The sequence below is a fragment of the Piliocolobus tephrosceles genome, chromosome 5, assembly GCF_002776525.5.
Source record: "Piliocolobus tephrosceles isolate RC106 chromosome 5, ASM277652v3, whole genome shotgun sequence".
Lineage (NCBI taxonomy): Eukaryota > Metazoa > Chordata > Mammalia > Primates > Cercopithecidae > Piliocolobus > Piliocolobus tephrosceles.
This window is the reverse complement of record NC_045438.1, coordinates 92,277,500-92,349,588: the sequence shown is the minus strand read 5'-3', so window position 1 is coordinate 92,349,588 and position 72,089 is coordinate 92,277,500. Positions and strand designations below refer to the sequence as shown.

At 36.1% G+C, this 72,089-nt stretch overlaps 1 protein-coding gene across 4 annotated transcripts; it reads left to right on the top strand.

Annotated features, from left to right (window-relative positions):
* The first annotated feature begins 25,207 nt into the window (after positions 1 to 25,207).
* On the top strand, positions 25,208 to 65,220 carry TTK (TTK protein kinase). Of its 4 annotated transcripts, none has more exons than XM_023223102.1 (22): positions 25,208 to 25,773; positions 26,889 to 27,041; positions 28,875 to 29,097; positions 29,451 to 29,557; positions 31,862 to 32,005; positions 32,485 to 32,599; positions 32,778 to 32,850; positions 32,940 to 33,034; positions 34,332 to 34,419; positions 35,519 to 35,642; positions 43,346 to 43,494; positions 47,392 to 47,525; positions 48,907 to 49,033; positions 52,492 to 52,584; positions 57,470 to 57,627; positions 57,751 to 57,902; positions 58,962 to 59,086; positions 60,385 to 60,465; positions 62,097 to 62,273; positions 62,583 to 62,667; positions 62,992 to 63,089; positions 64,809 to 65,220. In XM_023223102.1, exons 2-22 carry the CDS (start codon positions 26,903 to 26,905, stop codon positions 64,890 to 64,892), a joined length of 2,571 nt encoding a protein of 856 aa, XP_023078870.1. In that variant the 5' UTR covers positions 25,208 to 25,773; positions 26,889 to 26,902; the 3' UTR covers positions 64,893 to 65,220. The 4 variants fall into 4 exon arrangements, with proteins under 4 accessions (XP_023078870.1, XP_023078871.1, XP_023078868.1 ...); XM_023223103.1 differs by having other exon boundaries at positions 25,671 to 25,773; positions 26,901 to 27,041; positions 35,543 to 35,642; positions 47,389 to 47,525; XM_023223100.1 differs by having other exon boundaries at positions 25,671 to 25,773; positions 26,901 to 27,041.
* Positions 65,221 to 72,089: the final 6,869 nt, after the last annotated feature.

Sequence of the window (72,089 nt, the reverse complement as noted above, 5' to 3'; positions counted from 1 at the left end):
GGCATTTTTTAAAATGACTGATATAGTTCACTACCAAATTTACCTAAAAGAGAGTAAGTTCTCCACCGGAAATTGAAAAACATATTTAAAAGATATATTTCTTTCTTCATTAATAATTTAACTTAGTAACCATATGTAATGTTCTGAAATTTACTTGGTGTGTATGAAAGAGAAGTAATCCGGCCGGGCGCGGTGGCTCAAGCCTGTAATCCCAGCACTTTGGGAGGCCGAGACGGGCGGATAACGAGGTCAGGAGATCGAGACCATCCTGGCTAACACGGTGAAACCCCGTCTCTACTAAAAAATACAAAAAACTAGCCAGGCGAGGTGGCGGGCGCCTGTGGTCCCAGCTACGTGGGAGGCTGAGGCAGGAGAATGGCGGGAACCCGGGGGCGGAACTTGCAGTGAGCTGAGATCCGGCCACTGCACTCCAGCCTGGGTGACAGAGCGAGACTCTGTCTCAAAAAAAAAAAAAAAGAAAAAAGAAAGAGAAGTAATCATTGATAAGTATTTCTTTCCATGGAGGAAAATTAAAGTCATCTTAAATATTGTATAGTATATTCTCATGTTGAAAGAATTTCTCCCAATACCAAAATAATATGAAAGGATCACACAGATTTGACCACCACAAATATATTTTATCTCTGTCCCCTGAGAGCAAATACTTCTCCCTCTTCTTCCTATATCATGTTTCTTCCCCCTTTTATAGAGGCAGTGTCTCACTTTGTCACCCAGGCTAAAGTACAGTGGCACAATCATAGCTTATTACAGCCTTGAACTCCTGGGCTCAAGTGATCCTCTCACCTCAGCCTCCTGAGTAGATAGGACTACAAGTGCACATCACCACGTCCAGCTATTTAAAAATTTTTTTTGTAGAAATAAGGTCTAACTATGTTGCCCACGCTGGTCTTGAACTACTGGCTTCAAGCTATCCTCCTGTCTCAGTCTCCCAAAGTGCTTGGATTACAGGCATGATCTACCACAGGCAGTGTATATTATGTTTTCTATTCAGATATTTTATAGAAGGTGAGGGAAATATACACTTCCTCTATCAAGTGGTCTTAGAAGGAAAGCCCAAGAGGTTCTGCACAGCAATTTTCAGCCTCCCAGAAAAAGCTGACATGGACAACAGTACCCAAAGGACCCTTAATCTGCACCAGCATTGAGGAGGACAACACAAGCAGGTGTTCACATTTTTGAGGAAATAACTAGGAGATAAAAGAAAGAAGGCCTTAGCAGAGGACAAATTCCTATAGAGCAGTAAGAGTTATTAAAGGGTAGGGATTGTATCCTATTCATCCTTGTATCTGTGGTACTAAGAACGGTGTCTGGCATTGAGTAGCTATAGATGACAAATGTTAAATGGATGAATGAATCAATGGATAGATGGATGGATAAGTAGATACCATAGATGTATGCAGAATAATAATGATCACTAGAAACATTTGCATCTTGTATCTAGATATTTGGCCACTTTGGAAAAACTAGAAGATTGGCAATAATTGATGGAGTATGTGCGTTCCAGGTCATTGAAAGTTTGCCAACCTTACCCCGTGTACTCCTGCTCTCTCAGACCTGACCTTGCCACTCATCTCATTCTTGGAACACTGCTATTACTACATGAAGATTCACAGTCCAGCCCATCTTCCCTCATCTAGCACATTCCTGAGAGACCTGGCCCATCTTGATGCCTTCCTTTTCTAATGTGCTCCTGGGAAACCAACTTAGTTCTGGGACTGCCCTGATCCAGTATCTTCCTCATACCTGAGCAAGTGCAGCCCCTTGCTTCAGCCCCAATTTTCATAAATGCACCAACAAATGAATTAATGAACAAATGGCATATCTGTTACCTGTTGTCTGATGCTCCACAGTGTACAGTGTAGCATGTAATCCCTAAAGATCCACTCTTATGCCTAACCCTCCTTTGGGCCCCAAGGAAATGCTTCTTCCAACCTCTTGTCCTGTGTCCTTTGGAACAAAAGGCAGTTGCATCCATGATGGTCTGTGGATTGCACCACCACCGGAGACGGACACTGCTTCTAAGGATTAGAGTGGTAGAAGTGCTTAAACAAGAGAAAAGACAAGTTATTTGGACATGTTAACATGTCAAGTTCTTCCTCTTACTATAATTCCCAGTTGTGTGGAAAATCCATTTTGTTGCTTCTCTTTGTGTGTCAATCTGTGGGTCTGAAAGCCTTCAATTAATGTGGTATTTGCAATAGTTGCACATGATAATGGAGTAATACTTGACATTAAAGAATTCACGTTGCTGTCCAATATGGTAGCCTTAGCCACATGTGACTTCTGGGCACCTGAAATGTGTCCAGCTGAGAAGTGTTATAATTGTAAAATATACTTTTGTATATTTTTTAATTTTGAAGACAGTATGAAAAAAGAATGCAAAAGCCTTTATTAATTATTTTTGATTACATGTTGAAAAATTTTAATATATAGATTAAATACAATATATTATTAAAATAATATTAACATGTGTTAATGTTTTATTTTACATTTTTCTAATGTGGAAGAACTTTTAATATAAAAAAACTAAAAGTTGTATATGTGGCTTGCACTGTGTCTATTGGACAATGCTGATCTAGCTATGACATATATTAAATGTGATCTTGATTCTTATATTGAAAACTAAATGAACATTTAATGCTAGAATTGTGAATAGTTTTATTTTTATGAAAATATCTAATAAGTTTTAATTAAAGTTTCAAAAATGAATTTTAAAATTTAACTTTAGATAATGTTGATTAAATTTTTGTCTATGCATTAGAGTTTGCATTTTGGCTTTTAGTTTAATAAATAATTTTGAATATAAAAAATCACTTTTTGAAAAATAATTCTAATTTTATATTTATTATAATTTTTGCTGAAATTTTATAATTATAATTCATTTTGCTTTATTTGGTTTAAAGATGGATCTCACTAGATTGCCCAGGCTGGATTACAGTGGCTATTCATAGGCACAATCACAGCAAACTTCAGCCTTGAACTCTTGCACTCAAGGGATCCTCCTGCCTCAGCCTCCACAGTAGTTGGAACTACAGGCTGGTGGCACCTTGCCTGGTTACAATTAATTTTTAGCCCTTGCCAGGCATCGTGGCTCATGCCTGTAATCCCAGCACTTTGGGAGGCCAAGGCAGGTGGATCACCTGAAGTCAGGAATTCGAGAGCAGCTTGACCAACATGGTGAAACCCCATGTCTACTGAGAAAATACAAAATTAGCCGGGCATGGTGGCACATGCCTGTAATCCCAGCTACTTGGGAGGCTGAAGCAGGAGAATCGCTTGACCCCTGAAGGTGGAGGTTGCAGTGAGCAGAGGTTGTGCCATTGCACTCCAGCCTGAACAACAAAGGCAAAACTCCATCTCAAAAAAATAAATAAATAAAAATTTTTAGTCCTTTAGGTCAGTACTCTCAATAGAACATAAATTATCTGAAAGTCTTAATTAGTGCAATGTAATAAGTGATATTTTTCTAATGAAAGTAAGAAAAATAAATGTATGAAATACGTCAATTTATAAATAACTTATAAATTATATTGTTTCATGTTATAATTCAAAAATGACTGACTTATCAACAGAAATCCCAGCTGAACATGGGGGCTCATGAGTTTAAGACCAACCTAAGTGACACAGTGAGACCCCTGTCTCTAGAAAAAATGAAAAAGCTTGGTGTGGTGGCATGTGCCTATAGTCCTAGCTACTCGGGAGGCTGGGGTGGGAAGATCACTTGAGTCCAGGAGTTCGAGGTTATAGTGAGTCACTGCACTCCAGCCTAGGTGAAAGAACAAGACCTTGTCTAAAAAAAAAAAAAATACCCAAAATACAGTAATAATTAAATTCAAATAACTTTTCTTTTTTGCCAGCTATCAATAACATGAAACTGTAGCATCAAACATAATTTCGTTATTACAGATGTACCATTATTGCACAGGAGGAGGAGAGAACATATTTAATATTACAGCTTGTTTGCATGACAGTTAAATATTTAGACAAATGGTATGTGGACCCCTATTTGCCCTATTGCCCTGGATCTCACAGATTTTAGGATGGATCTTTTCTGATCATAAGTGGGGTCCAGGATAACCAGAAAGTTTTCAGTGAAACAAGATGTCCTCCATGGAATTGCATCACAGCTGAAGCTTCCATGGCTTCTGAGAACTGACAGTGTTGGTATGGCCTCTCAAGGTCTGTGTGAAACAAAATACAGTCTCTCTCCTAACCCGTCTGTATATTTACTCCTAAGCCTGGGTGGAAAGGGATGGATCTAGGAAATAGGTGAGAAAGAGAATGAACCTGACAACATCCTTGCATACATGTCTCCTTACTTCTGCCCTTTCCTGGCTCAATGAAATAGCCTGGTTGAAAATTGCTGAGACAGATTTAAAGAAGCTCAAAGCTTCTGCAATATATACAATATAATAGCTGTGGTGCCAGCTTTTGGTAGAAACTGGGTCAAAGGGTGGAGTAGGGAGAAGCAATGCTCTTCAAAAGCTACAACTGCCAACTGAACTATGATTGAAGAGACTTTTGGAGAGTACAAAGGAAAGTTGTAAGCTGAGTTGTTTATTAGGTTGATTCTCATTATTTTAACGACACATGAAAAGAGTCAACCCTAAAATGTATCAATCCAATATGGATAAATACTGTGAATTATACCTATCTATGGACAAGCTTTACTCACCTCTGGAAATTGACATCTATTTTCAATGACAAAAACTGTAGAGCTATGAATAACAATTTGATAAGAAATAAAAATGCAGTGGGAAGCAAAAGTCCAGAATTCTATTTCTAGTGTTGATATATCCAAGCCATGTGCCCCAGGGGAAATCACTAAACTGGTCTACATTTCAATCTCCTACCTGCATACTGATGAAAGAAAAAATTGTGCTGCCCGTTTCATAGACTGATAGGAGGATCAAATGGGGTCATTTAAGTGAAAGCACTTTGAAAATTGTAAAGTGGTTTACAAATATAAAACATTGACATTTTTTATTTCACTCTGTGATATTTCCTTCAGGAAGTTAGGACTGATTACTATCATTACTATTACCACTATATATTGATATGAGTTTATTTGTTGTGATTATATAATAAGATATACATTTTTAAATGACTGTAATTTTGAATTCTAAATCACTATCAAATATCAAAACTTTATTAATGTATATCCCAGAGATACTCGTTTTTTTAAAACCTCATCTATTTTTCTCACTAATATAGGAATGCTGTTTTCCCTTGAATTCCTATTACTCTTTCCCTCACCTTCGATTTTTAAAATTCAAGTGGTTTATTTTCCATAAGATACTTATGTTGTCAAAATAAATATTACAATTTTATCAGTGTTTGCTTTTCTTCTGTCTCTCCATCCTGCACTCACCTACAGTGATGATGGAGAAGGAGCTTCTTAGTTTTTCTCAGCCTGCTTGATTTTAGAGGAAAGGCACCCTTGTTGCCCCCTTCTTTGCCCCAGAGGCACCTGTGGGTTCTGACAGGACTACTCCAGTTGTTGGATGCTCCCTGTGCAGCCTTGCCCTATCAGATAAAGCAGGGAGTGAGCCTCTGACAGCTACATCTGTCACTTTCCTGTGTGTCCATGGCGCAAGTGGAACTCTAATCAGACCAGTGTTGTGCAAAGACTTTGTGTGGGTGACGTCTATCCTCCACCCCAGATGAATGACTTACTATATCTGTGTACTCAGAGCAAATGAAATCCTTACATACCTTTGAAATAAAAGAGAACGATATGAAAGTATTGGGACATTGGTCCCATCACAAAAGATGCACATTTCATTATGTGAGAAGGAAACTTCAGGCCTCAACATATCAGATAAAATAAGACATTTTTTATAGCTAACTTAAGAAGGGTTTTGAACCTTTTTGTATTAAGGTGGCAAGTAATTCAGGCCCCTCATAGAAGACACCATTAAAATGTAATTTAAAATAGGAAAGATAAACACATACATATTAGAAAAGGCTTTGACCATTCCTCACCTTCTATTTAATCTGCAGAAATTATTTTAGAATCTCAGAATGCTATTTAGCTTTATTATCACAGCTCTATGTTAGTAAAGTTAATTGTGTGTGTGTTTTAATTGTCATAAATGTTCTTGAGAGATTCATGTTAATTACATTTTGAGAAAGATGATTTGCAAACCGGTAGCCGGTTCCTTTATATTTCCTTTCTGTAGAGTCAAGAGATGGCATGACGACTAAAGGAGTTGGCTTACTTCTGGGGGCACTCAGACGCCACACCTTCAGCACAGGTACTATGAGCCTTCTGATGATTCCCGTCACTGAATGTGGACCAAAGCAGCAGAACCCCTGAAAATGTCCTGGCATTTCTGCTGAAATGTGTGAGCAGCAGAAAATGGTGTGAGCAAATGATGAATGACTGGGGTCCTCCTGAGTCTTAATGATACATGAGGTGCAAGGTACAGCCTTGGGCTGGTGGAGCCTCAATTACTACTAAATTTCCCACTAGTCTATAGGAACAGGGCATGGAGTTGGATTTCAAGTGATTTACAGATTATAAACAAATATGATGGTTCTTGAACTTTTGAATTTGTGAAATGAGATTCTGCTATTTTTATGTTATGGCATTCAACACACAAATGTACAAACTGAACAAGGTTTAGCGATAATTAATTATTAACTCTTAGCTTGAACAAGAGGTTACTTTTCTGCCGATCTTAGAACAGTTAGGTTCAAAGATAAATAATAACAATCTTCATTTTTTCCCTTGCCCTTTAATTGTAAAAACAGAGTAGCAAAATATACAAATTAAACTTTATTTAGAAAAGGCATCACAATTTCCTCATCCAAACACACCTATTTTAATGATTTATATATCCTATCATTCTATGTACTTGTGTAATAACAAGTAACCTATGTCCTCAGTTTGAGGAGTATCATGGAGGAATTTCAGCAGAATTGTCAGAAGCCCAAATTCCTTCTTGTTCTTGTCAGAGTATCCTGTGAGGTGGTTGGCTTCTATATTCCCTTTATGGCCTTTAAGTTGCTCTTGCTGCCACCTCATGGTCTCTGTTGCTGTTGGCTGTGTTTATTGCCAAGGGTGTGGGATGGCTTTATGTGTTTTGAAGGTTTGTTACAGCTGAGTTCATTTGAAGATTTTCTTGTGTATCAAGATAGCAAAGTTTCAGCTTGAATCTGGGCCCGTCCAAGCATGTGTAGGGAATTTGTGAAGCCAGCCTATTTTCCTGGAACCTGAAGAGCCTATAGGAAAGAGCTTGAGCTTTGTCTCCTGCTTGGGCCGCTAGGCATTTTGAATAAATTATGAGATACCCTGACAGCAGTCTAATTGAAGGAGGGCTGTAGAGTCCTCTGGGAGAGACCTCATCCTAAGGGTGGAAGGTGGGAGCCATAACGAGCCCCCCAGTTTCTTCCCAGAGGAGAATATGGATTCTGAGTATAACTTTGTGACTGTGACTCATATCTGTTCCCAAATTCCATAGATTCGCATGTGAGTCCTAGGCAAAGTGAGAGCCATAGGTAAAAACTGAAAAATCATTCAATTAACACTATAAAATATTAAGGCGCACACACACATACACATAGTGCACTGTTTTTAACACCTCAGATTAAAAGTTACAAGGGAGAGAGAGGTAACCACAGCAGAGAGTTTGCCATAGATCACTGAGCTTTATTGCTGTGAAATTTTCAGAAATGCGTGGAGTGTGGTAAAGTCCTTTGTGGTCAGTGGAGCAGCAGTGGGGGTTTGCTGAAGAATGGTATGATTGGAGGAACAGGACCTAGGAGAGTAACAGTGATCCTTGGAGGATAAATGTGGTGTCTACAAGGCAGTGAGAACATTAATAAAGCTAGATTTTTTTCTTAATCACAAGTGAGACACTCCCTGGGGACTCTCAGAAATGCTGAAGGGGACCATCTTAAGAATTGAGGACAAGCGTTATGCAAATAAAGGAAATAAGTCCTGAAATCAGGCAGTCTTCATGTGACCCTGAACGTACCTACAGGCTGGTGAGACCTTTTGGCAAACTTGCATTTCACTTGCATTTGCCTGGTCTCCGAACCCACATATGGAGGATACTGCTACAGTTAACGACTATCGGGTCAAAAGTGTCTGGCCTGGATTTTTTACAGTGTTTCTGGCTTTATAACTCTTGACTTATTATTCTTCTTTCACTTTTATTCAGCACGTATTTATTATGTCCTCTGTGTGTGGAAATACAGTAATGAGCAAAACAGACCTTGATCCAGTCCTTTCAGAACTCATAGCCTGGTGCACAAGACAGACCAATTCATTGGTTCAACAATTTTTATTAACTACCTACAATACGGTAGTTAATAAACCATTCAATGTTTTTGGCATAGCAATGTACACATAGCAAGGATCTCATTCTCAAAGAGCTTATGTGGTAGGGAAAGACAGATAATAACACATAAATAAATACATGAACAGGATAATTACAGATAGTGATAAGTACTATGAAGGGAATAAGCATGGTGATGTGATGAAGAACAACTGGAATTGGGGATTATTTTAGGTCAGGTAGTTGGGCAAGGAAGGCATTGTGGAAAAGGCCGCATTTGAACAGGTACCTAGAAGGTTAAAAAAAAAAAAAAAGGGCCAACCACTGAGGATCTGTGGGTGGATATTCTAGCAACAGTAATATGAAGGGCCCTTAGGCAGGAAAAATTTCACTGCGTTTAAGGAACTGAGATGAGGCCAGTGAGCAGAGCTTTGTGAGAAAGGGGGAAAAGTGGAATGAGATAAGCTTGGAGAATTAGAAACGGCCAAATCAGGCAGGGCCTTTGGTAAGCACAACTTCCTATCTAAGTTACTAGGAAAGCTATGAATGGTAAGCAGGGGCCTATCATGGTCTGCGAAACTGAGATGACATGTGATGAGAGCTTTCCTTCGCTTTTTTAAATAGCACCCCTACCCTGTGGGCTATTCTCGAGGAACTTAAAGTAAGTTCCTTAAATCTGGACCTGAGAAAAGGTAGAGTGGCACTTCTCAGAAGCTGCCACAAAGCTCACCCCTTACACGAATGTGTGATGTTTCTACCTTGACTCAAATGTCTCAACTCCTGCCTAGTCTACGGGATTTTAGATGGGACACTTCCTGAATCACTGGAGTGACTTCAGTCTCCTCCTGTCTGCTGAAAAATTTCTTAAATGAGACTAAATCTCCAGTTACTGCTTCTCCTAGGACGGTTAGGAAGGTCAAACTTCTGTTGTCCTGCCTTTCTGCTTAGAAACAATCTAATATTGTGAAATTTGGCAAAGATGTGATTTATTAGAGTCTCAATAACAGTAATGCAACAGGGAACATGATAGCGATGTCCTGCAGACCTCATAGAACTCAAAGAACAGTGGTTTCAGCAGACAAAATGACAATTACAGTACTATGTTGTAGCTGCATATTCTCTGACATGAACATGTGAACCACTCCAGAGACTCTCAGAAATAGTAGGGAAATGTGATGTTTTCAAAGAAATGAAAAGCTGCATTTGCAGGTAGAGAAGAATGAGTCACAGACAGGCTAAAATATGAAACCCCAGTTCATCTTCAACATATCTTCTAAATATTTTGGCAATATTTGGGGCTGCCCAATGGGATTATTCATTTGTGCTTATTTCACTTTCATCCATTCACCCATCATTAAACAAATACATGCATGTATGTGCATGTGTGTGTATATATATGTGTGTGTATATGTGTGTGTGTGTGTATATATAGGCCATATAGTTTTTTATATGTATGTGCACACATATATACATATATAGATAGATATATAGCTATAACTCTATTAGTACCCATATATGGTGACTGATATATCTATTATAGTGTATATATGCTATGGAGGGAATGTTTATGTGTTCCCCAAAACCTGATAACCAGTGTGATGGTGTAGGGAGGTGAGGCCTTTAGGAGATAATTGAGTCATGAGGACTTCATTTTCATGAATGATATTACTGCCTTTATAAAAGAGGTTCCAGAGAGCTGCTCTGCCATTCCACCATATGAGGACTCAGGGAAAAAGGCATCATCTATGAACCAGGAAACAGGCCCTCACAAGATGCCTAACCTGTTGGTGCCTTGATTTTGGACTTCTCAGCCTCCAAAACTGTGATACACATATACACTTATATGTGTATATATGTATATGTATTATACACATATACATATATACACATATGTTTATATGTATATACATAATTATACACAATAATTATATGCATATATACACATATGTATATAATACATATATTATACTTTTCTAACTATGGTAATTTTCTTTGGTCTGAAGCTGACTTTGATATCAATACAGCCACTTTGTTTTGAATGGAACAAAGTTGGAGAGCTAACAATAACTGATTTTTTTTAAAGTCACAGTAAACAAAAACAAAAACAGCTAAATTTGCTGTAAAGATAGACAAATATATCAGAAGAACAACATAGAAAGTACAGAAATAAATCTATATATATTTGAAAAAATTATTTTTAACAAAGGTATAAAAGCAATGTAACAGATAAAAGAATTTTCAGCAAATAAGATTATAACAATTTTATATCTATATGCAAAAATAAATTTGGATCATTACTTTATATCTTATGTAAAAATTAACTCAGAATGGACCATTAACCTAATTGTAAAATGTGAAAGTATAACATTTATAGAAGAAAATCTTTGTAAGCTTGAACTAAGCAAATATTTCTAAGATTTATAAAAGAAAAATTTGGACTATAGAAAAAAAATTGCTCTTCAAATGACCCTATCATTTGAGAATGAAAAGACAAAAAGACAAGTCACAGAATGAAAAAAAAATTTTCAAATCACATAACTGATAATGACTTGTATCCAGATTTTGTATCCACAAAGAACACTCAAAACTCTACAGTAAGGATTCTCAATTATTTTTTAATGTGCAAAAGTTTTGAACAGACACTTTGTCCTCCTCAAAAAATGCCATGGCAAATAAACAGTTGAAAAGATACTCAACATCATTAATAATCAGGATTAATTAACTAAAAATAAATAAATCAGAATAAATTAAAACCAAAATGAGCTACTACACACATATTAGAGTAGCTAAAATAAAAAAATGATTAACCACACTAAGTGTAAGAGAGGATGTGGAAGAACTGTAACTTATACACTACTAGTTGATGGAATGTAGACCAATTACAACTGTGATCATTAATACTGAGTATCAACTTGATTGGATTGAAGGATACAAAGTATTGATTTTAGGTGTGTCTGTGAGGGTGTTGCCAAAGGAGATTAACATTTGAGTCAGTGGTCTGGAAAAGGCAGGCCCATCCTTAATCTGGATGGGCACAATCTAATCAGATGCCAGCATAGCTAGAATATAAGTGGGCAGAAAAATGTGATCTTGGTGCTCAGCCTGCAGACGACCAATTGTGGCTTGTGCTCATGTGAGTTAATACTTAATAAACTCCCCTTTATATCTATATATATAATATAATATATAGTCTAAGTGGGCAGAAAAATGTGATCTTGCTCCTCAGCCTGCAAACCGTCAATTGTGGGACCTTGTGATCATGTGAGTTAATGATAAACTCCCCTGCATACATATATATATTAGTTCTGTCCCTCTAGAGAACCCTGACTAATACAACCACCACTTTGGAAGACAATTTGTCAGTTTCTTCAAAAATTGCATATACACCCAGCAGAAGATACAGCCATTCCACTCCTAGGTATTTACTCAAGAGGAAAGGAAACATAGTCCTTAAAATAATTTATATGAATGTTCTTAGCAGCTTTACTTGTAATCACGCCAAACTGAAAATAATCTAAGTGTGCATCAACAGGTAAAGAGAACATAGATGAACAGATCATGATATAACCATAAAGTGGAATACTACTTAGCAATACAATGGAATGGACTAATCATACATGCAACACCATCAGTGAATCTCAAAATAATTATGCTGAGTGAAAGAGCCATACAAAAAAGGATACATATTATATGATTCTGTTTATATGAAATTATAGGAAATATAAGCTAAGGTATACTAACAGCAGCCTAGTGGCTCCCTGGAGGCACAAGGGAGAAGATTGTTTGGGAGGGAGAGATAACAAAAGGACACAAAGAAACATTTTTAAGGGGATGGATATGTTCACTATCTTGATTGTGGTTTTAGTTTTATGGCTGTATACATATGTCAAAACTTATCAAATTGTGCAATTTAAATATGTATAGTTTGTTATATACAATGCCTGAATAAAACGATTTTTTAAATTGTGCATAGCTTATATATTTTTTTCCTCCAAAAAGGTATTATTAAATTGACATACATTATTAAGGAACAAACAGCATATAACCTAAAATATATGGCTTATTACTTCAACCACTATAACCAGCTCAGTCAGTCCTTTACACGCTGCCCTTTTTTCTCCCTACCCTACCACATGTGCACCTAACGCAAAATTCTGTACTTCTTTGTTTCAACCCCAACATGCCAGAAAAAAGACTGTTAAACTCTGAGTGATGGTTTCCATTGGTGACTCTTCCCCAGCTATGGGTTTTGGTGTGTCAGCCCTGACAGTCTGAGGGAGTTTACAAAATATCTTTGTGACAGTATTCAGTCCTTCATACAGTTCATGGCACAAGGAAGCCCAGAAAAGTAATGACTTGGCTAAGAACTACGGTGAGAAACTAAGTATCTGATCTCTAGGCCTTGGATCTTTTTCTAAGATCTAGAGTCAAGTGTGCAAAGACGGTGTAATGAGGGAACCTAACCTAGTGCATCTTCTCTGAGGAAAAGATCTGAAACAAAGACTTGTTGAAGAACGAAGGAACTAGAGGGCACTGGAGAATGAGGAAGATTATTTCAGGTAGAAGGAACTGCATATAGAAAAGATAACCTGTTGGAAGAACCAGAAGTCCAGTGTAGCTACAGCATATGTGCTAAAACATAGTGAATAATAGTGGAAGACTGTAGTAAAATGTGGCTCAAGAGGGAGGCAAGGACCAGATCATGTATAACTTCATAGCCTGAATTCAGAATATCAGGCTTAAAGAATAGGAAACTATCAAAGATTTTGTCTGATTTATCCCTTTTAAAAGATAATGTGAAAGCAAATAAGAGTAAATGTGAAAAGACAAATTGGAGAAGCACTGCTATCATTCTTGTAAGGAAGAGATTATGATGGCTTCATTGGAGTAATTATAGAGAAAAGGAAAAATGTATGTGGAGTCAAGGAACATAGGAGAATAAATTAAAAGAACTCAGTATTAATTTAGATCCTCTCAAAAAGGGAGACGTTTTGAGGATAGCATTAAATCAGGACCAGATGAGTACGTTTGAATTGTTTCCTTTTCAGGTTTGTTAGATTTCTTGTACATTCTTGGACCATGCACAACATCTGCATAGCACTTATCATTAGCTAATAAATATTATTTAGGAACAGTCAGCTCTCAGACACTAGACTTATTCTATTACTCTCCTTAGACATACCTTGTTATAGACTGAACGTGTCGCCCCAAAATTCGTATCTTGAAGGCCTAACCCCAGTGTTCCTGTATTTGGAGTTAATCTTTAATTAAGATTAAATGAGGCCAAAAGGGTGGGGTGCTGGACAAAAGGCTAGTGACCTTACAAGAAGAGGAAGAGGCACCAGAGACATCTCTCACTTTCCACTCTGACACAGAAAGAGAAGGACTCGTGAGGACATGGAAAGACTGGGAAGCTGAGGCGGGCGGATCACTTGAGGTCAGGAGTTCGAGACCAGAATGACCAACATGGTGAAACCCCGTCTCTACAAAAAATACAAAAAATAGCATGGTGTGGTGGCACATGTCTTTAATCCCAGCTACTTGGGAGGCTGAGGCAGGAGATGGCTTGAACCCGGGAAGTGGAGGTTCCAGTGATCCAAGATTGTGCTACTGCACTCCAGCCTGGTGATAAGAGCGCAACTCTGCCTCAAAAAAAGAAAAGAAGGAAGGAAGGGAGGGAGGGAGAGAGGGAGGAAGGAAGGAAGGAAGGAAGGAAGGAAGGAAGGAAGGAAGGAAAGAAGGAAGGAAGGAAGGAGGGAGGGAAGGAATTGCCATCTGCAGGCCAAGGAGAAAGACCTTACCAAAAACTAGGCCTGCTGGCACCTTGACCTTGAGTTTCCAGCCTCTGGAACTGTGAGAAAATAAATTTCTGTTTGTTAAGCCACCCAGTCCGTAATATTTTGTTATGCTAGCTTGAACTGACTAATATATATATTTACCCTGAAGACACATTTATTTCCATGTCTATTTGGTTCATCTGACATTTTTATTACTCTAGGTAAACCAAGAAGGGTGATATGGGTTGAATGTCTGTTCTCTCCAAATCTCATGCTAAAATGTAAGTCCCAATGTTGGAGGTGAGGCATAGTGGGAAGTATTGGATCATGGGGGCAGATCCTACATAAATGGCTTAGTGCCATACCCCTGGTGATGAGTGAGTTTTCGCTCAGTTCATGTGAGATCAACTGTTTAAAAAGAGTCTGGAACCTCGCCCTTCTCTCTCTTGCTCATGCTCTTGTCATGTGACATGTGGGCTCCCCATCACCTCCCACCATGATTGGAAGTTTCCTGAGGCCCTCACCAGAAACCAAGCAGATGTTGGCACCATGCTTTTCACACAGCCTGCAGAACCATGAGCCAATTAAACCTCTTTCTTCTTTCATTTATTTTTTGTTGTTATTGAGTCAGAGTCTTTCTCCGTCGCTCAGAATGGAGTGCAGTGGCGTGATCTTGGCTAACTGCAACCTCCACCTCCCAGATTCAAGCAATTCTCTTGCCTCAGCCTCCTGAGTTGCCAGGACTACAGGCAAGTGCCACCACACCCAGCTATTTTTTTTAATTTTTATTAAGAGACCAGGTTTCACCATGTTAGCCAGGCTGGTCTCAAACTCCTGATCTCAAGCAATCTATTTGCCTTGGCCTCCCAAAGTGCTAGGATTACAAGTGTGAACCACCATGCCCAGCCCTCTTTTCTTTACAAATTACACAACTCAAAATATTCCTTTATAGCAATGCAAAAATAGCCTAACACAGAAAATTGGTACCAGGAGTGGGGTGTTGCTATAAAGATACCTGAAAATGTGGAAGTGATGGACTGGACAAGAAGCAGAGAGGTTGGAAAAGTTTGTAGGGCTCAGAAGAAGACACAAAGATGAGGGAAAATTTTGAATTCTTAGAGACTGGTTAAATGATCATGACCAAAATGTTGATAGAGATAGGGATAGTGAAAGCCAGCCTGAGAAGGTCTCAGATGGAAATGAGGAAGTTTTTGGAAACTGGAGTAAAGGTCATAAATGGCTTAGTGCCATACCCTTGGTGATAAGTGAGTTCCTACTCAGTTCACATGAGATCTAGTCGTGGAAAAGAGTCTGGGACCTGTCTGTTCTCTGTCTTGCTTCTGCTCCTTCTATGTGCCATTCTGGCTTCTCATTGTTTTCCACCATGATTGTAAGCTTCCTGAGGCCTTCACTAGAAGCTGAACAGATGTCGACACCATGCTTTTCATACAGCCTGTAGAACCGTGAATCAATTAAACTTCTTTTCTTTATAAATTACCCAGCCTCAGTATAGCAATGCAAAACTGGGCTAACAATAAGGGATATCAACTTACCTCTTAAGAGAGTACATCATGGGAGAGCATTTTATTTTACATTTTTATTTTCTCTTTATCTTTCTTGTTTTAGTTTTGGTCCTCTTATCCAGATCTGTGACCTGGGGGCATGAAGAATGTAGAACATGGTGATAGTGCTGTGCAGTTAGAGGACTTATTCTAATGATTAGGCAATTTATTTCAGTGAGATCTCATTTCTTCACTCCGTAGTTTCTGGCAGAGATGTTTTGTTTATTAGCTACTCTGAACTATCTGGGGACCTGTCTTGATAGCTCGTTCCATGAAATGTGTCAAAATCTATTTCTCTCTGATGGTTAATCATAGAGAAATAATGTCTATTTTCACAGCTCTCTAAAGAATTGTGATATAAAATCTAGGATTAAACTTTAAAGCATTTTATCTAGACTTCCAGCAGACATACTCATTTCTGATGAATTTCTGCTCTAGATCCATGTCTGAGGATACTTTCAAAGTATACCTAAGATCAGAGATCAAAGGCCATTCACCTAGATAACCAAACACTCTTAAGTCTGTTTTCAGAGACCTGTGCCATGATAGGTGTTTCTGATTTTAGTGTTTTAGTGTTTAGTAATGACAGCATGGTGTATCTTTTTCCTTATTTTATTTCTATCCTATTTGTGCCTTCATATTTAAAAAGGGTTTGGTGAAGGCAGTGGATAGTTGGTTTGCTTTTTTTTTTTTTTTTGAGGCAGAGTCTCGCTCTGTCGCCCGGACTTGGAGTGCAGTGGCCGGATCTCAGCTCACTGCAAGCTCCGACTCCCGGGTTTACGCCATTCGCCTGCCTCAGCCTCCCGAGTAGCTGGGACTACAGGCACCCGCCACCTCACCCGGCTAGTTTTTGTATTTTTAGTAGAGACGGGGTTTCACCGTGTTAGCCAGGATGGTCTCGATCTCCTGATCTCGTGATCCACCCGTCTCGGCCTCCCAAAGTGCTGGGATTACAGGCTTGAGCCACCGAGCCCGGCCTTGGTTTGCTTTTTTATACATCCGAAAATCTCTACCATTTTCAAAAAGGGAGATTTGATCATGTACATTAATGTGATTATTGATATAGGTGGATTTAAATATACTGTTTTGCTATCTTTTTTCCATTTTCCTATCTGTTCTTTTTTACTCTTTTCCTCTTTCTCTGCTTCATTAGTATTAAATGAATATTTTTTGTTTTCTGTCTTTTGTTCACTTAGTAGCTATGTTTTTTGTTTGTTTTGTTGGTTTTTACTTGTGTTTGTTTGATTTTAGTGGCTGTTTTAGGGTTTCTAGTAATACTGTCCAATAGATATATAATGTGAGCCACATATGCAATTTACATGTTTTCTAATAGCCATGCTTTTAAAAGCTAAAAGAAGCAGGTGAAATTAATTTTAAGACTATTTTTATTTAAAGTAATATACCCAATTATTATAATTTCAATTAATAATCAATATTAATAATTTATAACAGTATATAAATATTAATGGTAAATTTTATACTTTTTACACTATGTCTTTGAAATATGGTGTGTATTCTATACTTACAGCACATTCATTTTGGACCAATTACATTTCAAGGACTCAAGAGCTACATGTGGCTAGTGGTTACCATGATACACAATGGAGGTTTACAGAGTTCACCTTTAACTTATCACAAGTAATATACCAATTTATGTATAGTAGAAACAAACCTTAAATAATACTCTTTCATTTTCCTCCTCCCATCACGGGTGTGAGTGTTGTCATGTTTTACTTCTCTATATGTTATAAACCTGACAGTACATTGTTACTATCTTTTGCTTTCTTTATCTCTCTCCTTTTTTTTTTTTTTTTTTGTGATGGGATCTTACTCTATTGCCTAGGCTGGAGCACAGCGGCACGATCTCAGGCTGCCTTGGCCTCCCAAAGTGCTGGGATTACAGGCATGAGCCACTGCACTCGGCCTGCTTTAGTTGTCTCTTAAAGAGATTTCAAAAATAAGAAAAATACCTTTTTACATATCCACATATTTACCATTTCCAGTATTCTTTATTATTTTATGTAGATTCAGAATTTTTCTGCCTGAAGGCTTCCTTTAATAATTTTTGTAGTGCCATTCTACTGGTGATGGATTATTTTGGCTTTTGTATGTCTGAAAAAAATCTTATATTTTCCCTTCATAATGAACAGTATTTTTGCTGGAAATAACAATTCTAGGTTTATAGAATTTTTTTCTTTTTCTTTCAGTATTTTAACCCTTTTCCTGTTTGCCCCAATAATACATGCCTGCAACTGTTGTGTTTACCCTGAGATAACTTTGCCACAAAATATCTTACTTTTACTATTTTTGCATCGTTCTAGTACACCGACTTTGGAAATAAAAGACATCATTATATTTACAACATTCTGGGGCAGGTGAGGTGGCTCACACCTGTAATCCCAATCCTTTGGGAGGCTGAGGCAGGCAGATCACTTGAGGTCAGGAGTTTGAGAACAGCCTAAAAATACAAAATTAGCCAGGTGTGGTGGTGCACACCTGTAATCCCAACTACTCCAAAGGCTGGGGCAGGAGAATTGTTTGAACCTGGGAGGCAGAGGTTACAGTGAGCCGAGCTCGCACCACTGCACTCCAGCTTGGGCAACAGAGCAAGACCTTGTCTCAAAAAAATAAAAAATAAATAAAATATTTACAATATTCTGTTTTTAGTACTGGTGTTTTGTATTTCCATTTACAAAACATAGTAATTCTCAATTGCTGAAAATGTCAAATCCTAGAAAACAGTATTTCTTTTTGTCTTTTTTTTTTTTTTTTTTTTTTTTTTTTTTGAGGTGAGTCTTGCTCTCTCTCCCAGTCTGGAGTGCAGTGGCACAATCTCGGCTCACTGCAAGCTCTGCTTCCCAGGTTCACGCCATTCTCCTGCCTCAGCCTCCCGAGTAGCTGGGACTACCGGCTCCTGCCACTACGCCAGGCTAAATTTTTATTTTTAGTAGAGACGGGGTTTCATCATGTTAGCCAGGATGGTCTCAATCTCCTGATCTTGTGATCCACCTGCCTCAGCCTCCCAGAGTGCTGGGATTACAGGCATGAGCCACTGTGCCCGGCCAACACAGCATTTCTAGGTGTGATGTTAACATCATTCTCAAACAGTTGTTGGCTGATGATTCATTTGATGAATCCAATTTTTTCAAAATTGACAATGCTGATGATTCAGACAATTCTGATGTTAGTTACGTTTAGAAATAACTCCAAGAGCAGTTTTTACATGTTATTTTCACATTGAAAGTCAGATTGGCTTTAGCCTCGAAAAGCATGTTTATGTAAAATTAAATGAGTGCTGGCAGGCCACTGTAGTTTTTACTCCTAAATGGGAAAAGGGTTAAAGATGTCACTCCATTGTTGCCCAGCTTACATTGTTTCTGGCAAGAAGTCTACTGTTATTCTTATGATTGTTCATCTATATGTAATATGTATTTTTCCTCTGGTTGCTTTTAATATTTTCTCTTTATCATTAGTTTTGTCCAATGTAATAATGTGCACAGGTGTTGTTTGCATGAAGTTTATTGTGTTTAGAATCTGTTGAACTTCTTCAATTGGTTTGTTTATAGTTTTCAACATATTTAAACAAATTTTGGCCATTTTTTCTTCAAATATATTCTTCAATTCTCCCTTCTTTCTTATGAAAACTCCAATCACATGTACATTATGCTACATTAAGTTTTTCTACAACTCACTGAAGTTCTTTGTATTTTTGTTTCTTTGCTTCTCTGAGCCTTATTTTGCATAGTTTATTATTGATATGTTTTCACGTTTAGAATATTTTGTTTTCCAGACTGAAATCTTCTATTAATCCTATCCAATATAATTTTTATTTCAGATATTGCATTTTTCATCTCTATACATTTGTTTTTGATCTTCTCATATATTCCATATTTCTTTTTAATGTGTTTACACTTTCCTCTAATTTCTGGAACATATGGAATACAGTTATAATTACTGTTTGTCTATGAAGTGGGTAATCTGTGCCACGTCTGCATCTGTTTTAATTGACTGATTTCCACCCCCACTTCCTCATTTAGATTTACATTTTCCTGCTTAATGTCTAGTAATTTTTTAATTAGATGCCAGACATTATAAATGTGACCCAGTTGGATTTTCTTGTATTTCTATAAATATTCTAGAGCTTTGTCTGATCCTTTTAAGGTTTGCTCGTAAGCTTTTATAGACTGAGCCATTGCGTGCTGTAGGGCTAATTTTGCCCCAGTTCTAAGGCAATATCATCAGTCTTCTACTTGTTGCTTTGTGAACAAAAACTATTTCTTGCCATTTATGAGCTCTTGATATTACTCCCTTTTATTCTTTCCCATGGTTGTTATTTTCCCCTGGTCTTGGGATAGTTTCCACATACACTTGCACTTACCAGTACAAAGCTGGAGACTCACAGACATTCTCTGCAGATTTCCAGAATTCTCTCTGTGTTCTGCTCTTTTTCTCTGGTACTCTGTCCTGTGAACTTCACCTGCCTTGGCCATTCCAGACTATGACCTCCATCTTCTTAACTTTAGAATACCAGGCAATGCCTGGGTTCTCCCTTTGTACACTGAAACTTGGAAACTCTCACCAGTAAGTAATCTGGAGGGAACATTATGACTCATTTGTTTGTTTCACTATTCTTAATGATCACTGTACTGTATTGTCTGATGTCTGATGCTTGAAAACCATTATTTCATTTATTTTGTATAGTTTTTGTTGTTACTGTTGTTTCCAGAGAATAAATCTGGACCATGTTTCTTCATCTTGGCTAGGCTCTAATTGTGTATTTGAGAATTTTATTATTTTTAGAAATCTAAATGTACAGACTTACATTTATCTCTATAAATTGCGTATTATCAACTTTGTCCTTTTAAAGTATCTTCTAATTTTGTATTTTTTTGTTTTAATTAATATGAAAAGTTAAGCATTATTTTTATATGTTTGTCACACAGATAAGATATGTAGTTTAGAATAAAACTGCAGACAGAGTTCTGAGGACTTCTACTAAGGATCAACCTGAAGTTCTCCTCAAACCATTAACAAGTGATCTTTGAGAAAAATGATTCAGAGTTGCAGAACTACTTCACATTCACTGTATGGCAATTACTTGCTCCTTTCTTCCACAAAAACAATAAGAGAGCCTTTATCATTTTATTTGCCAAAGTTAAGATATTCTGTATTTATGGCCTTCCCTTTTCGAAATATAGAAACAATCAAAATCAGAACGTAGTGTATTCTATATGGCCTGCTCTTAATGCATTCATGTTGGTTTCTAGAGATCTTTGCTTCCAAACAGTTCTGTAATTGATCCCAGAATGGGTCTAAAATCTACACTGAGATTATACAGATTAACAGCTTCCAAATTCTACCTTTTCCGAAAAGGTAAGACTTGTCCATCCATTTCTGGCTTTCTATCATTGCTTCTACTTACTATGACTTTTCAGAGATTGCCAGCAATGTTTCTGGGATTATATTTGCACATTTTTTTCAATATCCTGCTTATTTTCTTCAGGATATTTTGGTATATTAACCAACTATTTGAGGATCTTTCTATATAGCAGAGACTGAAACTATGGATAATTTTTTTTCTTTTTTTGAGACAGAGTTTCGTTCTTGTTGCCTAGTCTGGAGCGCAATGGCAAGATCTCGGCTCATCTCCGCCTCCCAGGTTCAAGCTATTCTCCTGCTTCAGCCTTCTGTGTAACTGGGATTACAGGCATGCACCAGCACGCCCGGCTGATTTTTTATTTTTAGTAAAGACTGGGTTTCTCCATGTTGGTCAGGCTGTTCTCGAACTCCTGACCTCAGGTGATCTGCTCCTCCTCGGCCTCCCCAAGTGTTGGGATTACAGGCGTGAGCCATGCACCCAACCCTGATAAATTTTTTAAAAAATTATGGCCAGGTGTGATGGTAGTCACAGACCATCACAATGCCTCCCTGCACTTTGGGAGGCCCATACAGGTGCATTGCTTAAGCTCAGGAGTTTGAGAACAGCCTGGGCAACATGACAAAACCCTGTCTCTACAAAAAATACAACAATTAGTCAGGCATAGTGGCATGCACCTGTAGTACCAGTTACTTGGGAGTCTCAGGTGGAAGGATGGCTTGAGTTCAGGAGGTAGAAGTTGAGAGAACCAAGATTACACCACTGCACTCCAGCCTGGGTGACAGAGCCAGACCCTATCTCTCTCTCTCTCTCTCTCTCTCTCTCTCACACACACACACACACACACACACGTTTGTGTCAGAGAATTTGAATGGAATTTAAATGTCTTTCTTATATTACCTGTCCTGTATTTATTTATTTATTTTTAAGATTGTCAGTCTGACTACTATTCTTCATATTGGAGAAAAAAGAAAAATAGGAACTGAGAATCCTACTTTTCTTCTCTTATTTGTTAGCATAGTTTGTTGCCTGCATGATTAAATAATACCTGATGTCCAAGTAGTGGTCCTAACTTGTCACTGCTGTTTTCCTTTGTAGAACATAATCTAAAGTGTCATTGCTGTTTTTCTTTGTGATCTATGAGGTATGTTGTTACCTGTCCTTGGCATTATTTTCTTTTATTTCATGTATGGCTTGGTCCATTCTGTGATAGTTAGCTTTCCTGACAGTATTCATACAATTCTCAGCATTCTTATGGGCTCACTCCTAAATGCACTAAAATCAGCAAATACTAGTAACGTTTTATCCAGAATAAACCACCATAAAGCAGCACACAACTGATTGCACGCTGTAAGAACTGGATTTATTATTGATCAGAAATTTAACTTTTGCATATGCACAAAATAAATCCATGTATAATAAATATTTCTAAAATCAAAGTCTGGGCCTTACTGAGCTTGTGTAACAGTGACCTCAATAATTGAATAAAAATTCCTTGGAGGGGATTAAAATAAATAAGTAAATAAATAATGGAATAAAAAAGGCAGCTGTGCTGACTGAAAAGTCAAAGATTAGCAAAAAAAGTGACATGATGCTAATGACAAAGTTAAATGGTTCAAACTTTCATTTATGTGACAAAAATGTGAAACTTACCATCTTAAAATAAGTCATAATCTTATGGCTAATTTTATTGCTTTGTGAAAGGCTTGACTCTGAAAATGAAAAAGTTTATTCACTGTCAGATGCAGCTGATTTTAAGCCAAATGAGAAATTGTGATGCAAGAAGTATACAAATGTATTAAATAAAATAGGATTCTTAAATACTCTAATGGTCGTAAACGTATTTAGCTAACATTTACTAAGTGCCTACAAATGTACCAGGCACCGTTCTAAGCACTAAGGATGCTGTAATGAACAAAATAGACAAAAATTCCTGTACTATGGAGTTTACATTCTAGTGGGGGTAAAGTTTGGAGAGTCAGAAAATAAACAAGATAAATAAATAGGTCAAATAGGTAAAACTAGGATTTTACAGATCACCACTGTCCAATGGAAATACAATGTAAGCCATATATGTAATTTTCAATTTCCTACTAGTCATATTAAAGTGTAAAACAGGTGAAATTACATTTTCATAAGCTTTTTATTTTTGAATAATTCTTAATTTACAAAAAATTCCAAATTTATTAAATAGTACGCAGAATTGCTGCAGACTGTTCATTCAGTTTTTCTGTTGTTAAGATCTTGCATTACTGTGATGCATTTTTCAAAACCAAGAAACCAACATTGGTGCATTATCATTAACTAAACCTCAGACTTTATTTGAATTTTACTAATTTTTCCATTAATGTCATCCTCCTGTTTCAGGATCCAGTTTACGATATCACAGTGCATTTAGTTGTCATGTCTTCTTAGTCTCCTCTGGTCTGTGATGGGGTGTATTAATTTTAATAATATATTTTATTTAACTCAATATAGCAAAAATATCATTTTAAACTGTAATTGATATTTTTAAAATTATCAATGTTTATTACTTTTTTTATTCAGTCTTAAAAATCCAGAGTATTTTATACTTAACAGTACATCACATTTCTTACTCAGACACTTTCATTGGAAATACTTCATCTGCATTTGCATCTCACAAAATTTACAGTTGAAAAAGTAGGTTCATATACTTAGGTTGTTCCAAGTATATTTAAAAGTCTTCCAATAAATTCATGACTAATGCAAGTTTAGAAAAAAGCAAAAAAAAATTACTTTAAAAAGTTTAAAAATAATCCCATTAGATATCAGTTTTCAAATTTAAATCTAAATTTAATTTAATCAATTAAGGTTAATTAATTTAAAAATTCAGTTCCCAGTTGCACTAGACATATTCAAGTGCTCAATAGTCACAGACCATCATAAGGACTTTTGGTTTTATTCCGAGCTAGAAAGGGAGCAATGAAGGGTTTTGAGCAAAGTAGTGACATAATCTGATTTAAGATGACTTTGCTATGTCAGAGAATAAATTGAGGTGAGGCAAGGGCAGAAGCAGGGAGACCAGCCAGGAGGCTACTGCAGGTACCATTGGGTAAGTGATGAAGGTGCCTTGGACTAAAGTGGTGGCAGTGGAGGTGGGGAGAACTGGTAGGAGTCCAGAAATCTCTTGTGCTAGCCCTGACTCAATCTGCTTATAAATTAGATAAGGGATCAGGATGACACAAAGGTTTTGGGGCTAAAAAATTTAGGACAATGAATTTGTCTTTTTAGATTTTGTAAAAAACCTGTTTGGGTAGGAATATCAGGGGCTTGGTTTTGGACATTTTGAGTTCAAGATGTGTATGAGACATGTAAGTGAAGACAATAAGTAGGCAGTGGATATCTGAGTATGGAGTTGAGAGCTCAGCTGGTGATAAACATTTGGGAGCCATCAACATATAGATGGTATTTAAAGATAGAAGACTGAAGGAGACCACCAAACGAGAGTACAGAAAAGAAGTGTTAGGGTGAGGTCGCCCAGCAACAGTATTTTCAGGAAAATGCAAGCTTTGAGATCAGGCCGCAAACAGATCAACGAAAACTGGAGGAATAATAAATTCTTTCCAGGTAAAAGCAGCATTAGATGCAATGGTGCAAAGGTAAGTGATTAGCCAACCATGGTATAGCAAGTCATTTCTGCTTTGCTGAAGCAGAAATACCAGCTAGCTGACACAGAAAGATGCATTAAGTGACTGAGAAGGGCTCCTCTCATGCTGACTGGGTGACTATCCAGAGCTCGGAATGTGAGGGTTCCAAGGACAGCTTTAGAGTTAACAAGTGACAGCTGCAGTTAGTTTCCTATACATACACAAAACCAACCCGTCCTACCACCGAACATATGTCATAATGCTGGCACAACAGACACATCCCTTTTAATTTTGCAGACGAGGAGTAACTGTTGCCCTGGACCACAAAGCCACTTAGCGGCAGAGCCTCGCACCCGCGAAGATTACTAGGGAGATGTTTTTACCCCTGAGGACACCTGAGCTCTTAAGTGGGCCAGGCTCGGAGGGAGGGGGGCTGATAAGGAGAGTTCAGGCAGGGCAATCATGATGGGCACTTGAGTTCTGCGCAGAATTTTGACAAGGGGGAGGGTCCTGGCTTGAAGACAAAGCAATGAGTCATTTAAGGATAATGGGAGGGCATAAGCGGAAGCTCAAGGATAAAAAGCACTGAAATACTTGAGCTGGCGGCAGGGCTGAACGTAGCCCAGTTAAAGATCCTTTCTTGCCACATCCTCTCTAAGACGGGCTGTGAGTACCGCGTGGAACAAAGGAGAAGGGTGGCGGTGGGGTCAGTAAAGAGCCGGCCCAAGGTGCATCTTTTAGGTCCGGATGCTGGGAGCAGCCGTTCCCGCCCCTATATTCCTCTCACCAGGTAGGTTTGCCCGGGAGTGGCTACCTCCCAGGCAAAAATTCGGCCTGGTTAAACTGGAAAGAGCAGGAAAGCCTGCCCACTGGAGCCCGGGGAACGCCTGCAAAGTGACAGCACTCTACCAACTCAGGAACCTCACCGGTGCGGACCGGGCCGCGGGCTCTTCCGGGGCGGGCCTCGCCTGACGCAGGACGAGGGGCGGCCCCGTCGCACACGAACCAATCATGACAGACGCTTCTACGTGGCTAGCATTGACCAACTGGAGACGGTAGAGATAGCGACGGGGAAATTCAAACGTGTTTGCGGAAAGGAGTTTGGGTTCCATCTTTTCATTTCCCCAGCGCCGCTTCCAGTAGGTAAGTTCTCTCTCACCGGCGCACTGAGGAATGGCTGCAGCCGGTGTAGGGGCTCATTGTCAACGCTGGTCGGTGAGGGGTGGGGCGAGGTGGAGGCAGCTTGCAGCCGGGTATGCGACGCGGCTAAACGAGCTGGAGGGGGAGGGGAGGTCTCGGTGCCTCAGCGCGTCTGGCCGGTGGGGTGATGCAGGAGGTTTTGTTGAGTAAGTAAGAAGTGGGTGTGGCCCACGCTGGAAAGAAGGGGTGGTGGGGTACCTGCGCACAAGATCGTTTTCCAAAGGACGGTCTCTCTTGTTTTGCGGGTTGGAACTGGGAAAGAAAGGGGTGGCCGTGATCTGACAGTTACCTTTCAAACCTCTCTTAAGAGGTGGAGTGATACCTTGCTGCAACTTTATGACTCCTTCATTGTTAAATCTGAAGACGGGGCAGCATTGTTATCAGTCACACTGAGTTGGTGTTTGAGAGTCACAAAGATACGATTAACAGTAAGACTGCAGACACTTTATTGAACAAACACCACCACCATGCAGATAAGCAAATGCTTAGTACCAGTACAGTAGTTTCTTAGTGTTGGATTAAGGTGGCAAATCATGATTCTGCTAGATATGCACAAGAATAAACCTGTGGATTTCTTAATTATCAGTAAAGCCCCATCATGTTCATATTTTGCTTTGAAAGCACTTGCACTGTGAAGATTTACTCACGTAAAGCAGGCGAATAAAAGAATTGTTATTCTCGTTGCCAAACAAATTCTTTGCCTATGTCACTACCAGAATCTAAACAATCTTTATATGTATGTAGCTTCCAGAATCAAAGCAAACACTCTATCATATTTTTTTAAGTGACACTAAATTTACAGATTTCTAGAGTGATTTCTAGAGTGTGACGTCATTGATGTTATATTGGGGGAAAAAAGTGTACTTGGCCTATGAAACTTTGCTGAATAAATTACAAAGATGTGTACCTTGTTGTTGTGCACTTAGCTCCATTAATTATTAGCCTAGTAATAGCTGCATTTAGATGTGTTAACAAAACGAATGCTTTAGTCGTCTGGGTTCTAAAAAGCCAGCACATTTTTTTTCTTTGATGCTAAATAGGAATTATGACTAGTTCAGTTTTTTTCTTAGAAATGGAGTCCGAGGATTTAAGTGGCAGAGAATTGACAATTGATTCCATAATGAACAAAGTGAGAGACATTAAAAATAAGTTTAAAAATGAAGACCTTACTGATGAACTAAGCTTGAATAAAATTTCTGCTGACACTACAGGTGAGTTTTTCTTTTCTTTTAAGTTAGTAACTGTTTGTTGGGTGTCCTCTAAGGTAAATAAATAATACTAATCACTTTATTTATAATTTACCCATGTGTTTATTGTTTTTCACCTCCACTAGAATGTAGGCTACATGAGGGCAGGGTTTTTATCTGTTATATCCACAGAACTTTGGTGTCTGGCACATGGTAGGCAGGTACTTAAACATTTATTGAACAATGATTAATGGGTGAAGGTGCCCAGAGTTTAATACTCTAGCTCTTCCAAAAATATTAGCTCAGAAGCCTCATTCTTTACTGTATTTCAAATGGTTGGTCATTTGAATGGTGACCTTTGGATAGTTTTGTTACATGTATACTAACCATTAAATAGATGAGACATTGAAAATAAGTGGAAGAACCTGTGATCTAATCATGGTGGCTGACAACGTTCACTTTGAAAAAACCTAGAAAAGGATAGTTTTGATGTTAAGCAAAATCTTAATAGAGTATAATTGTACTTAATTATGTCACACTAACAAAGGTTGTACATCAAGGCAATTGAGTATTTTAAGTATTGAGGAAGATTCAAAGGTGCTTGAAACCATAGTTTCTTTCTAGGTGAGAATTTATATATTCACTATGCTGCACTGTAATGCATGCTGGGCATCATAGGAATACTAGCATGATAAAACACAAATGTTTTATTTGTTGATTAGAGGAAGAACAGGGTACTCAGGCATGAGGAATGTATCTGCAAAGCCACAGATGGCAATGTGTGTTTTTAGGCATTTCACAGACTAATTTCTTAGGAAAGCAGTAGGAGGTAAAAATAGAAAATTAAGGTCAGACCAAATTAAATTTAAAACGACAAAGCAAAGTTATGCATGTACTATATTTTAGTAGAAAGTGGAAACAAATTTTATTTGTAAAAGTAAAGATGTAGGCTTTGTTGAAAGTGACTGAAATTTATAGACGGAATGATAGCTTCTCTGGAAATCTGAATTTAATAATGCTTAGTAATAACCAAAATATCCTGAACAGAAGACTGACATTCAAGTTATCTTTTTAAAAAATTAACACTGAAGAAACTAAAAAGTACATTACAGTGTGAAAATTTTGTCTGCAGATTTTTCTTGCTGTTTCTGTTGGTTGGGGTTCCACAGAGAGAAACCTGACCGTCAGTAGAGGTCCTATAAATTCCAAAGGTCTACACCATGGTAACTGTGAGTTTGTTGGACTAAGAAATTATCAGGGCCTCTAGAAGAAATACAGGTTACTTGGAGAGAAGAAAATGATTATATCATTTGTTTTTTTTTTTATTGTAAAGCTGGTTTGGTTGTTTTACAAGTAAGTATGAGGTATACAGAGATAATGTTGAATGAGTAAGGTTGTAAAGAAGGTTCTATTAGGACCAGAGCAGTAAGTTTAATGAATAAATCATTGATGGGAGAATTTTCTAAGTTAATTAGTACAGGTGGTGATGGGAGAGATTTAGTTTTCTATGGATAGGTAGGATGCTAAAATTGTAGTTATCTTGCAACAGCATAAAATTTTTCTTAAACTACATCCAATTTTTAAAGGCTACTTACAAAAAATCCCACTTATTTTCAAATTTTTTCTTTTCTTCAAAATATGTAACTTTTGGATAAAGTATACCTAGATAAAAGATAAATATACAATAAATAAGTTACTTACATTTATATGAACTTTTACAATTTTAAAAAGTATTACAAGGACTTTATGTACGTTGATACTGAGAGTACAAATGCTTGACTATATTTTGAAGGAAAACTGCAATTTGGCATTTGTTTTATGTCTTCTCTTGTGATATATTTTGTTCCCCTTATTTAGATAACTCGGGAACTGTTAACCAAATTATGATGATGGCAAACAGCCCAGAGGACTGGTTGAGTTTGTTGCTGAAACTAGAGAAAAACAGTGTTCCTCTAAGTGATGCTCTTTTAAATAAATTGATTGGTCGTTACAGTCAAGCAATTGAAGCACTGCCCCCAGATAAATATGGCCAAAATGAGAGTTTTGCTAGAATTCAAGTGAGATTTGCTGAATTAAAAGCGTAAGTACTAGCATTTTAACTATGTTTAACTATGTTACATAATATGTGACTACATTGCAAAGAGAGAAAATAAAAACATGTCAGTATTGTGAGAAAATTAATATTTTTTTACCAAATACTTTTGCTTATAGTTAATAAGAGTCTAATGTAAACTCTTTTCTATGCACATTTCCACAAAAGTTTACTTATTTTATACTGCCTAAAAAGATTTTTAAAAAATAACTTACTAGTATTTAATTTTATCCACAGAGAAAGGCAATATCCCATGTCTTTTGGAAAATTGAGTGAAGCATTATCAAATTTAAGTAGCTATGTTCTTTTTCTTAAATTTTGACTCAGATCTTTTATTACAGTATTCAAGAGCCAGATGATGCACGTGACTACTTTCAAATGGCCAGAGCAAACTGCAAGAAATTTGCTTTTGTTCATATATCTTTTGCACAATTTGAACTGTCACAAGGTAATCTGAAAATGTCAAATTCAAATTTTAAGTAAAGGATAACTTACTACAACTTACATCCTAATATTAAATCATATATATGAAGTGGAAATTTGAGTCAAAAGGCATTAAAGTTGATCAGATGAGAATATGGGGGGGAAAATGCCACCTAAACGTAATTGCCGAGAATATCTGTTATACTAGCTTTTCCATGTATAAAGAGTAATCCAGGGAAATGAGCACGAACATTGTCTATGTACTACTAGTTAGATTCAGGAGACGTCTAAAGGAAAGTAGCTGCTTCACTGAATATTTGTAGGAAGAAGGATATCAGATACTTAAGCTCTAGCTTGAGTATCTAGAGCTTACATAAACTTTTCTTATGCTATGGTTTCATAGCACCAAAGTGTACATTAAAGTGTAGCTATGTAGCTTGGTGGTCAGGTAAACTATATGTGTGTGTGTGTGTGTGTGTGTGTATGTATGTAGCGTTAAGTGGTAGTTCTTTAACATAAAAAAAGTAAACTGCTATAGAAACTATTTCTTGTTCACTTGGTTCTTCCTAGTCTGGATTTTTTTGGGTAAGACCAAGACAATCTCTTCCTAAGACATTTTTAACCTAGCCATTCTTTAGTCTTTTCTCATTTTCCGGGGCCTTTTGATAACACCCTCAGTCTGCTCTCTGGCCAGGTGTTTCCATTCTCCCACTGCCTTGTTTCTGCTACAACTGTGATCCAGTTTACTGCCAGTGATAAACATATTAACACTATTGGAAGAATCCCCGTGATGGTTTCCATAGCAGGGATTGGTCACTGGAGAGTATTCCCCAGGATTGAGGCTGGAGAAGAGAATTATATGACTCGGAAATGATTTGAGAACTCTAAATTTTTGCCCATTCAGATGATTTCTGAGTCCTAGTAATTGTCTTCTCTAATATGTCCTTTGTCAGGTTACTTTTTAGAACTATTATCCCTTTCTTCCTTAGAAAAATGGATTCCTCCTTGCTTATTAGAGAAAATTTGGCAAGGCTTCTTTCTCTCCATTCTACTTCAAAATTTCTTGAGGTATTGTGGCTCTCAATAACAACCATAAATTTTACATCTTTAGAACACATAAATACTGAAACTCTTAAATTGAGTTATCTGTAAAAAAAGATGAACTTTATCTGTACCACTTTATCTGCAGTGTGGTGGTAATGCACAGTGATGCAGTGTGGTCAAATGCATTGCACAGTAGTGCATTGTAGTCAAATTATGATTATTTTGAGTACAGTTGATGGCTTGGCTGTCAGGAAATAATGCAACATCCCTGAAATCCTATGCACAGTCTGTTGTGTGTGTATTTTAATAGGGATGGAGGACATTTCAGTTTTTACCAGATTCTTAAAGAAATCTCAGATCTCAGTACTAAGCTCTCTGATTAATTAAGCTTCTTAATTCTAATCTAAGCCTTTCTCTCTTTTGTTATGCTAAAATACACAACATATGAAATTCTACCACTACTGAATAAATGTAGACTTAATCACTATCAAAGATATTTTTAAAATTTATAAACTACCAGAAGCTAGAGATCATCTCCTAAGCATTTTTATACCCTAAGTGCCAAGTGCATAGCATAGTTCAGTGGCTCCCATAAATGTTGATAATATTCTGTAAGATATGTGATGTATACATTTAATATAAGTCAAATGCTAGGGATAAGTTTACCAATTTGTTGGTAATCTGTCCATACTCAGAAAGACAATTATGATAGTTCCTCAGTTATTCTGCATTCTTTTTCAGGCTGATATAGCTGAGTGTGATAGCTAAAGATTAATCTGTATTTATTATATTTTTCCCCCAAAATTCTTTTGATGGAAGATGCTGTTTAACAAAAGATGTCATCCTTCCCTTAACTAAATGTCATTATGAATGATACTTATTACAGCATGTTGTAAGAGACTGATGCTCTTGGCACTTTTGTAATATCTAGAACACCCTCCTGTTTCTAACTGTTGTGATTGACCTTTGCTGTCCACTCTTGTTAACTCCTTTGTTACACTTCTGTTACTTCTGAAAGTGGACAGTGGTAATAAACTAATGCACGATTACGTCAGCTACATGTTGCAAGGAAACTATTTGGTATGCATTGTTATCAGAAGAGAGTTGATTATCTGCGTAAGAAGTGAGAGATTGCTTACTTGCCTATGAAATAAAGTACATGAGCCTTGGAATAAATATTTTTTTAAGTCTTTTTGAGTTTTTTTTCTAGGTCCTGATGAATAAATATCTGGGTGGTGGGTAAAGATTACTGCCTAAAAATGATAATTATCTTTTGCTTTGTTAGGTAATGTCAAAAAAAGTAAACAACTTCTTCAAAAAGCTGTGGAACGTGGAGCAGTGCCACTAGAAATGCTGGAAATTGCCCTACGGAATTTAAACCTCCAAAAAAAGCAGCTGCTTTCAGAGGAGGAAAAGAAGACTTTATCAGGTAACTATTAATGTATACTAATACTTTTCTGTGGTCGCTAGTACTTCAAATAAAGATTCAGGATAATATTTTATAGAAAAGTATTATTTATGTAGAATGGTTAAAATCTAAGATTAAATTGTAAAGGAAGTTAGACTTTGAGAAGTAAAAAAGTCTTTACGACCCTGTGCAAATTTGTCTTTTTTGCTAGATAAACTTTTGTTAACACATGAAAAACAACTCTAAGCAAGAGAATGGTTTTTCTTTTGCTTTTAGAAATAGAGAATGTGCTTTTGCCCTGGGGAAATAGTTATATAATTTAAGAGAATTTGAAGAAGTAGTTAAAGAATTATCTTGGTAACATCTTCATGTCTGCATATCTTACTTGGGGTCAAGTATTTACTATGAGTTGACTTTTAAAATATTCTTATTTATAAGATTACTTTTTTGTACTTTTCTTATTTCTTACAAAGTTAATCATCGTTTCAAAATTTTTACAGCATCTACGGTATTAACTGCCCAAGAATCATTTTCCAGTTCACTTGGGCATTTACAGAATAGGAACAACAGTTGTGATTCCAGAGGACAGACTACCAAAGCCAGGTTTTTGTATGGGTAAGGAGATGGAAACAGTTTTTAAATGTTCATCTTCTATATAAATACATCTGTGTTTTTTAATTTAATTACATGTATCTATATATATGTTTTCGTGTGTGATAATGTTTAGCAGTAGAGTAGAAATACATATTAATATTATTCTTTGAAAAATTGGGGGTATTTTCTTTCTGTTTAGAGAGAACATGCCCCCGCAAGATGCAGAAATAGGTTATCGGAATTCATTGAAACAAACCAACAAAACTAAACAGGTAAATTACTTTCAATCTGCATGATTAAGATGGTGATAGTTAAGTCTTAATTTCCTAGTTGGTTATTTAATCTTTCAAAATATTTTTAGTCATGCCCATTTGGAAGAGTCCCAGTTAACCTTCTAAATAGCCCAGACTGTGATGTGAAGACAGATGATTCAGTTGTACCTTGTTTTATAAAAAGGTATGTTGAGTTTTAATTTTTAAAATTTGTTGTCCATATGTGAAGATTGATGGCAGAATGGTCTTAAAGTCTTTTACTGAGTAATAGTAATTATGATTAAGTTTTTGAAGATACTGAGTCTCTAAATGCTGTCAGTAACAAAGGAATGAGTGGAGAAAATAACTTTGTTTCGCTTTTCACTCATTAAAAATATTCATTAAAGGAACTTTAAAAATTAGGAAAAAATATTAAGCCAACATTAAGCTTAAAAGACTGATATTTGAGGATTTCTCACTTATGGGTAGGCTGTCTGCTAAGAATCTCTTCCTGTTGTGTTCGAGATCTCCATAACGGGTAGAAGGAGGTCTGAAAACAAATATTTGCTCCAGGTAGTTCAAGGGGAGAATTGCTGTCAGTGGGAAAGATGATGATTCTTTTGCTTCAGAATCTAGGGCTTCAAGAAGTGGGACAGGTTAGGTACAGATGAAATACTGTTCGTCACATCCAGTGTGTTCCCCTTCCCTCAATTTGCGTGTTTATTCCCTGTTAAGAAATGGAAATGTAGCATCTAGCTCAGCTAAAGGAGAGTTATTTTGGTCTATTCTTAATTTTGACCACCATTTGTAATATTTATATTGGAAAAGGCGCTTTACAGTCCAGAGAATCATTTTGCAAATAAACTTTAGAAATACAACGATTGTTTTTAGTTAACATCTTTTATAATTAAATTTCTATTATATTTAGACTTGACTAAACATTGACATTAAAAGAACATTTTGGTTGTCAAGGTTAAGCTTTAAAGTCTTGTCACTATCATTCCATCTTGGTCATCTCTATTTCAAATATCTAGCTCAAGAATAAAGGAGACTTTCTCCCACTCCAAAAAATTAAAAATAAAAATAGAAAAACTCCAGCCATTTTCTTGGTTCATATTATTGATAGACAATGCTAGGTACTGTGGAGGTCCACAGAAGTGCTATACCCTGGTTCTTATCCTTTAGCTATTTGTAATTAGAAATGTAGTTTCATCTACATACTTTGCCTTTCCCACAGTCTAACCCTAACTCCAATTGCTATTGATTAGATAATGAAGAAGTAGGCAATCACCTATCTTTTGTCACTTTTGTCATTGCCCAGCACCTAATTTTGTTAGCTAAGTCACCTTTGTATTGGAATTATGTCACTTTAAAAAATGTCCTTTTAAGAGTTTTTTTCAATAAAAAGTATTTATATTAAAAATTCAACTTAAGATGAAAAAATACATTGAAATTTTTTTTTCAAATTTAATATTCAAATTATTTTGTTTCATGGGTAAAAGACAAACCTCTAGATCAGAATGCCGAGATTTGGTTGTGCCCGGATCTAAACCAAGTGGAAATGATTCCTGTGAATTGAGAAATTTAAAGGTATTTTAATTCTATGTCATTATATGAAGCAAGGGTTCCTGATCTGGGAAGATCAGGATTCATGGAGCTTTTTCTGGGGAAAGGGTTTATAAATAGTTCATATATCTCCCACAGTGTTCCTCCGTACCCCAAGAGGTGTGGGACTACCAGTGGGAAGTTGGTGCAGAAGTCCTAGACGATGTTTCTCCAAGATTAAAGTGGTAGAGCAAGGATCAACAGTCTCTTAAGAGAATCATGAAATAGTATTTATTACGCATGTGTTTAAGCAGATAGTTGGCTTGGGTTTGAGAATACATGACTGGGGGAGCTATTGTGTCTTAAGTTTTGTTTTTTGTTATGTTTAATCATATGATTCTGGTAAGATATCTTAGAAAAAGAAAAATGAGAGAGTAAATTGAGTTAGGGCAGAGGTGAGGCCATAAATAATCAATCCTGACTTCCTGACATGGCAGAGTAACTGTGTGGACTTAAAGGAAATAATTTTAGTTCCTTCTACACTGTGATTTTTAGTGGTTATACTATTATTATAATTGAGTTAAAGCCCTGGCGTCATGATATGGGTCTTTTCAATTTTATGTTCTTTGTAATGCCTCCCTCTTTCATGATCTATGCTTTAAGTATTAATTTTTTTCTAATCCTGGCTGTCCTAGAGAACAGTGCATAATTGTATCAAAAAGATTGCTCTCTGGATTTAGAGTAACTACTGTCTTAAATTATACAGTTATTAATTTTGACTTGTTATTTTTGGTGATAAAATAGCCATCAAAGTAACAAAATACTTAAATCTTTTTTCTTGTCATGAGGCATACTCTATGTTGAATTCAAACTTTCTAACCCTTTCCATAAGTGAAATATTAGCAATTGATTAATACATCCACTGAAAGCAAATTGGCCAGATTTGTGGTTATGACCCTTCCCATTCCTCTAATTAATAATTCAGGCAATTAACATTTGCTGGGGGTTTGTGAGTCTACATGTAATTATAATAGAAAATTTTATGAGCAATCTATATATAGATAAGACTTTAGTATATTGAACAGTAAGACAAATTAGTAGTACTACTATTTATGGGACTTTATTTGATTTTTTTTTCATGTAGTCTGTTCAAAATATTCATTTCAAGGAACCTCTGGTGTCAGATGAAAAGAGTTCTGAACTTATTATTACTGATTCAGTAACCCTGAAGAATAAAACTGAATCAAGTCTTCTAACTAAATTAGAAGGTAAGAGTGACAAAATCAGTAGACTTATATGTTTAGTTAAGAAAACCATTTGATAGCTTGAGAAAGCAGACTAGCCACCCAAGAATTATGATGTGAAACTGTGTCTATGTTCTTTTATCTTGAATTTCAGTTCAGTTATATAGGGTATAAGAAAGGTATTGAATCCCATAGCAAAGGAAATTTGTTTACCTAAAAGGTGCATAAAAGAAAGAGTGGAGGGAAAATGCAATGCAACTGAGTTATTTTTCTCATTTGGCTTTCTGGAAGAGATACAGAGCTATTTTTATATGGCATCTCTCATCTTTTATCAAGCATTTGGTTTTCCACTGCATGGGTACTGTGAGACATGTTCTAGGGATACGTAAGTGAATAAAACAGTGTCCCAAGGAGGTTGCAGTTCAGTGTGGGAGATACACAGAGATATATAAATATAATGCTGAATAGAATACAGAGATTGTCATGAGAGCCGCATATATGAAATGCTATGAGAATTCAGAAGAGGGAGAAATTGAGGAACTAATTTGGTTTGGAGAAATAAGGAAATATTTTGTGATGATGGTGAAGTTCGAAGAAACTAATTCGAACTTAAATGGGGGGAAATAATAGAGTATTTCAGATGAAGAGGATAACACAGACAATGAATAAAATGTTTCAGGAACTAGAGACTGTCTAGTTATGCTGCAGACTGTAACATGGGTAGTGTGCAAATAGGAAATAAGACTAGGTGGACTTTGAATGCCGTTAGATTTTGTGTTTATTTTTAGAATACAGGGTACCATTAAAAATATATTTAAATAGATCATTAATAGGATGATCATTGTCCAGATAGAGGTTGCCAGATTGGATGTATTAATTTTTTATTCGTTTTAATAGGACTGAGGAGGAACTTTGGGACAAAGTGAGGCTTGCCTTTGCCAGGGACTTTGCTGAAAGCCCAATATCCTGAGAGTGCCTCAGCCCCAGTCAAACAGGGACACACACAAAAAAACATTATTTTGGTTGGGAACAGATTCTTATTCCTAGCGTTTGATGGAAAATGTTTACATTTCGTATTTTCTTGGCATCTATCTTAACTGGTATGATTGAGAAAATCATCTTTATCAAATATGCTTGTTAATAGTACGCTCAATACCTAAGTTAATGTTTTAAATGAATGCTTATTGTCTACAGTGTACCAGTAATACTTTATTAATATAATAAAGCATACAGTCAGAAAACTGCCCAAATCACAAGAGTGCTGCACAATGAAATAACACAAGTGAATGCATACTTGTAACCAATAGCCAGATCAAAAAAATAGAACATTACTAGCACCTCAATAACCTCCTTGATCCATCTCCTAGTCAAGACCTCTCTCCTTCCAGATGTAATCACTATTCTGATTTCTAACACCACAGAATGAAATAATACAGTGTGTATTCTTGTATTTGCTTACTCGCTATTGTTTATGGAACTCATCCATATTTTTATGATGATAGTCTGTTGATTTTTATTGCCATATGCTATTTAATTAGTGTAAATATAGTATAATTTGTTTATTCACATGTACATGGATAAGTTTTTTGTCTAATGAATAATGCTGCTAATTAATATTTTGGTGTCTTTTGATTCACATATGTACAAATTTCTATTGAGTGTATTCCAAGAGTGGATTGTTGGGTCACAGGATATGCATGTGTTCAGCTTTGGAAGATAGTGTCAAACAGTCTGAAAAGTGGTTGTGCTAACCTTAGACCAACAATTATGTTGCTCCTTCTCCTGTTCTTTGCAATCATTGTATTGTTGGCTTTTAATTTTAGGCATTCTGATGCTATCTAGTGGTATCTATCTCATTATGGTTTTAATTTGCATTTTGCATTTCCTTAATGTCTGCTTTTGAACATCGTTTCATGTATTTATTAGCCATGTGGATACTCTCTTTAACATACTGCAACTCTGTCACCCAGGTTGCAGTCTTGCTGATATTTCTATTGGTTTTTCTTTCTTTTTCTCATTGATTGTTGAGGTATTTATATGATCTAGATATAAATCATTAGTTGGAATATGTGTTTGTAAGGGAAAAGGCATAATTATTTTTCTTTCCCTTTTTAGTTTCTTAGTTGAGACACTCTCCTGAAAATACAAGAACGATTAACAATAGAAAAACAAGCAGAAGTTTGTTACATTGTGCTCTACCCATCACCTGGGCGGGTTCAGTTCTGAAGTATTTCTTTCTCTCCAAGCAGTGGATTTGCTTAAATGGTATTTTAAAAAGAGCCATAAATCTTAAATATTGGCAAGACAAAGGAGAGAACAGTTCCAATCTTTAAAAGCAGGAAAATGTGGAAAACTAGTAAAATCTATTTCCAGATTCCTCTGGTGCCTGCTCGTGCTTTCTGGGCCAAAAAGGAAGTGTTGTCTCCAGTAAGGAAAGATTTATACCCTTGCCATCAGGCAAAATATTTCCATATTTTTTAGATTTATCATTTTACCTTTCACCTTCTGATTTATATTTTTCCTGAGTTTAATGTTTACATATGTGTAAGATCAAGTGTCAGGGTTTATTATTTTTCCCATAATGGATATCCAGGTGACCTGACACCATTTATTGCAAAGATCCTCCTCTACCTCACTGACCTGTTGTAAATTAGGTGATTCTATATATGATGTCTGGCTTTGGATTCTTTTCTGTTCCATATTTATTTTTGCCTTTCTTCTTTTGAGACAGGGCCTTGCTCTGTCACCCAGATTGCAATGCAGTGGTTTGATCACAGCTCATTGCAACCTCTGCCTCCTGGGCACAAGTGATCCTTCTACCTCAGCCTCCTGAGTAGCTGGGACTTATAGGCCTGTGCCACCATGCCTGGTTAATTTTTAAGTTTTTTGTAGAGATGGGGTCTTGCTATGTTGCCCAGGCTGGTCTCAAACTCCTGAGCTCAAGCAATCTGCCCACCTCAGCTTCCCAAAGTGCTGGGATTACAAGCGTGAGCTATCTTACCAGGCCTAATGCTCTCTTAATAGCTGCACTAAGTCTTGGTATCTGTCAGTGTAAATTTTTCAACTTTATTCTTCAAGACTATTTTGACTATTCCTGGCCTTTGGATTTCCATATAAACACTGGAATCTACCTTTTGGTTACCACTTTAAAAAAATGGGATTGTGATTGATATTTAACTTAACCTATAAGAAATTTGGGAGAAATTGATGTCTTTACAATTAAGGTTTACAGCTCAATAACCTAGCATACCTTTTCATTCATTTAAAGTAATGAGATAACTATTTTCTGTTTAGAGATCTTTTGTATCTTTTACTAGATTTATTGTTGAATTTTTTTTAATGCTGATCAAATATTCTTGATATTTTTTGATGCTGTGATAATGAATGATATCTTTTTAAAAACCTTTTTCTAGCCTGGGTAACACAGGGAAACGTCGTCTCTACAGAAAAAGTTAGCTGGGTGTGGTGGTATGTACCTGTGGTCCCAGCTACGCAGGAGGCTGAGGTGAGAGGATTACGTGAGCCCAGGAGGTCGAAACTGCAGTGAGCCATGATCACATGATCATGCCACTGCACTCCAGCCTGGGTGACAGAAGAAGACCTTGTCTCAAAAAAAAAAAAAAAATACTTTGTTGTTAGTTTATAAAAAATATAATTGATTTTTACTTATTCATGCATTGCTAAATTCACTGAGTAATTCTAATAGTTTTCCGTGCATTTTTTGGATTTTTACAGGAACATAGTTACGTTTGAAAATAGTATAGCTGGCCAGGCGCAGTGGCTCACGCCTGTAATCACAGCACTTTGGGAGGCTGAGGCAGGCAGATTGCCTGAGGTCAGGAGTTTGAAACCAGCCTGACCAGCATGGTGAAACGCCATCTCTACTAAAAATACAAAAAAAAAAAAAAAAAAAAAAAAATTAGCTGGGCGTGGTGGTGGCAGGTGCCTGGAATCCCAGCTAATTAGGAAGCTGAGGCAGGAGAATCGCTTGAACCTGTGAGGCGGAAGTTGCAGTGAGCTGAGATGATGCCGTTACACTCCAGCAGTCTGGGCAACAGAGCGAGACTCTGTCTCAAAAAAAAAAAGAAAAATAAAAGATAGTGCAGCTTTTTTCCTTTTGAATCCCTTAAACTTTCTTTTCTATGCCTTGTTATAATTGCTGTGACCTCCAGTATAACAGTGAATGGAAAGGGATGATAGGTGCCACTCTTGTCTCATTCCTTATTTTAAGGGAGAGCTATCAATACTTTATCTTTAATATCATTGCTGTAGAGTTTTGTCCCTACTTTTTGTCAAATTGAGTGAGTTCTGTTTTATATCTAGGCTACGAATAATTGTTTTTTTGGTGTGACTGGGTGTTGAATTTTATCAGATGTTTTTTCTGCATCTATTTAGTTAATTATATATTTTCCTTCTCTATTCTGTTATTATGGCAAATTACATTGACTTTCAAATGTTAAGCAAACTTTGCATTTAGGAATAAGCCCAATTTGGATATAATTTTTTATTCCTTTTGTATATCAATTGCTAACATTTTGTTTAGGACTTTTGCATCCATTATAATGAAAGGAATGGAATTGTATATTTATAGAATGTTAAATATATTGTTGAGGCGGTTTTGTTTATAGACCTTTGAGAGAATAAATTACAAACTTGCATAAGGTGAAATTTTTATGTTAAACTAGAGGTCTTGTAACTGACTTAAGTCCAGCTGCTTGCTACTCGGAGTCAAAAAAGACGAGAAATGAGGTGTGATGAAAGGAAGGCAATTTTATTAACCAAATGCTAGCAGTTGGAGAATGCCCAGGCTCTTACCTTCAAAAGACTATTCTGCAATTTCTGAAACATGCTTTCCCATATTATAATTTTTTCTTAATTGGAAATGACCCAGACATCTCATGAGCATCAATTACTTAATTCAGAATAATTTGAAAGTCCACTACAGGCATTTATCTCATTTACATGCCCTGAGCTTTTTCCATTTTTAAAAGTATGTCTAGATTTTTTCTGAAAACTGAGATGTTATACAAAGCTAGTCATTATTTAAAGTTGTTTCCCTGTTAACCGTTTTTAAAGTCTGAGTAACAGGTGAACACTTAAGTAAGAACCTAAGTAAATATATTTTGCCGGCAACTCAGAATATTGAGCTGTTTTCATTGAACTACCAATCTTATTAAATTAGTCTTGTTTGTCAAAAAAATCACACAAAGATTAGTCTGTTTTTGACTGTGTTTTATAGTCTTATAACCGTTATGTTAAACCCTGTCATCTTAATATATAGCCATAGACAAATATAAAACCATTTGGTCAAAATACTTAGATAAAAATATATGCTGATAATTCAGAAGACATTTTATTTTTATTAATAATTTTAAAATCAATTTTATTTACCAAAGATTCATGTGAACTTGAAAAGCATTAGGACTTACTTAATTTATGAGTATTTATTTACTTATAAGCCAATTTGGTAGCATGCTAGATTCAACATATACATGTATGTACATATAGACATGTCTAAACATGTATACATACAGGCATAAAGATCCAATAGCTTTTACCTCAGAATCTAGCCATAAGATAGCAATACAAACTCACCACTTTATATAAGATAGCTGATCCAAATTATTTTTCTGATGAAATTGGAACCTGTTCACATGGCTAAACCTTGTTTGCCTTGATAGGTAATCTAAGGAAAGCTGTCAACCAAAATTTGGGTAAAGCAGTCTCTATGGCAGTTTGGTTTTAAAAACCTCTTTATCCTTTTTTTCCCCTTTTTCTTCAGTTGCAAATGAGTTACTAATGATTCTGTTATAACCGTAACTGGCTGAACTGCATAAGAAAAATAAGAAAACAAACTGTCCAAGTGGTGTTTAAACAGTGAGTTTTATCTCAACTCAAGTAGCATAATAGCACATTCAAAGCAGGCAGAAAAGAAAAGATAAAATAGAGAGCTAGCTTTAGAAGACTGTTTAATTTTATAGTTGCACGTTAACCATTTGAACTCTGAATTTTTCTTACTGTAATTTGCCCATAGTTTTAAAATGTGCACAAAAACGGGCTGTAATATGTAACCAGCTGGAGTCCCAGATAGTCCAGGAAAGAGCTCAGATGCTTTCTCCCCTAACAACACTTGACACAGATACAAGAAATATTCTGGAGTCCAAAAGAGTATGACAAAAATCAGAGGCCAGGTTGTTGGAAAGCATTTCTCCACTAGCGAGGAGAGGAGCAGCCTATCTTGCTGGGTGGGACGGAGACAGTTTCAAAGCACCCTCGGAGAGGGATAATGCTAAACAGAGACACAAACATAGGCAGATCCAATGCAGATGGAGCACTCCACATCCATCCCCAAAAAGGGGAGACTGGAGATAAGTGCTAGGATCTTGTCTCAAACCCAGACAGCATTGCAGAGTGACCTGCATTGGGTCCAGAGGGCAAAGAGGCCCAAATGGCACCACAGATGACCTATACTAGGTCCAACTAGAAAGTGCGGATGGCTAAGACAGAGGATTTCCCAGTACACTCTGGTTGATTTATCCAACCCTTGAATTCCGTTGACTTCCCAGATGCCACTTTCCTTTCCCTAACTGAGCATTACATCAAAGGGAAGGGAAGGAAAAATCCTTGAGACAAGGGTGGTCTCCCTAGCTGCTGGGAATTCCTTAAGGTCCCAACTGCAGGGTCAGCTAGCTACGAGCAGCTGGCGTTTGTAAGTGGCCCCTGCCTTGGCCGGGTAGCCTGAGTGGGTGAGCCTTGGCCTGCTCCCACAGCCAATTGCACCACTTGTTGGAAACCAGGTATACAGGCTGAGCCCCTCAAAACACACTGTTCCTCACCCAAGGCACCACGTTTGTAACTGACTCAAGTCTGGTTATTCACCACACAGAGGCCAAAAACATGAGAAGTGAGATGTGGTGAAAGGAAAGCAGTTTATTAATCAAATGCTTGCAGCTGGGGACTGGCCAGGCTCATGCCCTCAAAAGACCATTTCAACTTTTTGGGCTGAGTGAAGGGGTTTGGGAAAGAAAAGGTGTGGGAGAGATGTGGGAGTGGTGCAGGTCTGAATGTCTTGTTCTGATGGTTATATTGAGTCATCGCCCATCTGGGGGTATGGTTTGTGTCATCCTGACTTCACTGGGTACTGCTAGGCTAACTGTTAGAAACTCCCCCTAAGCAAGAGGGGTCTGCAACTCCATCTCTGCTTGGTTCGTTTCAAAACTGGCCCCTGAAATTTCTAAGCAAATACATAATTAGATAAGTGAACACTGTTCCTGGAAGTGCCTGGTGGGAAAGGGAGAAACTAAGAGTTTCAAAGTATGCTTCGAGGCTGAAAGCAAAAAGGAAAAAAAAAGGTTCTAAAATGCATTTTGAGACTTGGATACTCGGTCCATGAAAAGTGAATTAGCTTCTCTTTTAGTAAGACTTTATAACATCTATATGTTTTTACATTTTTACTTATTTATTGGTAAAGAAGCATTTAAATGTGGCAGGGTCTCTGACAAAGTTCTTAGTAACAATTTAGGAAGATGACTATAGTGCAACTTTGTGAAATTGACTTGCTAAAAGAAAATTGTTAAGTAGCTGGCTTAAAGCTTTTAGTTTCTCTCCCTCCTTGATTGTTTTTAAGAACTAAATACTAATATAGTTGGTAACACGTTCTATTGTTTAGGCTTAGTTTATTATGATCAAATATTCTTGCTTTTTAATGACAACAAATACAATTTCAGAAACTAAAGAGTACCAAGAACCAGAGGTTCCAGAGGGTAACCAGAAACAGTGGCCATCTAAGAGAAAGTCAGCATGTATTAACCAGAATCCTGTTGCATCTTCAAATCAGTGGCAGATTCCAGAATTAGCCCGAAAGGGTAATACAGAGGTAACTTTTCCACTACAGTACAACATTGCTTTTTTGTTCATAATGCATTTCTGAAGTTTGATGATCATATTAAATGTTTTCTTTTATTAAATGTATATGATATTTAGTAGAATAGTTTATTTAAATCATTTATAAAATAGTGTTCAGTAGCAGTCATACATTCAGTAAGTCAGGCTAAATTATTTTCTATCTTCGATAGTGTTTCTAGATTGCCAGTAGACTGATGCTATGGGCCAAATCTAGTTCTTAGCCTGGTTGTGTAAAGATTTATTGGAACACTGACACACTGATTCATTTAATGTCTATGGCTGTTTTTGCATTATAAGAGCAGAGTTGATTAGTTGTATTAGAGACCACCTGGCCTGCAAAGTTTACAGTGTTTACTATCTGGTCCTTTGCAGAAACCTGTGTGCTGATCTCTGAACTAGCACAGTGCTGTCCCAAGCACTTAACAGTTTCCTATGGTCATACTCATTGATAAAAATAGAAAAATATAGCCTAGACAATGTACATGAATTTGTACCATACTGAATGATCATTCCTGGTGGCTTTTCAGAAGGAATGATCAAACAGGATACTAGAGAGGTATAGCTGCAGTCCATGGCCATAGTTTCCTTACCATTTCTTTTCAGTGACTTGTAGTAAATACAGTAAAGGCTTTGTTAATTCAGTGGTTCTCTAACATTTGGTCTTTTATATTCTTAATTATCAATGCTCCTAAAGAGCTTTTGTTTATGTTGATTATATTTACCTCTATTTACTATATTAGGATGTAAAACCAAGAAATTTTAAAAATGTTTGTTAATTAATTAAAAATAAGTAAGGGCCGGCATGGTGGCTCACACCTGTAATCCCAGCACTTTGGGAGGCCAAGGCGGGTGGATCACGAGGTCAGGAGATCAAGATCATCCTGGCTAACATGGTGAAACCCCATATCTACTAAAAATACAAAGAATTAGCCAGGCGTCGTGGTGGGCGCCTGTAGTCCCAACATACTCGGGAGGCTGAGGCAGGAGAATGGCTTGAACCCGGGAGGCAGAGCTTGCAGTGAGCAGAGATCGTGTCACTGCACTCCAGCCTAGGCGACAGAGCAAGACTCCGTCTCAAAAAAAAAAAAAAAAAAATTACTGATAAAGTCGTGTGAATATAAATGCACTATTATGAAAAATAGGTATTTTCTGAAACAAAAGAACTACAGTGAGAAGAGTAGCATTGTTTTACAGTTTTTGCAAATCTAACAGTTGGCTTAACAGAAGACTGGATTCTTATGTCTGCTTTTGCATTCAGTGTATTTCATTATTACATGTCATACAGTCTCTAGAAAACTCCTGTATATATTCATGAGAAAATAAAAGTGAGAAAGGTAAATATTGTCTTAGTAAGATCTCTAAATAGTAGATATAGATAACAAATGCTGGATGATAAGGATCCTGACAGATTGAGTCATAGATTGTATCAAACAAGCATCTCCTCTTTTTTTTCTATTTGAAAACTGTACACTAATAGGATTGTAAGGGAACTGAAAACCGTATGGATCATTAAAGAAATGCAAATCAAAACCATAATTAGATACTACTTCACACCCACTAGGATGGCTTTAATTAAAGAGACAATAACAAGTGTTGGTGAGGATGTGGAGAATTTTAGAACCTTCATATGCTGCTAGTGGAAATGTAAAATGGTGCAGTCACTTTGGATAACAGTCTGGGAGTTCTTCAAAAGGTTAAACATAGCTTTATATGATCCAGTAATTCCACTCCTAGGTTTGTAGTTAAGAGAATTGAAAATATACATCCACACAAATATTTGTACATAAATATTCATAGTAACATTTTCATAATTGCCAAAAAGTGGAAATAACAAAATATCCAACCAATGAATGGATAAACAAAATCTGGTACATCCATACAATGGAATGTTAATCAACAATGAACAGTAATGAAGTACTAGTACCTGTTACAACATAAGTTAACATTTACAATATGCTAAGTGAAAGAAGCTCACCACAAAAGCCCATATATTTAATGATCCCATTTAGATAAAATCGTCAGAATAGGCAAATCCATAGAGGTGGAAAGTAGATTAGTGGTTGCGAGGGGCCGGGAGCAGTGGGGACTGGGGAATGATTACTAACGGGTATGAGGTTTCTTTTTAGAAGATGAAAATATTCTAATATTGGATAGTGGTGATGGTTGCACAGCTGTGAACCATTGCACAACTAAAAACCATTGGATAGTACACATAAAAAGAACGTATAGAATCTAGGCAGTTTCTTGTGGATACTGCTTGTCCAGCAGTCTCTTCAAGGGAGGAATGTTTTTGTCTCACATCTCACTTACCAAATGGCTGTGTGCTCTCTGTTCTGTGTCCAGACCATTTCTTCCTCTTTCTTTTAAAGGTCTGTTCTTTTGATGCTTTTGACTTACTCTGAATCTCTGAAAGTCCTGGTGACTCCCCATCATTCCTTGAAGATATTAGGCTCTGGATCAACCAGATCCCAACAACTGTGACTGTTTTTGTTGGCTTCTACACTCCTGTTTATTACCAGTCCTACAGCTGGCCTTCATTTTTCTAACTTCTTCCTATCTCATGACCATTTCCTTAATTTTACTTTAGCCACCCACTCCTTATATCCTCAATTCTGACCTCTAAAATCGCAAATGCAAACATTCCACTGTATGATCATGATCTTTTTCGTTTTCCTTGTTCATTAATCTTACTACAGCAGTTCCTCAGTAGCATCTTTACCACTAATCCTAAAATATGTGCATGCTTGCACGTGAGCATAGACCCACGAAGTCTTAAATAAGAGGGAAAATTTATCCTGGAAAAAAAATTTCTTGGCCAAGACTGAAATGTAGAAAGTAGGATAGATGTAGCCACTGTAGTTCTCAAGTGCGTAATGAGGACCAGTGTGTTGAAATTATAATAGATAAACCAATTTAATCCAAATTATCTGCAAATATTTTCTAATAACTAAAGCTGTCCCGAAATTGAAGTGAACCTCTGTAGACTAGTGATGCTTAGTTACTAAAAGTATTCAAGCAAAACTTGGTTCTCTATTTAATCGAGATGTGCTACAGCAGGGGTTATAGCAAACTTTCTATAAAGGGGTTATCAGGCTTTGCAGGCTAGAAGGGCTCTGTTGTAGCTTTTCACCTCTGCCATTAGAGCATGAAAATAAAAGCAATAGACAATATGTAAACAAATTGGCATAGCCATGTTCTAATAAAACTTTGTTTACAAAAATAGGCAGGCAGCAGGCCACATTCAGCCTGAGTCTGTAGGCTGTAATTTGCTGATCTCTGCTACAGCGAATGTTCTTTCATCATTGGTGTTTGTACGGGATGAATCCTACAGGTTCTTTTTTTTTTTTTTTTTTTTTTTTTTTTACAACAATGCTTTTGGAAAAAGAATTTCTGCAGGTTCTGTCTCTTACGGCAGACACAATATAGGCATTTGTCATTCCACATTTTGCTAAGTAATTAGTATTCTGCTGCATTTGAGGAGAAGGGAATCGAGTTTTATTGATTAAAGAAAGGCTGATTTTCAGAAACACAGACAACTATTTTAGATTATAAGAATTTAATACCTGTTACAATAGCTCTGATAGAGGAGAATGTTGAATTCTGTTTTAAACAATTTTGTGTGCCTTCCCTGTACTTGCCATCAGTTTGAGCAGAATGTACTAGGCTTAAGAATTTGGAGTAAAATAACTACACTAAAAAAATTATTGAAAGTCTAAAATGTATATGTATATGCCTACCCCTTTTAGTATGTTTTTGTATATCATATGTTATTGTTTTATTTTAAAAGTTATAATATTTGTAAAAACTAGTGAACAGGCAACTAATTTAAAAACTCTAAATCATAGTGTTCCTTATTTTGTTTTAGCAGAAACACACCACTTTTGAGCAACCTGTCTTTTCAGTTTCAAAACAGTCACCGCCAATGTCAGCATCTAAATGGTTTGACCCAAAATCTATTTGTAAGACACCAAGCAGCAATACCTTGGATGATTACATGAGCTGGTAATTACTTTTGGCCCCTTGCTTGATTGGCAGGGTGGTATGATAGAATTAACATGGGCTTCTGGGCCAAATAAATCTGGGATTAAATCCTACTCTTTTACTTTAAAGACTTTCCAACTTCATATTATTTTCTCAGCATCATTGTTTTCATCTATAAAATGGAAAGGGGAAAGTGGTTGCAATAATGCATATCTTTAAGGACTGTTGTGAATGTAGTTTCTGTCATATTGTAATCTGTACCTACAACCTATAAATATTCTAAGGATGTAAAACGTCTTGATAATCATGTATTGCCATACAGATATCTCTCTATTGAGAGAGAGATTTTAAAGGTTAGTATTCTTAGAGTGGATAAAGAGTAGATGAATTTTTTCACGTGAGTGGTGGTAATTGGAAAGTGATAGCTTCTGGAAGAGATTGGTTGCTACAGTTCATGTAGTTCTGGGGATATTCAAGGGTGTAGTACTTGAGTGGATAGGAATGATGGATAAGTGAAGAAGTTCGATGATGAGTGTGCTGACTGACAGGGAACACAAGGGATACTACCAAAAAAAATGAATGACATTTCAAAGAAAGGAAATAAAGGGGTGTGGTACATTACAACCATCAACCAGTGGCTATATCTTTAATGTCTTAGGGGATAGCTTAAATCCATGTCTTTTGCGTTTCATTTTCATAATGTAATCTTGATCTTAATTAGAACTGGCCTTAAGGATTTTATAACCCAGCCTCTTACCTACTTAATATAGTTTTACTATATATTGCCTCGTTTTATTATATGTAGAATATTTTAAAGAATGATTGCTAACTAAAATAGCAATAATAGATATTTCTTGTGACATTAAGTTAATTATTGTTAACAAATATTTGTGGAGCTCTTTCGTGCCAAGCATTGTTCTAGATGTTGAGGATATATTAATAGCAAACAAGGCAAACAAAGCACAAATGTATGCTGGACAGATTTAAGCTCAAAGGCCAAACTCCTCTGATGTAACTGGCTTTCTGATGTTTGTAGCAAGCCATTATAGAACATTACTGTTTAAAAAAACACTCAAAATCTGTGACCGGCCATAAACTGACGTTTGCTAAATTCGTATAAAATAACTAACTACTTTGTGTTTTAAATGCCATCTTTTTTATTTTACAGACAAAGATTTCTTGTCTGCATACAAATATTTATTTTCAGAAAGAATTCCCCAAAATTAAATATCTGGTGGTGGCATATCTGGAATAAATGTCAGCTATATCATGTAAACTGACTTGGGTTCTATTTGATGTAGCACTTTTAAGTTTATATCAGCCTTTTAAAATACTTGAAAACAATCAGAATCTTACTTATTAAATTGTATTGTTTTAAATAAAAAATATATATATTTCCTAGTTTTAGAACTCCAGTTGTAAAGAATGACTTTCCACCTGCTTGTCAGTTGTCAACACCTTATGGCCAACCTGCCTGTTTCCAGCAGCAACAGCACCAAATACCTGCTACTCCACTTCAAAATTTACAGGTTCGATAAGCTTTATATATGATGGTATATGTTAAGATACAGTCAGTTTTACAGCTTTTATTTTTATAGCATCTAGTTATCAGGAAAGGTCTTAAGAACTTGGCCATTCTTATTTTCACTAGACAAAACTTTCCTGCTGTCCTGATAAGAGTGTACCTTGTGGCTTTGAGAGGTTCATTATTGAAGAAGCTGATGAAGTTACTCTTATTAACTACGCCAAAGGATCCAGTTTGAATAGCTGGATAAAATTTCTCTTACGATCAAGGCTACCTTTTATTTTTTATTTTTATTTATTTGTTTTTTTCGAGACAGAGTCTTGCTCTGTTGCCCAGGCTAGAGTGCAGTGGCACGATCTCGCCTCACTACAACCTCTGCTTCCCAGGTTCAAACGATTCACGTGCCTTAGCCTCCTGAGTAGCTGAGATTACAGGCACGCATCACCACACCTGGCTAATTTTTGTATTTTTGTTAGAGACAGGGTTTCACCATGTTGCTCAGGCTGGTCTCGAACTCCTGACCTCAAGCCCGTCTCAGCCTCCCAAAGTTCTGGGATTACAGGCATGAGCCACTGCGCCTGGCCGAGGTTACTTTTTGTTGTGTTTTGTCAGCTGCTAGTGAGCAGCTTCATTTTGTTTGTTAGTATACAATTCATTTGGAAATGTAAATTTTCAAAAATATCAGAATAGCAATATGAGGTACTGCTAGAATGTATTATACTAATAACTGTAAATTAAGAGGAAAGATTTTTTTGCTGATGAGGCAAAAGTTGGTTTCTAATAACTGTCCTAGAGGCAGCTTAATACTGTTAGAAAACGTGGGCCTTGGAGACACTGGGCATGAATCTTGGCCTCACTACTTACAATCTGTGTGATCTTTTGCAAGTTACCTAAACTTTCTGTGCCCATTTCATCATCTATAAAATTAATAAAGCTAACTATCTCCTAGGATGGTTATGAAGATTAAATTAGTTAATATATATGTAACTCCTAATACAGAGCATGACACTTAGTAAATCAGAAATATTAGCAGCAATTGTTATTTAAATAAAACAATAAAAAAACCCATGAGTAACTAACTATAAAAATCAACTAATAAAAAAATTTTTAGTTGACAGAATAAGAACAATGGTTATCAGGGAAGGGAAAAGGAGAAATGGGGAGTTACTGTTTAATGGGTATAGAGTTTCAGTGATGATATTTGCACCACCATCCATCTCCAGAACTTTTTCATCATCACATACTGAATGTACTTAATGCACTGAGTTGTACCTAAAAATGTTTAAAGTGGTAAATTTTGCGTTATGTATAATTTGCGCAATTTGAAAGAATAATGGATAAAACAATGAACTGACAGTCGATACTAACTAGAAAGAGGTGATAGTGTTTTGAGGATTGAAACAATATAATAAATTACAAAGGAAAAAGAAAAATGATCAAGTTTGTTCATGCATTGATTCAAAACACATTTATTTAGCTATTACTGTCTGGCCCTGTTTGAGTTGCAATCCAGAAGACAAGTCACAGATGACAAGTGAAGGGGCTTGGTGGAGCCTTCTGGAAGAGGCCAGTGTCAGGAGAGGACTGAAACGAGGCCACAGTGTGGCTAGAGCTCAGGAAGGGGAAGGGGTGAGTCCCAAGGTTTGCTGGGCCCTTAAGTTTTATCCTAAAAGGGTGGAAAGCTTTGGAAGAGGTTGAAGCAGGGAAGTGAAATGATCCGATTTGCATTTTGGAAACTCTAACCACAGTGAGTAGGGCAGACTAAGGGGGATGTGGAATGTCCTGTGTAGGAAACTGGAGTTCACATTAGTGTTGAATCACAAATAAGAGTTATTTTATTCTAAAAGTTGTCAGCAGCCATGGGGAAAGGACATTGAACTGCTTTCTTCCCTCAGCAATGTTCACAGTTTTAAATATGAAAGGAAGAAGAGAGAGGAGGCACAAAAGGAAGGAGTGGGGAAACGATGAAATTACAACACACAAATGTTTAGAAGCCCAATACTTTGTTACAGGAAATATGTATGGACTCAACAATGTATCTCAATCCTATAGGTGAAAAAATTACAATACTAACTTTTTATTTAAATAGGAGATTACATGAGAGATTCTACCATTTGGAACCTAAAGCAGGCCTTAGTTAAATTGAGGTTTATTCAGACCTTGTTTCAACTTGGTTAATCAGCTAATCAGGAGCTCTTTTTGTTTCAACTTCTTTATCAGCTCAGAATAAGTCCTCTCAGCACTCCATCTGTTCAAAGCATTTATAGGTACACAGAGAGATCCTCCAGTATAAGGGAAGGGATGATGGGGTAGGTTGCGTAGTACATCACCTGAAAGTTTGCTGAGGAAGATGCTGAGGTTCTGAAAAATTAAGTAACTTTTGAACATCACTCGGCACAAAGTGTGGGGCTGTATTAATTAGTTCTCACACTGCTATAAAGAAATGTCTGAGAGTAATTTATAAAGAAAAGAGGTTGAGCTGGCTAATGGTTCCACAGGCTGTACAGTAGGCATGATGCTGGCAATCTGCTTGGATTCTGGGGAGGCCTCAGGAAACTTTCAATCGTGGCAGAAGGTGAAAGGGAGCAAATGTCACATGGCTGGAACAGGAGGGAGAGAGAGAGTTGTGGGGAGGTGCCACATACTTTTAAACCACCAGATCTCTTGAGAACTCTCAGAGAAGCACTGAGGGGGAAATCTACCCCCATGATTCAGTCACCTCTCACCAGGCGCCAACTCCAACATTGGGAATTACAATTTGACATGAAATTTGACAGATCCAAACCATGTTAGGAACATTGCTGAAATTTGCATTTGTCTCATTGACTCTGGAGCTCTTAGCACCTTAGCACATTGCTTCCTTTATAATATAACGCTAAATGAGAAAGAAGAATACATATATAGCCAGATGGTAGTGGCATGCCTGTAATCCCAGCTACTCGGGAGGCTGAGGCAGGAGAATCGCTTGATCCTGGGAGGCAGAGGGTGCGGTGAGCTGAGATCATGCCACTGCAGTCCAGTCTGGGAAACAGAATGAGACCCTGTCTCAAAAAAAAAAAAAAAAAAAAAATACAGATATAATTATGTGTGTGTATGTGTACATATGTAAATAAAGAGGTATAAGGAAAAAGAAAAGAAAAATGAAAAATATAATTTTATATTTTAGTTTTTTTTTTTTAAGCTTATAAGTTTGCAGATTGCATATTAAGTGGTTTTTTCCTCCTCGAAATTTGTTTTTAAGTCAAAACCAGTTAAAGGGGGAGATCTTAGAAGTTTGTCTGCATTATTTTTTAAGGTTTTTTTTAATTTGATTAAGTAGAGCAAGTACTTTTAAAAATATTGTAACATTTCTAATTAAGATTTAAGATAATTTCAAAATGGGGAGCAGTTGACTGCACCAAATGTAAGTTAGTTTCTTAGGCATATTGATTGAACTTTTATTTATATATTTTACTTATTTAGGTTTTAGCATCATCTTCAGCAAATGAGTGCATTTCGGTTAAAGGAAGAATTTATTCCATATTAAAGCAGATAGGAAGTGGAGGTTCAAGCAAGGTAAGTATCTTAAAATATTTAAGAAATAAAAATATTTTAAACTTTCTATTTTTTTGTCTTTTTACCTGTGAGGGCTGCTTTTCCTTAACTTCTAGGGGCCATGTTGCCCTTGAGCCAAAAAGCCATCTTAACACCTGCCCTTCTCTTCCCACTGCCTCACATGTGACATATCTTCTTTAGATTTCTTATTCCCAGTCTCCTGCCTTTCCTTTCAATGTCCTATGCTTCTAAACTTCTTCTTTAATAACAAAAACATTGACATGGGGTAGTGAATGACCACTATGTATTATCACAAAAGAATCAGAAATTTCTGAGTCAGAATGTGATGTAAATTGCTAATATGTTTAGAATCATTCAGCAAGGATTTTTGCTGATGGATTTTGTTTTGTTTTGAGTTATTCACTTCAGAAACACAATTCAGTAACAAGTGAATTTCTGGAATTAGATTATTTTCTAAACTTACCTGAGTTCTAAATTTATATCATTTTACATCTCTAGATTGAAGGCATCTTAAGCATTATCTAAATTTACCATCTTTAATTGTCATTGAATTAAATCTACTTCTGTTAGATTTTTGCCTTCATCACTCACCAAAATAACTGTAATCAAGACCACTAATGACCTTCATTTTTTTTGCCAAATCTGATTCTTAGCTTAGATTTTGGATTACTTAGCATTTGGGACAACTGATTTTTTTTTTCTCAATCAAGGTTTTTTCCACACTTGGTTTGTATTTTTCTCTTCTCAAACTGGCCATACCTATTGTCTTCCTCATGTTCCTGATTTCAGTGAAGCAGTGCTCCAGGGCTTAGTCCTCAACCCTCTTTCATCTTTTTCTTAAACTCATTCTGTTGGTGTTCTCTTTTAGTCTTGTGGTTTCAAATACCATGTATATGCCGACAATTCTCCAACTTGTATTTCCAGCTCATACCTCTCCTTTGAATTGCAGACTTGTATATTCAACTTGACTATTCAACGTCGCTTCTTAGTGTCTACCAGGCATTTAAAACAATATGTCCAAACACAACTCTTGCTCCATAGCTTTTCCCATTTCAGTACATGGCAGCTTCATTCTTCCAATTGATTGACCAAAAAATTGGTGCCTCTTACTCTCATACACACATCTAGCCAGTCAGCAAATCTTGTTGGTTCTACTTCAGAGTATCTCCAGAATCTGTTTCTCATCATCTCCAGCATTATTGTTTTGGTCAAGGCAACTTTTGTATTTTCACCTAAATTACTTTAATAGCCTCCTAAAGGATTTCATTGACTCAGTCCTTGCCCTCCTGGTCTATTTTTTAAAATTGTATATTGATAAATTATAGTTGTATATTTTTATGGGGTACAGGGTGGTATTAGCTTTTTAAATACAATGTGAAATGATTAAGCAAATTAACATCTATTACTGCAATTTTTTTGTGTGATGAGAACATTAGCAGTTGACTCTGCAATATTGAAATGTATAATATCCAATTATTATTTTCAGCATGCTATGCTAATCATCTAAAAAAAAATCAAACTTGTATCTCCTATTTGAGCCTTTGTATCCCTTCACCAACATCTCCCCATTTCCCTCAACCTCCAGCCTTTGGTAACCACTATTGTCAAAGGTGGTATGAGCTCTTCTCTATGAGTTTAATTGTTTTAGATTTCGCATATAAGTGAGAACATGAGGTATTTGTCTTTCTGTGTTAGCTTATTTCAGTTCCTCCTGGCCTATTTTAACATAACATCCTGTTTTCCTCTAGATATCATCATGTGTCTTCTGAGTTAGGCCTTCCTTGCCCACACTCTAAAACTGCAACTACCACCTTTCAATCACCAGTGTTCTCCATTCCCCGCCTGGTTTGTTTTTCTGTGTAGCTTACCTTCTAACACATTCTGTAATTTACTTACTTGATTTGTTGTTTGTGTCCCCCTGCACTTGAATGTGAGCTCTATGAAGATAGTGATGTTTTTCTGATTTGCTCAGTGATACTAGCCCCAGTATCCAGAACAGTACTTAGAACAGAGAGGGATTGAATTTATTAGTTGAATGAGTAAACTGTCTGTCCTCAGCTCTTTTGCTATTGTAAGTTGTTAAGGATGACACATTAAACAAAAACTGTTGGACTCATTTTAAGTTTTACTGTAATTTCCTAATCTCACAATAATTAGACTTGCATAAGGCTGTCTTATTAACTTATTAAAAATAAGGACGGCTGGGTGCGGTGGCTCACACCTGTAATCCCAGCACTTTGGGAGGCTGAGGTGGGCGGATCACCAGGTCAGGAGATCAAGACCATCCTGGCTAATAGGGTGAAACCCCGTCTCTACTAAAAATACAAAAAAATTAGCTGGGTGTAGTGGCGGGTGCCTATAGTCCCAGCCACTTCGGAGACCGAGGCAGGAGAATGGCATGAACCTGGGAGGCAGAGCTTGCAGTGAGCTGAGATCGTGCCACTGTACTCCAGCCTGGGCGACAGAGCGAGATTCCGTCTCAAAAAAAAAAAAATAATAATAAGGTATGTGCATTCCCATGTGTATCAACTCTTCAATAAATATTGATTCCATTATACATTTCCTTTTATCAGTCTATTTGAATTACCTAATTTAGTTCCTTTCATAAAAATTACTTGGTTAATATTTATTATTTATTTGTTATTTGGCTATATTTCAGTAGTATCAAGGTACTGACACTTAATAGAGATATTTATTTAGTGGTATGTTTTCAGAGAATGTAGAGTAGTCTTAATGGCATTTTAACATTTTTTTCCTTGGAGTATAATGAAGGTGTAAGCTTAAGTAAAGGGCCAAGTGATAAAGCAATGGCCGGCCCATATTTTCTGAATTCAACTAAATTATCATTTAAGTTAATTATGATTGAGTTGAAAAAAATCAAACGCCTCAAAGAAAGTAACATGCTTTATGAAACTAATACCATTTATGCTTTGCCTGTTTCAGAGTTTAGGCAGTGACCAACTTTTAAGGAGGCTATTGAGAGTATCTAGAACAGTCGTGGGGTAATGAGAATGGTCAAGACACTGGTAACTTCCCATAAAACTAACAAATCATAATTCTGACACTATCTTTATGAAATTGAAATAAGGCTTACCTAAACCAGATTGCAAGAGTTTTGCCAGAACAGGGACAGTGGGGGCAATAATAAACTCATTCATGCAAAAAGTTAATTTAAAAGTTTTCATTTGTTTACTTAATTTTAAGATCTTATTACATAAATAGCTTTAGTATCCTGTACTTTTTTTTTCTGATATGTGCGAAAACTTTAGCATGTTTTAAAATGTCCACTTTATTCTGTCCTGAATGTCTTCAGTGATGGTAGCTAACATTTGCTTCACTCCAGACACACTGCAGAACACACCGCAGACATCAGTCATCTGAGTCATCCTTCCAATCCTGTGCCATAGGTACTACTAACAGCATTTGATTTTTGAGAGACTAAGGAACTTGCCCAGTTACGTTGCTGATAAAGATGGAGCTGGAGCTCACGTACAGTTATTTCTTTCTAGTCTTTCCTAAGTTTTATATCCTATATTTTCTAATCTTTAAATTTTATTTTTATGATACAAAGCTATTTCATTGTACAATATACTACCAGAACATACAAATAAGGTATTAGCCATCAGATTCAGGGTCATGGGTTAATGAGGCTATTTACCTTTTACAAAATGGCTTTATGCTGCTATTTTTAAATCCCTATCTGTTTTATTGTTATTTTCTTATCCCTCTTATGCCCCATCCCCCTCTAATTTGCTGTGTATCCAACTAAAACCAGTAATACTTCATTCGTGTCTCATACTTAAAACTTAAATGCAAGCTATACCTGAGGGGCCTGATAAATTCTCCTTGTTAGTGCAGTTTTAGCACATCAACCTCATAAACACTTGGACTCTTTTCTTATTCCTTCCCAGTATCTGCTGGGCAATCAAGGTTAAATGAATTTTTACTTAAATATGTCAAAAGGGGTAAATGAATATAATTTTTCTTATATACACAGGCATTTTGTATTTGAATTGAGTTTTAAAAGCACCATCCTTGTTGCATGTTTGTGGAAAATTAGCTACATTTGCATTGTTTTCTATTTTTAAAAATGTTATGTGTCCTATAAATGTTACTTAGGAATTGACCATCCTTTATAGCCAGAGCAATTATACTTTGATCTCAGAGATCCTGACAACATATAAGAACATCTTGTTCCTGCCAGCTTTACTTTGAAATTCAGACCTACTCTACTATTCACAGCTGGATATACTGATAGCTTATGATTAGTATATATTTTTTAATATTTTCTATCACATGAATGAAATTGCTAAGTCCTGGCACTATGGAGAAAAACAACATCTGTGAATTGAATTGACTCTATATCATAGCCTTTAGTCATCCTTAACTTTTTTTTTTTCCCCCTTGAGACAGTGTCTCACTATCTTGCTGAGGCTGGACTCAAACTCCTGGGCTCAAGCAATTGTCCCACCTCAGCTTTCTGAGTAGTTGGGATTAAAGGAGCACACGACTGCACCAGGCTTATCCTTAACATTTTGGAATGTCTTTTTCTTTATACTGTTTCCCTGGTTAGGGCATCCAACAGATTGTTATATATATGAAATTTAAACTTTTCTTACATGTTGATATAGAAACTTTAGATTTATACCTTTAAATTATTGAATGCCCATCATCATAGGTCATTGGGAATGGATTGTTACTCTGCGATTCGAATTATTTAATTATTTGTCTTCCTTCTACACTCAAAATAGGCCTGAAACTTTTCGTTGTTCATGTCAATATTTCCTTTAGAATTTTCTCAACCTAAAATTCTAATACGTTTAGAATCATTGTGTGATAGTGTACAAATAGTACATTCTAAACTTCTCTTTGTTCTACTGTGTAGGTATTTCAGGTGCTGAATGAAAAGAAACAGATATATGCTATAAAATATGTGAACTTAGAAGAAGCAGATAACCAAACTCTTGATAGTTACCGGAACGAAATAGCTTATTTGAATAAACTACAACAACACAGTGATAAGATCATCCGACTTTATGATTAGTAAGAATCCTTTTTAAATTTAAAAAGAAAACTTTTTGCCATAGTTCTTCAGGTAAATCTTTAGTAAACTTTGATATAACCTAGCCATTTATTGTTTTGTTGTTTTTATTTGTTTAATTGCAGTGAAATCACGGACCAGTACATCTACATGGTAATGGAGTGTGGAAATATTGATCTTAATAGTTGGCTTAAAAAGAAAAAATCCATTGATCCATGGGAACGCAAGAGTTACTGGAAAAATATGTTAGAGGCAGTTCACACAATCCATCAACATGGTATTTAGTGGTTTTTTTATATTTGTAAGGTTAAAATATTTGTTAATAGTATCATCTTAGAGAAATAGACTTATAATTTTAAGACATTGGTTGTTGGTATCTTTAACTAGATGAACTAAATAATTAGAAGTTTATTTAAAGATAAAGGAACAAACCCATTTCTTAAAACACTGTTAACCCAAAGGATATAAGACATGAACTCAAGTTCCCACATCTGTAATACAAAATGTATTTTTCTCAGTATTAACATAGTCTGTCATCCTTATCTCCACATACTTGGATTATAGCAGGTCTAAGACTTTGGGGTTCAGGCATCCTAAAAAATATGAGATATTTACTTTACTCATTCTCCTAATCATTTTGTGTTGTATGCCCTATGTGAGAGTTGTTTTCTTTTTGTTTGTTTTTTACTGTTAGACCTACCTTCTGGGTTGGTTTTTACTTGTCCTTGGTTCTTTTTAGGGTTTTTCTCTGCCTTTACCTTATCCTATTTATTTTTTTGTTCTTAATACTGTTATCTTAGTTAATTGTAATTTATCTCCTCCTTATATCCATCTTTCTATAAGTTAAAAGATAATTCACCAGTGATCAAGCTCAGGGCTACGGGGTAGAGATGTCGGGAGCATTAGGGTCTTACTGTCTGGCAGTGTAATTGATGATGCTCTCTAGTGGGCAGCGAATCACAGTGGGTAAGAGCATAGATTCTGAAGCCAGACTGTCTGGCTTCAACTCATGGCACTGTCACTTAGGCCGTGTGACCTTGTACGAGTTACTTAAACTCTCATTGCCTTAGCTTCCTTGCCTTACAATGGGGATGATGATAATACTTCAGCATTGTTGTGAAGATTAAATGATTCAGTACTGTATAAACAACGAACTTAGAACAGTGCCTGGCACATATCAAGTGCTATGTAAATGTTTGCAGAATATATAAAAAAATTAATATCAAATTGGATTCACTAATTGAAGGAATAAATACAGCTTGACCTGTAGACTGAATTTTTTGGTCCTTAGGATGTTTTGCATTGTTTAATATTATAGTGGATTTTTATTTTAAAGGCATTGTTCACAGTGATCTTAAACCAGCTAACTTTCTGATAGTTGATGGAATGCTAAAGCTAATCGATTTTGGGATCGCAAACCAAATGCAACCAGATACAACAAGTATTATTAAAGATTCTCAGGTAAGACTTTTAATGTTGGTTATCTCACAGTAGAGTTCTTTTTTCACCTGTGAAGTATTATGTTGCAAATGAGTATTATATTTTTAATCATCTCTAAAGGATTTGAAGTCTTTTAATAAGAATGGGTTTAAAAATATAAACCATGATCATTATAATTTAGAAAGTCAAGATCAAATGGTAATATCCCCAGCAATTTTGAATGGTTTTACTATAGCTGAAGTAGAGAAACAGTAATATCTTCCTTGGAAATCACTTGGTCATGATAAAAAATTGACCTGAAAATTTGGCTCAGAGTTTCCTTGTAGCAAAGAGAGAGTTGCAGTTGTATGTTTTTCATTGTCTGTGAGGTAAGATTATTTTTACTCTTCTAGAGAAGCAAACCTTTTCCTATCACTGAAATTGGAAAAAAAAATTCTTAAATGGGCCTTCATATTGTAAATGCTATAAGTATTATAAGCAACATTTTATAATAGATATTGCAACAGCAAACTTAATGAAGTTGTTCTATAAAAACTAAAGCAATGGCACCAATGTATATCTAAAAGATATTCTTGCTTGGAGCCAAGATGATATGTTCTGTGTTTACAGATTTTTGATGTGAGTTCACCTTAATCCCAGGAATAAAATAGACTCTGTTAGGAGGAATAGATGGACAACATGCCCTATTTGAGAGTCATGTCTCTTTATATCAAAAGTATGGCAGAACAATGAGTTGTAAATCAGCTTGACAGTATCTTCCATGTCAAGGCCCTAAAGTACATATAGTCTGTGTTTAAAGCAAACCATTTATTTTAGAAGAAAATGAGGCTGTTGTAAGGTTGGCATATCGTGCTGTAGAAACTGAGAGGACTACTGTGGGACAAAGCTAGATGGTCTTTTTGTTTATATATTGGTTGGCTTATTTTAAAAAATATGTATTTTTAAAGTTGAATATGTTACAACACAGAAACGAATGGTACGTCCCTCAATGGCCTCAATGTTTATGGCCATTAATAGGATTTTAGCCTGGACAGTTTTTAGGGCAGACTTTACTAGTTGCCCACTATAATCACAGATAAAAGCACAGCATTCTGAAAGGAGTCACTTTGCTGATTATGAACCCAACTCATTTTGCTGCAGTTGGGAAGAAATTTGATATGTATATCTTAACATTGTCAGCAGTTATTTGAAGTTTGCAAGGATATCGTTGAAATCTATAATTACCCAAGTTTCCAAGGATCTGGCATTTGTATTTTTAAGAATCTAAAGCAGAATGAAATATTTTCATTGATTTGTGTTTTCTCTGACTTGGCATGTAGGTTGGCACAGTTAATTATATGCCACCAGAAGCAATCAAAGATATGTCTTCCTCCAGAGAGAATGGGAAGTCTAAGTCAAAGGTACTGAAAAGATTATTTACATCGCAATTATCTGGCAACAGTAGGGAATGCACTGTTTTCTGAATAAACTTACCAGATAACAATTTCTTTAAGTTCTACAACTTTTTAGGCCATTACAGAGACATTGCTGGTTTTTTTCGTTTCCAATTCTTATTATTTTTCATCACTTATTCGTTTGCGAATTCTACATTTCCAAGAACAGCTGGAGAATGTAATTGTTTTCTGGCCTGCCACTGGCTACTTTTCCACTGACTTTATCTCACTACCTCGATGAGTTTGTGTTAGCCTCTTAGGTGCCCTTTGTCAGGGGCTCCTTTTGCCTACTGTGATGCCTTGGGCTCCCAGGCTAACCCTTCTTTCTCTACATCAGTGTAACCAAGTGGGTGCAAGCACACATTGTCCCAGGGACCTGCATTCATTCAAGCCATAGATCTGCCTCTCTAAATTGTGCCTATAGACAGTGCCTATTATAAAATAAATTGAAGATTAATTGGGAAAGAATATATAAAGTACTTAGTACATTTATCCAGCTCAGAATCATTTCTTGATAAATGTGTTTTTTTGTTTTGTTTTGTTTTGTTTTGTTTTACTAAATTGTATTTTCCTCCTTAGAAAATCTGGCTTGTGTTTTTCAACTAACTGGCATAAACTTTTGCAAAATGTTTTCATAAAAATCTTTTTATATTTGTTTAGCCTCCACTCTTCTTCTAAAACTTAAATTTCTTGTGTTTTTATTAGACTTTCTGTGGTTTTGTTCATCTTAAACAAGCAGTTCCTGACTTCATTTATCAATTCTATTTTCATTTGCTTTGCAACATCAGTAATTACGATAACCAGAAACTTTTCTCTATGATTAACCATATTTATGGTTTATCATTTAATGCCCGTGACAGTGTACTTTTATAATGTCTATACCAGAGGTGAGGAAACAGACACATAGCATTACCCGTTAGTAACACATCCTCAAGATATGTTAAAGGTAATATTAATTTCATATAACTAATTATTTACGTGAAATAGCTGAAATGATTGGAATTGTGTAACTGGCTTAAGATATAACTGATCTATTCAAAAGAATTGCTAACTGAATTAGTTTTTTACTTTGAAGATGTTTTAAAGCTTGTAAATTCTTGGGGATTTTGGACACACAAGCTCAGCATAGTTCTATAATATATGTGTTTGGGTTTAAAGTTGTATTATTTATTTATTATTTCCAATGGTCTTGTCTGAAGAGTTGTATAATTTAAACAACCTTTACAACTGTATACATACTTTGAACTTATGTAAAAATTTATAATCCAATAATTCTGGGGAAAACAAGTGAACTTAAAACTTATAGTTACATTTTTTAGTTTATATTTTCACAAGTTGGAAAGAATTTAATATTTTGTCTTAATTGAAATATTTTAGTTACGAGGTTATAGAAGGATTTAAAGTAAAGCTCATATCTTCTGATGGAATAACCAACTGAAATGAAAACTAGAAAAAGATGTTTTGTCATGTTACCATAATGTAGTACACATTCATTGAGATTTAATTATGATTTTAAATATATATATTTAATATATATGTTTTTACATTTTACATGAAAATAACAGCAACTTTTTTGTGTTTGTTTGTTTGTTTCTTAGATAAGCCCCAAAAGTGATGTTTGGTCCTTAGGATGTATTTTGTACTATATGACTTATGGGAAAACACCATTTCAGCATATAATTAATCAGATTTCTAAGTTGCATGCCATAATTGATCCTAATCATGAAATTGAATTTCCTGATATTCCAGAGAAAGATCTTCAGGATGTGTTAAAGGTAATATTAATATCATGTAACTAATTATTTACTTAAATGCTGAAATAATTGGAATTGTGTAACTGGCTTAGATATAACTGTTCAAAAGAATTGCTAACTGAATTAGTTTTTTACTTTGAAGATGTTTTAAAGCTTGTAAATACTTGGGGATTTTGCAAAAGTGCCTTGGGAGAAATAATCTTATCATTACTTGAGTGGGATATCTAAAAAGCAACTTTTATAATGTAATGTAATCTGGAAAAATACTTTATCAATATCATATATGAAAACCTGCTTTGTTTCTCTTTAAAATAATCTTTGTTTTAATAGTGTTGTTTAAAAAGGGACCCAAAACAGAGGATATCCATTCCTGAGCTCCTGGCTCATCCATACGTTCAAATTCAAACTCATCCAGGTACTACTTCTTTAAAAATGTGTCTGTTACTAGATCGGTAATATAAATAGTCTTTTACCTATTAATATAACAAAGACAGAATCTAAATTGACTACCCTTTGTCAGCTTGCCTTTTTGCTTAAGGAAGTTCCGTTACTATAAATAGTAAAGTAAATAAACTTTTTTTTCTTTACTTATGGTATTTATTTTTACTTATTCCAGATAAGGGGTTAAAATCAGTGATAAATTACAAGAATATCACTTGTGCTGTTAAACAAAATGTGTATTTATAATGGACTTATATTTTTCTTATTGGTACTAGTGTATTATTGATTTATTTTATAGGTAACCAAATGGCCAAGGGAACCACTGAAGAAATGAAATATGTTCTGGGCCAACTTGTTGGTCTGAATTCTCCTAACTCCATTTTGAAAGCTGCTAAAGTAAGTATGTCTATTCTTTACATTAATTTTAACTGTTTTATGTAGTGAATTCGACACTTAAGGAAACAGGTAGTCTGAAGAAAAGTTGGTCCAATCATCAGATCAGTTATGAAACATGTTTCTACATTTAGATACTTAACATGTACCTTTTGACAAATACAGATTTACTTGATTTATATTCTTCTGCATATAGTACAGTTCAAAGTAGATCATCACATAAGGTGCATTCAGAAGATTGCTGTCAGGTATCAACTGGAATACATTTAATATAGGAATATAATGTGTCTTTTAACTCAGCACCATTATTAACACAGCTTTTGAATTTATTCCTTTTAGCCAGTATTTTCCTTAGAGACATTACATCTCATGGCTTTTTTGAAGCTGTATACAGCAGTCAACACAATTCTCAAAGCACAAGTCTCAAGCTGTTTAGCTTCCCAATGTCCATTTATATCTATACCATGATTTTTCAAGCACCTAGTTATTGCTAGAACCCCATGAATGCTTATTGACCAATTGGTTTAGCCAACAAGCAGTTACTAATTACATATTTCAGTTACACAATTATCATAAAATTATGGGAACTTAAACTATCAATACTCGTAGCTCTTTGGATACGTATAAAGTCCATCTAAGTTGCCAAGAACTTGAGTACATTTCTGAAGGAATTTACTATACATTCACTATATTTGCATTTATATGATATGAGGTAATTGTTTTCTTAAATTTTCTCAAATGCTAATGGCTAAATCAATGGATTTAGTAATTAAAAGTGGACCGAATATGTTTTGTAATTGCTCTGTATTTTTTTTTTTTTTTTTTTTTTGAGACAGAGTCTCGCTCTGTCACCCAGGCTGGAGTGCAGTGGCCGGATCTCAGCTCACTGCAAGCTGCGCCTCCCGGGTTTACGCCATTCTCCTGCCTCAGCCGCCCGAGTAGCTGAGACTACAGGCGCCCGCCACCACGCCCGGCTAGTTTTTTGTCTTTTTTAGTAGAGACGGGGTTTCACCAGGTTAGCCAGGATGGTCTCGATCTCCTGACCTCGTGATCTGCCCGTCTCGGCCTCCCAAAGTGCTGGGATTACAGGCTTGAGCCACCGCGCCTGGCTGCTCTGTATTTTGTATCTCCATGTTTTAAATTTATACTAATACATTGTTCAAAGCCTCTTACAGCTATAATTGAAGTGGATTAGTTACTTTTATCACTGAGGTTGTATGTTCCTTGAGGGCAAAGATGTCTGCCATCTTCATAAGTTAAATGTTAGCTGAGTCTTAAATAATTTTTAAATACATGGATTTTAATATATATCTAATTATTGTATTTATATAATAATTTGTAATGTCTTCTATTTATTAGTTAAAATATCATCTGTATAAAGTTTCCTAATAAATACATTTTATATAGGAATTTACCTAAGACTGGCTTTATTTAAGAAAAAATAAAGAGATAAAGCCTTGAAGGCTCATATGTATATTTATTAGTAGCTCTGTTACATTTGTCTCATAGAAAGATTGAGTTACATCTCATGATAGGTAATGCTTAAGACCAAGCTTGGTGTTTAAAATTCTTTATTATCTCTATTAGCTTATAAAATAATTTCCCAACTGTAAGAGCAAGAGAGAAATAAATGTATTATATTTAGAATACATCAAAATACATCTAATGTGACAGTACATTGAACTAAAAAATTACCAAACAGATTTGTGTTTTTAATTTCAGACTTTATATGAACACTATAGTGGTGGTGAAAGTCATAATTCTTCATCATCCAAGACTTTTGGAAAAAAAAGGGAAAAAAAATGATTTGCAGTTACTCGTAAATTGTCACATACCACCTATAAAATATATTGGACTGTAATACTCTTGACTCCCTGTGGAAATCTACATTTGAAGACAACATCACTCTTAAGTGTTATCAGCAAAAAAAATTCAGTAGATTATCTTTAAAAGAAAACTGTAAAAATAGCAACCACTTATGGCACTGTATATATTGTAGACTTGTTCTCTCTGTTTTATGCTCTTATGTAATCTATTTGACATCATTTCACTCTTGAAATAGTGGGTGGATAGCAAGTATATTCTAAAAAACTTTGTAAATAAAGTTTTGTGGCATAAAATGACACTAACATTTCAAAGTTGTAAGATTGTTTTCTTTAAGCAAATGTATTGTTGGCATGGCAGCAAAATTCTTAATTAGTAAAAAGTAGATTAGGGAAGATGTGAGACTAGAGCTTAGTAAATGAACTTCGAAAAGCAAATCCTGAAGTGTTTGAATTCCAAAATAGACTTCTTAATTATTTCTGGCACTGATAACAACAGTCTATAATTTTAGGAATGAACTTGGCTCTTTCAGATATTCTTCATAACATCTGCTATTTTTGGTATTTAGAATATCATGCTGGATTCTGTGTTGTAAGCTGTATAGGGCATGCCCTCACTGTATGACTTGCTAGGTAATGGATAATTATAAATGTGGCCCCAGAGTCTCTTGACTGATTCTAATACCTTAAAGTATCCTCACATAGCATCCTTTTCTCAATTTTTTAAAAAAAGATTTTAAGAGACTTTATTTTTTATAGCAGTTTTAAGTTCACCTCAAAATTGAGCAGAATGTATAGAGAGTTCCCAGGTATCCTCTCCCCACCCCACCCCCACACATGTGATAACCTCCCTTGCTATCAGCATCCACCATATCAGCATTCCGCACCACAGTGGTACATTTATCACAGTCTGTAAACCTACTTTAACATATTATCACCCAAAGTCTATAGTTTATATTGGGGTTCACTCTTGATATTGTATATTCTTTGAGTTTTGACAAATATATAATGACATTTATCTACCATTGTAACATCATACAGAATACTTTCACTGTCTTGAAAATCCTCTGTTCTTTGTCCCTTCATCCTTCCCTCTCCCCTAATGCCTGGGAACCACTGATCTTTTTACGATCTCTATAGTTTTGCTTTTCCAGAATGTGACTGTCACATAAGTGGAATCATACAGTCTATAGCCTCTTCAGATTGGCTTCTTTCACTTAGTAACATGTCTTTTTATGGCTTGCTAGCTTATATCTTTTTAGCACTGGTTAATATTCTATTGTCCGGATGTTCCACAGCTTATCTCTTTATCTGCTCAAAGATACCATGATTGCTTCCAAATTTGGGGAATTGTGAATAAAGTTGCTATGTGAAAGTTTTTGTCTGGACCTAATTTTTTAGCTCTTTTGGCTAAATACTCTTTTGGGACCAAGGAGTTTGATTGCTAAATTCTATGTTAAGAGTGTTTAGTTGTGTAAGAAAGCTCCAAACTGTCTTCCAAAGTGGCTGTACTGTTTTGCATTTTCACCAGCAGTGCTTGAGAGTTCCTGTGGCTCCATATCCTTTCCAGCATTTGATGTCTGTGTTTTGGATATGGAGCATTCTAATGGGTTGGTAGGGATATCTCATTTTAATTTGCATCTCCCTAATGACATGATGTTGAGCATCTCTTTATATGCTCATTTGCTATCTGTATATCTTCTTTTGCCCATTTTTAAATTGGTTTATTTTCTTATTAAGGTTTAAGAGTTTTGTGTATTTTGAATAACAGTCCTTTATCAGATGTCTTTTGCACATATTTTCTCCCACTTGTGGCATTTCTTCTCATTCTCTTCTTTCCCAAATTTGTAACTGTGGTTATTAGTTTTCACGGTTACTGGTTTTAAGTTAATGTAGTGTAATAGAGAAGTAGTAGGCTTAAACAGGAATTCTGCAAACCACACTCATAGAGAAAACATGGTAAAAATTCACCCTGGAAGTCAGGTATTTGTCTACATGTGTTCACTGAGAATACTGTTTATTTTTTTCTTCTTAGAATTATTTTGAAATTTACTGTGTATATAACAATTTTTTTTAATACTTGTCATGTTTAGAGTTAGAAATTCTATTATGGGGAAGAGCATCATTTTGTCTTTTGCTTTAGTGGGTTCTTGATGAAAGTGTCTTGTTTGTTACAATTACTAACCTATAGTCAGAATCAGTTAATGTTTTGAAAAAACATTTTTAGGAAAGTATTGGCTATATTTTGCCCTTTGAGCTTTCATATCAATTTTTATCAGTTCATTAAATTCCACACACAACATAATCACAACATGATTATGTTGTGTGTGGAATATTATCTTTCTCTTTGTGCTAGTCATGTTACTTGGGGGAAAAAAAGCAAGCATATGAGGTTTCCTATAATGGCATCTTCCAAAGATGGATTTCCAAATGCGGAGAAGATTTTTGCTTGCTTATACCAGATCCCAGAGGCTTACCTAGGGCTAGAGTATTCCAAATTCAAAGCTTGAGGTTCTCAGAACCACCCAGGTGATACAAAATCACGTTAAAATCCACTTAAAAAGAAAAGAAAAGAAAAGCGCACGCGCGCGCGCACACACACACACAGACACACACACACACACACCCACACACACACACCCCCACTTGCTTTATTTCTAGAGGACACTTGTCCAGGGAGGTCAGCCCTTCTGGTTCCAACTTAAAGCGAACGTCAGGTGTATCTTTCCTTAGAAAGTTCCTGGATTTTGAGTCTTGTTTATCATACTCTACCAGGTTGCCAAACCTATACCTCAGTTTCACAGATGTTTCTTTTAAAGACAAATGCTCAGTTGTGCTTACCTCTCTGGGTTCTCGTCTTCATTAATATTTGGATTCCATAATTTCTCACTAATTTGAAAAACTAAAATTCATGCCAATTTATGTTCCCACTATCAGAATTAAGAACTCATTGGTCTACAACATCTTTTATACTTAATATTGTCAGAATTTAAAGGTTTTTGCTACCATAGGTGTAAAATAGTATTTTTGCAGTGTCTTTTTTAATTTTTTGTTTAGTAATGAGGTTGGGCATTTTGTCATATGTTTATTGACCATTCTTTTTTTTTTTTTTTTTTTTGCTATCACTGAAAAGCCAGGTCTTTACTCCTTTACTCTCTGGTATTCATGTGTTTCATGTCATATTTATTTTTGGATTACCTTTTTTTATTTCTTTATAAGTGTTCTTTGTATTACAATTACCTATAGTCAGAATCAGTTAATATGTTGAAAAATACTTTTAGGAGAGTATTGGCTGTTTTTGGCCCCTTAAGCATTCATGTCAATTTTATCAGTTCATTAAATTCCATACACAAAAGAATCATGTTGAGGCCGGGCATGGTGGTGGCTCATGCTAGTAATCCCAACAGTTTGACAGGCTGAGGCAGGGAGATTCCTTGAGGCCAGGAGTTTGAGACCAGCATGGGCAACATAATCAGATCCATTCTTTGCAAACAATAAAAATAAAAACAAAAATAAATTAGCTGGGTGTGGTGGTGCATATCTGTAGTCCTACCTACTTGGGAGTCTGAGGCAGGAGGATCAGTTGAGTCCAGGACTTTGAGGCTGCAGTGAGCTATGATTATGCCACACAACTTCAGCCTGGATGACAGAGTGAGCTCCTGCCTCCAGGAGGCAAATACAAAAAAATACAATAAATAAAAAAATTTTAAAAATCATGCTGAGATTGTATTTATAGTTTCATAGAACATTTAGGTTATTTAGAGATAATTGCCATTTTATGATATGAGTCTTCCTATCAATGAACATGATATATTTCTCAATTTATTTAGGTCTTCTCTTATCTTTCAATAAACTTTATAATTTTTTTCATGCAGGTCTTTCACATCTTTTGTTGGCTTTCTTACAAAAGCTCTGTTGTTATTGTAAATAGTAGCTTTTAAAAATTACCTTTCTTAATTTTGTGTTCTTCCTTTATAGCACCATAATTTGTTTTTTAATTTAATTTTATTGTTGCAATTAACTTCATCAGGGAGTGTAATTGGTTTTTGTTACTGAACTTATAGCCAGCCACCTTGCTAAGATTTTTATTTTCCTAATTAACCTAAAGGTTCCAGGGTTTTCTATATAAATAGTCATCACATGTAGGGTCATCACATCAGAAATAGGGGGGCTCTATTTCTTTATTATTAAATCATGTTCCTTCTTTTTTTTTTTTTTTTTGAGTGCACTACTATCTTTAATATTGAACGAAAATAGTGATAGTGCTAGTTGTTGATTTTAAAGGAGATGATTTTAGTATTTCACTATTCAACTGATTCTTGCTTGAGGTTTTTGGAATACACCCTTATTCATGTTAAGAAAGTGTCTTTCTATTTCTATTTTACTGAGAGGTTTTTTTCTAAGTAATAGAAGGTTATTATTTTTATCACTTAGTTTAATTAATCTATTGGGATGATAATATATTTTTCCCTCTTTTAAACTGTTAAGGTAGTGAATGGCATAGATTTTTCTAATGTCAACTCTCTTGTGAATTCTGGAGTTCAAGTCCAACTTTTGTATTGTCTTTTTAATATGCTGATGTACCAGCTAGCTCTTGCTATGTAAAGAACCACTTCAAAACTTAGTATTTTAAAACGACAGATATTTGTTATTTTTCAGGATTATCTCAGTCGGTTGCTTTTTACGTTGAAGCTGGTTCATCCTGGATCTGCTGATCCAGGATGGCCTCACTCACATGAGTGGAACTTCAGCAGGAATAGCTGAGATGACTGGGATCATCAGGGTCTTGGTATAGATAGGGTTCTCCGGAAGCAGATTCTGGGATGGAATTTAAGGTGCAAGGTGTGTATCAGGAACCAATACCTGTGAAAGAAAAGGAGAAGAGGGATTGTTGCAGAGGGAGAAGTTGAACTGTGATGCAGGCTTCATGAAGCCTTGTCACACTTTGTAGGGAACTCTGGAGTGAACATTGCCTATCTGCGATGTCCACTGTCAGGCTGAAGTGGCCAGTCTTTATACACACACCTCTTTCACAAGACTGTGACCTCTGCTGCTGAGGTGGACCCTGAGGAACTGACAGCTGAAGACTGCTGACCACGTTTCCTTCAGCTGGACAACCAGACCTTCTTTGAAGGGAGATTGAGCAACAAATCTCCATGTCTACCACAGCCTTCTCTCCAGGAGGTTAGCCCTGACTCGTTGTTCCTATGCTGGCAGAAGGGTTTGCAGTATAAAGATAGGGTAAGCATAATGTGCAAGTACATTCCAAACATCTACTAACCTTATATTTGCTAATGTCTCACTGGCCAAAGCTAGTCAGATAGTCAATGTCAGATTCAAAGCTTGGACAGACAGACTTCACCTCTTAATGGGAGAAGTGACAGTCATATTGTAAAGGAGTGTGCCTACATGGACAGGAAGAATTTGTAAGTATATTTTGCAATTGCTAAACTCCTGGATTCATTTTGCTAATACTTTGTTGAGAATTTTTGCATCTCTGTGAATGACACTGGCCTGTAATTTTGCTTTTACATACTGATTTCAGACTGGTTTTATAGAATGATTTGGGTAATATTTCTACAAAAAATATTCTTTAGCAGAGTTTTGTAAAATTAGAATCATCTCTTCTTTGCAAGGTTGGTAAAACTTACCTGTAGAACTATTTAGGCTTAATTTTTTTCTTTTGGAAATATTTTTACCATTGTTATGGATTCAGTTTCTTTAATAGCTATATAAAAATCAAGCCTTTTATTGCATTTTGAGTTGTTTTTGCTGTTTTATAGAAATTTCTCCATTTTGTCAAAATTTTTAAGTTATGTGGGCCAAAAGTTATGCACATGTTCTCAAATTAACTTTTTTTTTTCTCTAGTGGGAAAAGGAGGGTGTTTATTTGCACGTACCAAGCATGGGGGCCCTGATAGCGCACATTTAAGTCCTGACCTCCCTGATGGTTGGCTGGTCAGGGTTTTGTTTTTGTTTTTTCTCATTTTTATTTTTATTTTTTAATATTATACTTTAAATTCTAGGGTACATGTGCATAACATGCAGGTTTGTTACATATGTATACATGTGCCATGTTGGTTTGCTGCACCCATCAACTCATCATTTACATTAGGTATGTCTCCTAATGCTATCCCTCCCCCAGCCCTCCACCCCAACATGCCCTAGTGTGTGATGATCCCCACCCTGTGTCCAAGTGTTCTCATTGTTCAATTCCCACCTATGAGTGAGAACATGTGGTGTTTGGTTTTCTATCCTTGTGATAGTTTTCTGAGAATGATGGTTTCCAGCTTCATCCATGTCCCTGCAAAGGACATGAACTCATCCTTTTTTGTGGCTGCATAGTATTCCATGGTGCATATATGCCACATTTTCTTTTTTTTTTCTTTTTTTTTTTTTTGAGACGGAGTCTGGCTCTGTTGCCCAGGCTGGAGTGCAGTGGCCAGATCTCAGCTCACTGCAAGCTCCGCCTCCCGGGTTTACGCCATTCTCCTGCCTCAGCCTCCCGAGTAGCTGGGACTACAGGCGCCCGCCACCTCGCCCGGCTAGTTTTTTGTATTTTTTTTTTAGTAGAGACGGGGTTTCACTGTGTTAGCCAGGATGGTCTCGATCTCCGGACCTCGTGATCCGCCCGTCTCGGCCTCCCAAAGTGCTGGGATTACAGGCTTGAGCCACCGCGCCCGGCCATATGCCACATTTTCTTAATCCAGTCTATCATTGATGGACATTTGAGTTGGTTCCAAGTCTTTGCTATTGTGAATAGTGCTGCAGTAAACATATGTATGCATGTGTCTTTATAGTAACATGATTTATAATCTTTTGGGTATATACCCAGTAATGGAATTGCTAGGTCAAATGGTATTTCTAGTTCTAGATCCTTGAGGAATTGCCAGTATTCCACAGTGGTTGAACTAATTTACACTCCTACCAACAGTTTAAAAGTGTTCCTAGTTCTCCACATCCTCTACACCATCTGTTGTTTCCTGACTTTTTAATGATTGCCATTCTAACTGATGTGAGATAGTATCTCATTGTGGTTTTGATTTGCATTTATCTGATGATCAGTGATGATGAGCAATTTTTCATGTGTCTGTTGGCTGCATAAATGTCTTCTTTTGAGAAGTATCTGTTCATATCCTTTGCCCACTTTTTGATGGGGTTGTTTTTTTCTTGTAAATTT

Excerpts from the sequence above, each read along its gene's own strand:
- TTK (XM_023223099.1), top strand. The coding sequence starts at position 26,903 with ATGGAGTCCGAGGATTTAAGTGGCAGAGAATTGACAATTGATTCCATA. Across the intron at positions 57,628-57,750 it reads ATCATCCGACTTTATGATTA|TGAAATCACGGACCAGTACA; the intron begins GTAAGAATCCTT and ends GTTTAATTGCAG. Across the intron at positions 62,274-62,582 it reads ATCTTCAGGATGTGTTAAAG|TGTTGTTTAAAAAGGGACCC; the intron begins GTAATATTAATA and ends TTGTTTTAATAG.